General features: G+C 36.0%; 1 non-coding gene across 1 annotated transcript; it reads left to right on the top strand.

The window, feature by feature from the left end:
* The first annotated feature begins 35484 nt into the window (after positions 1-35484).
* LOC121142537 lies at positions 35485-35648 on the top strand. Its single transcript, XR_005879579.1, has one exon. It is a non-coding gene; the product is annotated as a U1 spliceosomal RNA (small nuclear RNA).
* Positions 35649-55277: the final 19629 nt, after the last annotated feature.

The following is a 55277-nucleotide window of genomic DNA, read 5'->3' as shown; positions in this document are numbered from 1 at the left end:
TCTTTGAACAAGGAATCCATTTCTTCTATTTCATTTTCAATTCCTGGGATTTTCTCTTCCATTCTTTCCGTTGGTGGGGCTTGACACTGAGGTTCTTGTTTTGATATTTCAGTGTTTCATTTCCAGATTTCCCTCAAGTTGGATATTTTTTTCATGGATTCTATTTCCACTTTCAGATCTTGCACTATTTTTATTCATTTCATGCCACAGCTTGCTTTTTCTTTCATTGATTATTTTAAAGGGATTTATCCATTTCCAACTTAAATTATTTAACATATCCATAAAGACTATTTGAGATCCCTATCTTGTGTTTCAACTATATTGCAGTTCTTGCAGTCTATGTTAATAGTGTTTGCTGGGCTCTAGTGAATACATGGCCAGCCTGTTCTTTATTTGTTTTTATTTTAGTGTTTAGGTTTCTAGGTTCAAGAGAACTGTAATTCTTAGTGCTAATATCTGGTCTTACCTTTGTTGTTTGGAAGGGTTTTTTTCGCCCTTTCAGGATTGGATTTGGAGAAGAGGAGGGAAGTGGTGAAGATTTGGAGTGAGCATACCTGCTTTCCTGGCCTGTGGGTTTACAGGCAGTTCCTGCTGTAGTTGAGAGCGTGGGTAAAGGGATGAGTTCTGAGAAGGAAGTTTTACAAGAGAAGATATGCACGAATTGCTTCTAGAGAGAGGGGGCAAAGGGAAAGGGTGGTCACAGCAGGTGTTCTGTTATAGATCTGGCAATGAGACTGTACCCCATGGATGCTTAGATTCCATCTCTTAAACATATCTTGCAGTTCTTAACACATTCTTTTATATATATGAATATATTATTTCCACCTGTCTGTTGATGATGTGTTTTCTATTGTGCTTTTTATTTGGCTAACTCTGGTTTTCAACATTTGTTTCATTCTTTGCAGCCTCTAATTCCTTGCTGAATTCTGCCCCCTCATTTCTGAAATTTGCTTCCAAGTTTCTGTCTTTGCCAACATTTTTTGTTGTGTTCTTTCATACTATATACTCTGATAAATTTTTCTCTCCCACCATCTTCTCCTGTAAGTACCAGCCTTTACCAAAAAGATCTTATTATGATTGGTGGAAATGTCATCTATCAGGCATGCGTAGGAGGGATCCCAAAAAGACTGAGGCTGTGACTAGTTATTCCAAGCAGTCAGACTTTTTATACCCTTATCAGAAACAGAATTCAATGGTACTTTCCAGAATACAATGGTATTTATACGCTTTTTAGGGTATACAAGATGTCTTAATGTCTAAGCTTCTATATGCTTCACTGACTCCTGGGGAACACATCGATACAGGGGTAGCCTGGAAGCTTCACTGCCTAAGGGAAAGTCTCAGTTTCCCTGTGTGCCCTCTCAAGGCAGCCAGACCAGACCAACTCCATGACTCCCCACTCTCCTCCTCCCTACCCATCCAGTCTGGGTCCTTATTGGATTTCATTACTTGATTTGTTTACATTAGTTCCCAATATAGTCTCATAATATTGAGACTCTGAAACTTTGCTCCAGACTTAGACTTCAGTTATTGTAATAATTGTGGTTTCTGGTACTCTGGTACTGAGTAATGTGAGCATTCATAAATCTCAGAAGAGTTTAGAATATCACCTGTTTTCTCACATTTTCTTGTGGTTATCACTGTGTTTTATTGATTTGTTGGTGTGTATATGTTCTTCAGCCCCCCCCCCACAGAGACACTCTTTCATTTGTTAAAATTTTTACTCTTTCTAGTCAGTTTTCTTTAACATATGCTTCTGGACTCTGTTTAGGAAAGAAGCTGACTGCAGTAACAGATAGAATAATTTCACTGCAGTACAAATGAGGTTCAGGGACAGTAGCTCTAGGGTACTGACCGGAGAAAATATAGCTTATATATTTTTACAGGGAAGGTTGCTAAGAATGAAGTATAACAATGAGCTGGATTGAGGCTATGGAGAACAAAGTATGTAGTTTGATTGAGAGGCAAAGCATCCTCTAACAGGGGTGAGAATACAGAGGAGTAGTATGGGCCATGTGCACAGAGAAGCCCAGACAGGAGCCTAACCATACAAGACATGAAGTGAAACTATGCACCCAGAAAAATGCTGCCAAAATGTAAATAAAATAAAATGAACAGAAGAAGTGACAAGATTAACCTGTACTTCTTCCCAGGAGAGATAACCGTGGTCTCTCCCACGTTTTGGGGTGAGTTTTGCAGCCTGTACTGAAGTTTGGGGAGAGCTGCTCTCTCAGCAATGCAAACAAACAAGCTATCTTTGTCCTCCGTGATAATGATAGTTTCGGCCTCTGTAGTAGTTTCCAAGTTTGCTTCCCCCACGCCGCTGCTACGCTACCCCTGCCACACTACCCCTTTGTTCGGCCGGTCATCCCTAATGCACTCCGGGAGACATGCTTCTGCCAAGACCTCTGCAGAGGACCACTTGCGCTCATGTGTATCCTTGGGGTAAAAATCGAAAGATCTATTAGCTCCAAATTATGTCAACTTTATCGCTGTAGTCAAGCTCTTGATACTGTTTAGTGCATTCTAGGCATTAAGTTTTTGGTGGAAATATAAAACTTAAAAAACAACCTCAAATGTTCTTGTTTGCGTTAGCAGTTTATAAGCAAATTTCTACTGGATATGGTTAATCTCTTCCCATCTCTGTAAAAAAAAATGAAAAAGCAATCAAAATTCAGTACCATAGTATGTTTTCATTTTGAGCAAAACAGTTAAATGTCTTTTACTTTTACTTTAGAGGGTTTACCAAATAGGTTGAAATGTTGAGTGGTAGCTATAAAAAGCACAAGGTTGCCCTTTATTTAAAACATATTAAAACAATTGTAAATATTCTCATTATTACGTAGGAAAGAACAGAGAGCAAGTGACAGATACAATAATGAAGGCTATACAGTGACTGATTATAGTGGAAATCAATGGAGTCTAATTTACTTTGTATCATATCTTGAAGGCAGGGAACGCTCAGTGGCAGAAAGACAATGAATCAGAAGTAGATAGTAACATTTTCAGTGCACAAAGTCTGAGAGAGCTGAACTGTGACTGGAAAGAAGAAAGGATTAATACTCAAATCTTGTTAAATATTTAACACTAAAGTCCTTGGAACACTGTGTAAAGTCCTTCCTTTTCAGTTAATTGTTTGCTTATAATAGATGGGAGCTATTACAATGGATGTTTGCCTGGCATTTGGAAGGCTACTGTGTGTGGATAGACTAAATGAAGACTTCTATATTCAGAGGAAATTATTCTAAATTAATTGAAGAAAGAATTCAGAGTGTATTCATTTGACAGTATTATAGTGCACCTGCTTAAAAGTTTTTTTTTCTTGTACAAAGGAGTCTGCTATTTGCTTACTTTGTGGTAAGTAATTCCATGAATCTATAATACAACTGTCAGAGATTCCTTCTTTTTTCTTGTAGCATTATAATGCTAATAGAGCAGAAAAACCAAATTAAAAAATCTTTTGAACTGAGCATCACTTCATTTGACATCTATATACTCTGATAAATATAGCATTAGGTTTTCTGAGGAAATGCTTTCATGTCTTAGCCTCTTGACTTAATGCTAAGCTGCATTTACACAGATGTATTACATGGTAGTTAGATAGTTCACACTAGGGAAGTCATTTTCCTTTCATCTGAATGGATGGGAAAAAACTCGTGATAGATAGTACAATTAATATTGGATAAGCATTATTTGATAATTATTTCCTTGATTTCTTTCATCCAAATGTCTCCAATTATAGAGAAACTGTGTCATGACAATATTTATATAAAATAGATTATGCTAATTGTTCATTAAACTATTTATTATTTCTAATCTACCAAAAAAATTTTCAAGTTTGTATCTGCGAATGTTCTTTTGGCTTATCATCATTTGTGACAGTGAGCAGAAGTTTGGTTTTTACAAATATAAAATCTGCTCACATTTAGGCAATAGAAATAATTCTTACCCAATACAACATATATGTTAAACAAATAAAGAAAAAATACAGAGTAATGAAGAATAAACTTTATTATAGCTACTATTTAATCTTAAGAACTAAAAGAAACCTTTAGATGGAGGTTAGGGGTAGCTAGCTTAGGATATTTGAGCAATTTATGGATCATCTAATCAGAATTTGTTTTCTCTATTTTCCTTTATTTCATTGCAAAATATGTACAAAAATATTGCAATTGTTTCCTACATATAATAATTATATTGGCACAGGGAGGCAGACAACTCATTAATAAATTCTATAAAATCCCAGAAATAGTCATACATTGTAACTTTTAAAGGCTCGTTTTAATTATTTGAGACTTTCAATTTGTGGGTGACTTGTATTTTGATTGTGTGCATCCTCAGCTCTGTCTTCTAATTTCTCTCATATACTCTGAACATGTCTCTCTCCCAGCTTTATTACATCTTTATAAAAATCACTGTTGCCACTCATTATGGTCACCCCAATGCAATTTACATTACCATTTGTTGATCATGTTTAGTGATTGGTTTCATTATAGCATTTTCATACATACATGTACTATATTATTATCATGTCTATCCCTGTTACTCTCTTCTCTCTCTTATGTCACCCTCCAATATCTGCTGATCTTCTGATTCCTACCTAATCCCTCTTTTACTTTAAAATATTTATTATTTATAACCTTTAAAATTTAATTTGGGTGTTGTTATTGATCGTCTTGTTGAGTAAGCCATATTCTTGAAGTATCATGGGTGTAGCTTCCCAGTCATTTCTAGGAGATGGTAACTAATGACTTCTAAGAGAGGGAGAATTAATATCTGCAAGAGTTGAGCTTTTTGAGTGACATGTCATCCAATAAAAAGTGGTAAGCCCTATAATCACATACACACAATCAACAGTAATGGACTCAGTAGTTTCTATGTTTAACTCTATGTGAAGCGATGCCTGTAACAATAATATAAAAAGAGGCCATCAATTTGAGAGGAGTGAGAAGGAAGGAACATAAAAGGGGTTGTAGAAGAACATGGAAGATGTTGGATGGAAGAAGGGAAGGGAATGATGTAATTATATTTTAGTTAAAAATAAACACAAAGAGTTTGGATAATACACTGATGTTTCAAAGAATGGTTGCAAGGTAACTGATTATTTACAAGTGTGAGCTCCATGCTACGATATTCATATAAAGATTTTATCTCTCCCATATCTACTGACCATTAAGTACCTTGGATATTTGGGGAGGAATGGGCCTTGTGAGGTCATCTCATCTAGCTTTCATTGTATGATTATAGATTCTGAGGAAAGTAAAACTTCAAAGGCTCTACTCTATGCTTCCCATGGTATGATTTGACAGGCTCATTCTTGCACATGTCTTGTGAAGATTATCACAACTGCTGTGGAAATAAAAGTACAAACAATGAGATCATGTTCTGAAGACAACTTCTTTCCTCTCTCCACTCCTTCCTCTTCCTCTTTCATTCTTTCCACCATTCATTTCACATTTATTTTGAGCCTTGGAGGGGGTGATATGAGACTATGGCAATGACTTTTCTGAACAATAAAGACTGAAGTCACAAGACACACACAAATACAGACACACATCGAACACACACAAACACACAACACACACACAACACCCCACCAACAAAACAGTAAAGCTAGGGTCTGCCAATGAAAGTTAAATATTTTATCTTTCTTAGTCTTGATTACCTTACATAATGTGATAATTTACAAACTTACCTATTTTTCTGCAAATTTTTTTCTTTGTAATTGAATAAACTATCTTGTTTATTTGTACCATACTGTCATGACCTATTGATGGACATCTAGGCTACTGATTTTTTTGAGATAATCTTGTATGGAACCATTCTATTCAGAAAAGTAGGAAATTGTAGGAGTTCCTGTTGGAATATTTAGAGCTACTTGTGCATACTTAGATTTCCTTGTTTCCAATTTGTATTCCCTTGATTTCCTTAAGTTGTCTTATTTTTCACTCTAGAACTTCAGTTACTCTAATGAATAAATATGGAGAGTGTAGACAGTCTTGTCTGTTTCCTGATTTTACTGGAATTATTTTGAATTTCTTTCTATTTAATTTGGTGTTGGCTACAGGCTTGCTGTAAGCTGTTTTTATTAAGTATATGTATGACCCTATTATCCCTACTAACTCTAGGACTTTTATCATGAATGGTTGTTGGTTATTTCAAATACTTTTGCATCTAAAGGGATGATCACTTTTTCTCCTTCTGGATTATTTATATGTTGATTACATTAATTTATTTTCATATATTGAACCATCCCTGAATTTCTGGAATGAAGCCTATTTGATCATGGTGGATTATACTTTTAATGTGTTCTTGGATTTTTGGTTTGCAAACATTTTATTGAGTATTTTTTGTTGAGGTAAGCTATGTTCAACTGGAGATATCTACCACAATCCTGGCTGTTATCTTAGCATCTAAGCATCTGTGTTAGGGATGATTACAGTCTAGGTTTTGATTCTGTGAAAGTCAGGAGGGCATTGTCTGTGAGATCCACAGAAGGCTTGGACAGGGGGGAAGGGAGACTGCAGCTTGGGTGAGCCTGAGAAATTGGGTCTTCTGGGAGAACAGAGAGAAGAGATGAGGTCTGCAGGCAGCATACCTCATAATCTGTCAGGTTTCTCCTGTTTTATTAGCATGGGTGTGTCTGCCCAAGCTTTGGACTGAGATCTATAAACAACTGGGTGTTGGGAGACCAGAAGTGGATCCATGATCTATAGGATCCATAGGAGATAGGGAGATGGTGGAAGAGAGACTGAAGTTGGTGTTTTGTTGCACTGCTGAAGGATTGTGTCTGCTGGGCAATAGAGACAACAGAGAAGGTTGTGGGTAGCCCACCTGGTATTCTGGCAGGTGTGGCCTATGGCTGATAAGGGGGGGGTATCCACAGCAGCTGTGGACTGGGATACAGCAATGAGTTGAAGGAGGTAGGCCAGCAAGATCTTTGAGATCCACAGGATGTCTAGAGAGTCTATTTATCCATTTCTAAGTGTGATGATTGCAGGGCAGACTTTCTGGAATTTAACAGGGATACACAGGCTATGCTTCAGATGTATCCATTGCTGCTGGGTTTCTATGATCTGTTGATCACTGCATTGTGATAAGTTGTGGTTTTCTGTAATGCCTTTCATTTGTTTTAGAGAGAAGCTTCTTTGATGAGAGTGATAATAACACTTATCTGTGGGAATAAGAATGAGAGTTAGAACAGAGCTAGGAATTATGTTGACATAGTAAAATGGTGGTAGCCTATTATCTTCTAAGATCCATGATCCTACTGATAGTTGAAGGATTTTTCTCCTTTAAATGGTGTTAACTCTGCTTAGATAGCTGTGGGTTAACACCAAGATATGGTGCCACTAGCTATTCCACCTTTAGGTGTATCTTGTGTGTTGCCCATTGCTGCGATTCACAGGTGTCAGACCTGGATAAGTGTTTCGTTGTTCCTCTCACAGACAACTTGAATAGCAGTTTTTGGTACTGGTACTGTTTGGTGACTATTTTGGGGTGAGCACTCTTTCACAAATGAAAGTGGGAGAGGGGAGATGTCACTGGTGTACTGAAGCCAGGTAATCTCCCGAATGCCTCAGTATTAGGTCAAGTTTGCATTCTTATTTTTTCGTGACCTAATATTGAGGCGTTCATGGCTTCATTTGATGGAGTGGGCAAGCAAGCAAGATTTTACAGAAGCATATGTGACAGTCAGTTAGCCTGGCTTTTTGTTTTTGTTTTATTTTGTTGGTTTTTTTTTCACACAGATCATTCTGTTCCTGGTAGCAAGTGAAGCCATGATAGGAAATGAGTAGTGCAAGCAACATTTTAAGTTACTGACTAAATAAATTGATAAGCCAGTATCTACATATTTGTCTTTTCTACCTTTATCTACTATATATTTATGCTAGGATTTGAATCTTTTCTTTTCAGAACTAATTGTTCATAGCCAGTTGTAAATACAACTCCAGGGGCTCTGGACAATGGATTCAGTGTCTACAGACACTGTGTGCCTGTGCACACAACTCTTATGTGAAACATAATTATTGCAAACAACTTCATATAGAGTAGATAAATACTCTTTTCACCCTTTTCAATGTCATGGCCATCACTCTTACTGATTATTATTTTCTAAAGTAATATTGCTGTATAAAGTTGTGTTTCTAATACTGACAACTATTTCAAATTATTTTAGCTATATTTTATATTGCTTAATCAAACTTTTAATTTTCTTGGAATTTTACTGTGCTGAAACTTCTAGTTGCTTTAGACAATTAGTACCTCTTTACTGTAACATATTCCAAGTTGAATTATGGTGACAAGAAGACATAGTGGCAAACTCATTAAAAGAATGATATTTGTTCTAGTTCAATGAATATTTAAGAGAAAATAAAACTAGCTTTGATGAAACTGAAAAGGCTTTGTGTTCAGTAGAGTAAGATGATGAATTCTGTTTAGAAATCTAGGGGGATTTGTTTGTACTGCTAAATTTCTTCTTTGCCAATCAAAAGAAATTGTCATCTCTATCTCCTTTTTTCTTTCACTCTCTAGTTTCCTCTTCTCTACTGTCCCTTACCCTTCCCTTCCTCCCCCTTCTCTCATCTCCTTTGCTCTATTCCCCTATGTCCTCCCCTCCCTTCACCTCCTCTGCCCTTTGAGAAAGAACTTTCTATATTATCTAGGATGGACTTCAGATCCTGGCACCAGTGTTCTGTCTGCCTATCCCCACCCTCACAAACATTGGGGACTACAAAGGGAACCACTTTTCCCAGCTTAATAAATGAGCACAAGGATATGTCAGATTATTTTATTTTTATTCAAAGATACAACAAAATCTTAAAGCTTTTTTTTCAGGGAGAAGGCCTTTAGTAGCCTGTGACAGAAACCCAACCAAAAGAGTTTTTAAAAGAACTTGCCTTTTATGATGACAATCAACACCTTCACAATTCCTACTTTTACAAAGAAAAGAAGATAAAAATAGTCAATCAATACATCCCAATGCCATTGTCCCACACTTTCTATATCACACACGTGCACAAGCACAATGAAAATCACATATTGTGGCCGATATACAAGTACATTAACAATATTTTTTGAGTTATAAAATCAAAATTATATTAAAATTTCCTAATGTGTTCCCAAATTTACACAAAACAACACTTTTATAAACATACAAAATATGCCTTTGTCCAAGGCTGCAATCTCCCATTCTTTTTCTTCCTACAACCTTGAGTCTAAAGTATGAACTTCATATGCTTGACTGCATAGGTCTTAATGGAGACCATCATGATGAGCGCCCACAATGTGCTGCAGGGAGGGTGCCAATCATTTGCCTTTGTTTATCGGGGCTACTGGGAGCTGCTCAGCATTTTTGAGAGGTCCCTTGAGCTCCCCCACTGTCCCATATTCCTTATAACTGCTCAGTGCCCTAGGAGACATATACCTTTATGGAAAGCCCAGGGTTATATTATAAGTCACAGAGCCACAAAAAAGGATCTCAGATTTTGATCTTGTCTTTCACCAGACTTAGTTCTCGTTTTTGAATGTGTTGCAAATGGATTCTTAATGCAGTGACTGATATTTGCTATTCGTTCATAGTTATTTCTATCTTTTGTTTTCTTTTTAAAAAATAATCTAAAACAATCTTACTTTAATATTTATCCCAGTTCCTTCCTGTCTTCCCACTCCCCCACCATTTCCCCATCCCATCCCCTTTCCACTCCTCAGAAAGGGTGAAGCCTCCCATGGGGATCATCAAAGTCTGTTACATCATTTGGGGGAGAAGTTTTTCCATCTCTGTCCTCTACCGTACCTTAGCAACTTCAGTAGAGTGCACAAACGTGTATCTGGAGTGTGTTTATTTAACCAATATTTATATATCAAATATATCCCAATATCCTTTCGTTATAAACATTACATTCAAATCTCCATAACACATTGAATATTTAAAGATTTATGTTCTTCTTTTTGTCCACAAGCATACTGTTACACAGAGTTTAATGTGTATATACAATGCAGCCATCCAATCATCTAAGCACAGCCATCTACTCCCAAGTAAAAAGCCATGCCAATTCTCCATGTGAACCAGGAGAATTGTGGCCAATGTCAATTACAATTAGGGAATTCTTATAAAGATGTTGTATTTGACCTTTTTTTCTGCCCACCAATTTCCAAATAACTGGCACAGAGACTTGATACTGATTGTAAATGCTTGGCCGATAGCTCAGGTTTGTTACTAACTCTTACATTTTATATTAACCCTATTTCTTTTTTTATTTTGGTTTTTCAATACAAGCTTTCTCTGTGGCTTTTGAGGCTGTTCTGGAACAAGCTCTTGTAGACCAGGGTGGCCTCAAACTCACAGAGATCTGCCTGCCTCTCCCAAGTGCTGGGATTAAAGGCATGCACCACTACTGCCTAGCTAACCCTTATTTCTTATTTACCCTCTGTCACATGGTCCATGGCTTGTGATTCCATTTTCTTCCTGTCCTGCTTTCTCTGAGACTGGTGGAGTCTCCTCTAACTTTGCCCTTCCTCACTCAACATCATTAGTTTGGTTGTGCCACATATATTTACTACCTGGCTGCAGGCCAGTCAACTATTTATTAAACAAATTTGAGTGACAAATCTTTACACTGTACAAAAGGATTACTACACAGCAATCAGTACAATGATTTGAGAAAAATGAAGAGGAGAAATTCCCCATAAGAATATGATTGCTTTAAACACAATGCATAGCATAGACTGTTCATTTTAGAATTATATGGTATATATGTTTATAAAAACACCTTATCTCAAATTAAATATTGAAAAATAATAGCAACTCTACAGTTTTTATAGTAAAATATGTAAATAATGTAGTCTTAAATTTATAGTAAAAGTACCCAGGCAAGTAATTTTATTACCATACTGACAATTAAAACTATTGTGAAGAAAATGAGAAACTTGAGCTATTCTTTTTTATTAGTAATGCTTTTTCTTTTATTTAACCACAAACTTCATAGTCATTGACTTTTCTTCCTGAACCAACACTTTGTTACAGATAGCATTCACTAACAAGACATCAGAAAATCTACACATATATTCTAATGATCTCTGATTAATTAAAAATGAAGCAATTTCAATTACTTGAATTTAATAGTTCTCATAAACTAAATTATATACTGGTACATCTTAATTAGTGCATATTTAAAATTTTTGTAAGTTCCGTGTCTTTGTAAGCTTTGACATGTTTGCCTTCATTTTCCCTGTCTAATATTCCTGTTACCCCCTTTAGTGATAAACCTTAGTGGTCATATCTGTGTCCTCATAGCCTTTATTTTCTGATTCCACACAGATTTACATACACAGCCAACATGCATGTCCCCTGGTAAAATGGTCTTTGTTCTTTGAGTTAAACTGTCTCTCCTTTTCATGCTACACCCAAGATATTAATCTCTGGAGTTACACCATATTACTTTCCAAAGTCTTACTGCACAGCACATGATAATATGATAACTATAGTTTTCCTATTCTAATTCTAAATGTTTAGGTAAGTTGTGCTCTAAGGGATCTGTAGGTGTTCTGTAGGACCCCATTTCCTTTAGGTTTCTTTATACTCATTATGACTGGGTAGAAGAGAAATGGTTTGCTTTAGTTTATTATCTCATTGCAGATTATCCATCACACCACCTTAATTTGAAATCCCTGCATTTTCTTAAGAACTTTTATGAATTTAACCAAATATAGTAGTTAGCAGACTACAGACTTACTGATTGCTGAAGGACTTCCCACATCCTGCACTAGGGCCTTTGTGTATGGAATCCTAAATTACTTTGTGCCTTTGGATCACTATATCTTATTTCAAGTTCATTTTGACATTTCAGACATTTTCTTAGTTCTTGCTGACATTTCAAAAACAATTGGCCATTGATTTTTCTTAGTTATGTTCCCCAAGTCCATGTGGCACCCAGTGCTTAGTCCTGGTTGCACTCTTATGTAAAATCAGATAGTTGACAAGCTGCAAGGACAGGTCTTGGTGTACAGACATTCTTTCCTTCACTGCCATAATGATGCAAACATTCTACCACAAAGGGGAGAAGCTTCTGGTATCATGACACCTACTGAGAATGCACAGTTTGAAACTGCCATCATGGTGAGCAGGAGACATGTTTGATAGTGACTAGGGACTGTTCACTAATGATATATTAACAGAGGGTAATGTCAGGTCCTCGTGGGGTGTAATGAGTATGTATTATGTGCTGCTTGGAACTAAAGGCACCTGTTATTATCATTGATGTGAAGATCATCTTTAGAAAAGAAATTAAAGCAACAAAATAACAGCTTGTAAATAGCACAGACACAAACTCTATGATGAACCTGCTATTAAGAGAGTGCTTTAATCATTGTTATGAAGGACTCTAGGGGAAAAATATTACCTTTGAGTCATAAGGAGAGTTCAGGAATTCTCCAATTTTAAGTGAAATCTATAGTTAAGGAATAACTTCTTATAAAGCCTTTATAAGAGACATTTGTTTCTTGTGACACTGGGGGTTTGGACTTCAGCCTTTCTCATGCTAGGCTGCCACTTTGCAGCTAAACAGTATCTCTGCCTATTCACCTCAGTTTCAAAGAAATTTTACTTTTGAGAGGGGATATTTAAGGAGCCCAAATGATTTTGAACTTACTCTGAAGTCAGAATGTGAGAACTGAACTTATAATACTCCTGTCTTAGCCTCTGGAGAAGCTGGAGTTAAAAGTCTGCCACAAAGCTCAAAGTCTTTCAGGAGATTTTTACACTTAACCCCGCTGAGAAAAAGAATGATTAAAAAATAGAGATAAGTACTTTCTTTAAAATTAATTCTTGTAATATTTACAGGTAATATTTCAAGCTGGTCTACTTTCTGATTAAGGCATAAGTGGTCATCAAATCACAGCATTTTCTACTCCCCAACAGGCTCAGCTTAAGGCCACTGAGTTTTCTGTTAGTCAACTCAATGTATTTTTATGACTTAGAAGGGCCTCACCCTCCCTGGGGAAAAGAGGGGGTATTGGGGAGATGGGGTTGGGGAAGGGCATGGGAGGAGGGGAGGGAAACGGAGAGGGACCTGGAACTGACTTGTGAAGCAACCTTGTTTCTAATCTAAATTTAAACTTAAAAATAAATAATAAAAAATTAAAAAAGAAAGCCCAGAAGAAAGCAGAAGTAGTAAAATAAATCATAAACTCCTCATTAGAGGGTTCAAGCAAAGTGTAGGGGGAACTCAGTGGTTAAGACATGTTACATGTTGTGTGAACATGGAGGACCAATCCTACGCATAGTCCACACACTGTTCCTTTTCACACAAATTGCCTATGAGGACTCATAGTTCTTAGATTCTATCTCATCAGTTATAAAATACAAAAATAATACTTGTCTTGTAAGTTTGTTAAAATTACATAGGATATTATACAAGCAATCCCTAGAAGACACTTGAGACTTAGTTTGCATCCAATACCTATATGCATTTATGGATGTATGCATGTATTAGTCATTTTATATCTTTCAGTACTAGGGAGCAAAGGGGGGTGGGTGTTTCATGCTAGGAAATTGTAGTGGCACCAACACTAGCTCTAGTTTTTGTATTTTTTTAGTCTTATAATGTAGACCAGGAAGGCTTAAAACTCACTGTCCTGATGTCTCTGCCCCTAAGTGTCAGCATTAGAAACAAGTGCAGCTCACCTCTCTATGATTTTAAACATTTTGTTGAACTTCCCTCGTTTTCAAGTGTCTGAATGTTTTCCATAGTTAGTATTTCTTTTCCATTTTGAACAAGCATAAGTTTCAGCACAAACCCAAGAGGCATGTGTGCACACATGATATATGATAATACATAAATGCATAGATAAAGAGTATGATCTAAATATATAAATATATATATATTTCCTAGAATTAGTCACAAGCTTTCTAAGGTGTCCACTTTTTATTTTTTCAATGTTGTTTTGAGACAGTATTTTACTCTGTGGTTCAGGCCAGTCTGGAGTTCATAATAAACCTCATGCCTAAGCCACCTGAGTACTGGGATTACAGGTATGAACCACAATGTACAATTAGGAAAGATGCTTAATGTAATTGGTTGAAAGTGTGATTTTTTTATATATTTTATTTTCTTGTTTCATTCCCCGAGAGTTTTAAGCAAACGTAATAGGGAACTTTTTAATTTTTTTTAATATAATTAGACCAAAGATCTACTGTAAGCCTTAGAAAACACGTGATCTAGATGTTAACATGATAAATATCTTGAAATTGGTATAATTCAGAAAGCATATTATAATTAAATGTCATGGGGTGGGTGTGATCTTTTTTCACAGTATTGGTAGGAGTCATTGGAGAAGCATGCTACATTTTATCTCACAAGCTAACAACTTTACACACACTTATGACAGCACCACTATGGAATGCAAAAACCATATGCTTCAGCTTCATACAACTGAATTTATGAGCAATTGAAACCAACAGGGATGACTTGAGCGACGTTTTAAAATTGTTTCTTTCCTCTGAGTGGTTTTCATTTAATCACAGTAATACTCTGGGTTCTGTATAAGGCCCCAAAGTCTTTTGAGGGAGCAAGGCTAACAAGACATATGTCGTTTTATACTATTTTCATTCGTTAATGTCATTGGGTTGTCTTTATAGTTACCACAATGATTTTATTCCAAGAAATTAAATGCAACTGGAGATAAAATATCAGAGCAAAAATAAATAGGTTGGTAATAGAAATAAAAGAAATTGAATGTCACCCAAGAGGCTTTTGGCAAAATAGACACGACTTTTGTTGAAGTTTGCTAAGGTAGCTATTTGGAGGCATTGTCTATGGAGAGTATGTCCATGGTTAAGGTAAAAGATGAAGTAGGCAGCTTGTGGGAACACAATGTGGTTGACTTTAGCTCTCTTCCCAGGCATTTTCTCAGTATGTCACTAGTGATTTGAGGTTTCCTTCACTCCTATAAGGTGCACTATTCAGTCTGTGCTGTTTTATGCATGGAATGGCGATCTGTTTTATTCCTTGGAGTTTAGCTTGCAAACCCAGGAGAGAGTGGATGAGTGCCTCTAGTTCCCACATTTTTTAACACCCTTTCCTGACTTTCCAGCCATCTTTTTTGAATCTTTTCTGTGGTTCACAATGTTGAAGGAGAGGAGTCCTGCTAAGTGTTTCCACTCATTGATTTCAATTCTATTTTCCAGACTCAGGAAATTATTCTAGAATTTGTTGCACCTAGAAAGATATGAGATAGGAATCAAGGGTTTGCTTTAGAGTCTCAAGTTTTTCTTATAATTTCTGGTTTTATTTTTATTAGTCCACCTTTAGTTCCCTTGTTTTTCTTACTTCTGTGGCCTTTGTTTATAAGAGGGTAGAATCTTGTAGTTTTCTTATTCTTCTCATGATTCAGTTTATCTTAGAAAATCAAAAGAAATTTTATTATATAATCCATAGAAAATGAAATACTGTCAAGGTAAGTAAATATCTTGAGAATTCTAATAAAATTATAATAATTAATAAATACTTTGAAATACACTTGAATGGTGTCATCAAATTAATTTGTTCTCACATTTTATATCAAGTGCCACTCCTATGTTATGAAAATGAATGGATTTTTATTCCTATCATTGTACTCAATTACATCATACTATGTACACACTTGGAAAGCAGTAACACTACATTCAAGGAATGAACTTAACTTATCAATAAAAATGAAGGCATAAGACATAGTTCACATACTTTGTCATGTGTGGGTCCAAATAAATCTAGTCACAGTTTCCTAGGATAGGAATTCAATGTCTGCTGCTTTGCATCAAGACTAAGATATATGATGGTGTACTCTCTCAGTTTGCATATTTAAGTGTTCAAGAAATTTAGAGACAGTAAAACTGACTTTATGTGATCAGTCTGCAATGTAATGGATTAGAGTATTTTTGTATTATGAATAATGTGCATACAATATATTTTTATCTCTTCGTATTTCTCTGAATCAACTATGAGCCCGTACAGTGATGGGCACAGGAGTACCACTTCATGTGTTCTGATCCTCTGCCTTGAAACATTGCTGGTCACCTTGAACTGATGTTCAGTAATCTCTGCTGTCTTCATGGTGATGATGAGTAATGTATAAATCTTTATATAGTCACATCAATTTCTACTTTTCTCTCATGTTTCAGAATTTTAAATGTTTTATCATGCTTGACTTTTGCCTTAGAATTCAGCATCTCGAATTTATGCATTTATTAGGAAAGGAATGCCATGCAAATTGATTATTGCTATTAGTTTATTAATGACTTTCAAATTATTAACTACACAATGGCAGAATTAGAATCTGTTCTGGCCTATCAAGGAACCTCCTTGAGCCCAACACATTTCACTATGTTTGATTAAAAAAAAATTTCTGTAGGGCACACAAGCCAGCTAAAGATGACGCTGAGGGGAACTCAAGAGGGTGAGTCCTGAGTTGTTTATAAAAATAGATGATGGGTTGCCTAGATGGAACCAGATGAGGTCACTGCATGAACAGCTTGTGTTAGTTAACTAGGTAAAGCCTAGGGCACATATATGTGTGATAGGTTGACCTTTAAAACCATTGGCTGACTTTTTCCCGCTCTATGATTTTTTCCTTTAAAAGATGCATGCTGTGTGGTAATAAATGAGTTCCTGCTTGACTAGAATCCCTTCTGCTTCTGATTGTCTCTGGGATTCTAGGAGGCTGGGGAAATGGGCAAGCAACACACTTACCTTTCCTCAAACCAAGCTCAGCCTTCTGTGGTTGGGCTAAGACCCTGCACTTTCCATGGGAGTTTGTAAAGTAAATAATAGATTGGATATTAGAGCTATGCTCAGAGAACTCACAAGGATTTTTTTATTGGACCCTTCCCACAAAGGGATCTGCTGACCAGCTTGTGACTAGGAGCTTCTAGTAAATATTTACTATTCTCCTCCTCTCAATAAAGCCTGAATGAAAGTTCCTGTTTTCTGCCCATCCTTATTGCCTGAATACAAGTTCCTGTTATCTTCCCATCCTTATTACCAGAGGGACCTGGGAACGTCTACATCTGACCTTGGTGGTTTTCTACTGTGCCTGCTAACTGGTATATAATGCATTCCTCTTGTTGCAATAAATAGCATTCTCCTTGCAAGAATGACCGGCTGTCTTTTGTCTTCATTTCAATCCTCAGGCCATCACCCGAATCCTTGAGAAGTGCTCTAGTGTGGGGGCTATACTTTCTATTAAGAAAAAATAATAAAATTGACTATGGAATGGAAAGGAAAGTGCACTAGGTTTTCATGAGCATCACTTTAGCTGATAGCAGCAGGACAGAACAGATAAATGGTACCTTGTCTTTATAATCAGGATGGGAAAAAAGAAAAGGCGACAAAATCCAAGGAACTGCAGTGAGGTATCTTTTCTGTTTCAATCTATGTGTAGAGGGAAAGAGAGACACTTTTCATAGTACTTCAAAATAGAAAAATAATAATAGACTGGAACACATTTTCTGTTAAGGTTTTAATGTTTCATTTGAGGTGTTACGGAGACCCAATTTGTTGGTAGCTTAGATCCATTGGATTGAAATATAATTATATTAGGCCTGCATTTGCTGCTGGATGGATTCCAGAAAACCTATTTGGACCTTTTTGGTTATCTGACAAATAAAGTGTCTCTTCTTATTTAAAGTTTGCATTTCACCTGTCCATAATTTACTAAATATTATATATACTTTTGTTAATTGTCTCACTGTGCTTAGTATATATGGCATAAATATTAATATTTCCCCATTTTAAGCATACAGTTTAATAGATTGAATATTAACAATAGTATCTAGACATCCATTACTAGAAGTTTCCACAATTCCAAATAAAAAGTCTTTATTAACTAAACAATAATTCCTTTTGTTCCCTTTCTTTAGTGCTTGAAACTTTGACCATAATGTCTACTTGGCTGATTAAAGTATTATAAATATACAAATTGACAGAAAATGTATTTTCCTAAAATAGAACTGCATTTTAACATTTAAAAAGTTACTAATTTCTGTACCTTTTTGTTTCCATGTACAAAAGTACATATTAATGTAGTACCAGCAAAGTGGAATACATGAGAATTGCGGGCCATAGAGGAGGGGTAAGATACTTTTAATAATGTATTTAAGTCTGGAATGTATAATTATGTTTCAAAGACCATCATGATCTTAGATGTTTATGTATCTAATACATATGAATAAGAATTATGATGTGATATAGGTATAAAACGAGCTATGTATTCTCCTAGATACTAACTTTTGATCTAGGGGTAACAGTTCAACAGTAAAATGTGTTTGAGTACTCTCTTTAGAATTGAAAAGGATTGTAATCAGGTCCAGAAAAATAAGATACTGTCATAGTGGCAGAATGAATGCTTCATGGAAATTCATCCATAAAAGTGTAATTCCTCAGTGACATGACTTTTGCCTTTGTCAGGCAGTGAAAAATTATGGCACACAAAGAGCATAGCTTCTCTGGTTTATAGCACAAGCATCAAACATATTCAGCAAGACCTTAAAGCATATGCTATGTACTAAGAAAGTAAAAATCCTCTTGACATTGTTTGACATTGATGATCTTGAGTACATCTATAAATTACTTTTAATAAACATTCATCTAAGTTTAAGGTCTAGTAGTTGGCTTTGAAAATAAATTTCATCTGAAAAAATTGCAAAAATATTTCATAAAGATATATATGACCAGAATTATTGATAAAGAGTGACAACTTATAGCATATAAGCTAAACTCAAAATAGAGTTAATTTCACTTCCTGGGTTCTCACCTCCCTGCCACTTTTTCTTGCAATTTCATCTGTCAAGAAACAGACATTTATTTACTTATTACACATTTATTTATTCCTTTAACCAGCAGATCTACAATGAAAGTTCTGTAGGCCCTGCACAAGCAGTGGAAACAGGATGTCACAGTACAAAGAAAGACAAAAGAGAATAAATAAAACCCACAGTAAACACTTTGCAGTTTATAAAACACCACAGTAAACGTGTGTGATGAATTGAAGTGGTTTCCAGATGACTTCTTTGTAGATGGAACTTCAAGTCAATGTTTCACTGTCTAAAAGAGGGCTTCCATTTGAATAATGGAAACAGGAATTCCAGACACCATAATGTGCACAGGGTTGAGGAAGTGTAAAGGATGTAACTCTAGGAGAGCAAAGAGTCCATGAGGAAGTCTATGCATTGAAGCTTCAGAGGTATGGATGATTAAAAATGCCACCAGATATTGGCATTGAAAAGTCTTCTTTTTTGGTCACAACCAGCTTATCCTGTTGAATCTCTGCTGTACTCTACCTGTTTGTTTCTTAGTTTTTTCTCTGAGCAAACTTGTGACATTTCCACATCTGTTACTTGGTTGTTGAATTCAAACCCTTAAGACATAATTAATGTTCCTATTATTCATATATATATGAATATACATATATAAATACATATACATATGTATACATGCACATATATATGTTCACATATTTATGCAAAAGCAATTATTTTATTATTGGACACCATGAATATATTATCCAGGGCATGTAGCATTTTATTGTATTTGTAAGATAATAATAAGGCAATATCTTTCCATCTTTTGTTGCATGAATAATGTGTGTTTGTGTGTGTATTTGAGTGTGTATGTGTCTCTGCGAGTGTGTGTGTGTGTCTGTGTGTGTGTTGGAAAGGGTTTCATGTATTCCAGTCTGGCGTTAAACTTCTACATCAACTTGTATATACTGTCCCCATACTGAGAGTCAGGCATGTACCAACACTTCAGTATCACAGTGTATTTAAGAATAACCTTTTATTAAATTTTTGGTTGTGAGCCTAGCTTTTGACAGCTGAGCCATCTCTTCTGCCCGAAATCCCCCATGAAAGGCCTTACCCTCCCTGCGGAGCAGAGTAGAGATGGAGTGGGAGATTGTTAGGGTTGGGGGGGTAAGGGAGGAGGGGAGGGAGAGGGAGCTTGAAGTAACATGTAAAACCTTAAATAAAAATTATTATAATGTAAAAGAATAACCTTGTCCATAAAAAAAGTGAAATGTGTCTATTGATAAGATTCTTTTGCAATTATAGATGCAAAAGAAAATAGAAGGAAAGAATTTATTACATTATTTGTACCACTCATGCTTTATCACTGTCAATATTTTAATGTGCACATGTAAAATTATTCTTCCGTGTTTATCAGTCTGTCAACACACAAATGTAGCTTGCTGTTTTTATCTTAATATAAGTCAAATAATCTTTCTGAAATATTCTAGTTTAATTTGCATTGTAGAATTAAACACTCAGTTATTTTCTGATTATATACTGAATAGAAAACTTTTTAACTATTGTTCAATTCTGCACTTGCCCGTTCAGTAGAAAATTTTAGAAGTAAACTGGCTAATGAAATGTTATTCAAAATTTTAAGAATTTTGATGTGTCTGAATTGGATTTTCTAAATTAAGCAACCATTTCATAAGTCTTTTACAGTTATATAATATTGTTTACTTGGTAGTTTAATGTCCTTTACAATTTGCTAGAGAGTGAAAATATCTCTGAGTTTAAATGTTTCCTATAATTAGCCAAAGTGGCCCTTTCAACAGAGAGTATTTAAAGCTAACTTTAATGTTCTGAAAGCCAACTGATCACAGAGTACTGTGGGTTTCATCTCATACTCACGCCTTCACTCTTAATTCAGCAGGAAGATGAACTTGGTATGAACATAAAGCAAACTAACAGCTTTATAGGCAATAGCCATGCCATGTTTTCAAGCTGGGGCTCATGAAAATATTATCTTAATAAGAAGGTAAATAAATCATCCCACTGACAAGTAATGTGCAATTGTTTCATAAGTCCTGAGAATGAAATTGCTGTCTTGAAATGACTCACTACTGACATATCTGTAGAATAAGACTTCATCTTATTTCCCTTCAGTAAATAAAACAGCAATTGTCCATTCTCAAATTTAATATAAAACTGAGATGAATGAAAACAGTCTCCCTTGCGTCATTTAGGAATCACCTGTAAGGGTTATCCATATCTTTCTGAGGTTTCATCCTGAAGTTTAAAGATAGTTACATTCCTTTAATCATACATGTTTTTAAATTGTACTTAAGTAAGAACTAATATTGATGTCAGATTCATATTGTGAAATCTACTTATCAGTATTTACTTAATAAAATATTACAAAGCCAATGCTGTTTTCTATTTTTAGATCTTCACATTAATAAATAGTACCAGCAGAATCAAAGCAGAAATTAATTATTATGAAAAATAAAGGCTTTGATTTCTTCTCCCTGCTGAGAAAAACATTTTAATTCATGATAATGCCACTTCTCCAGGCATCAGACAAATATAAAAATATATCAGAGCAATCATAGTGATATCCTCATTTACAAGCAATTCAGGGTGTCTAATGATTACCTGCTGCCACTCTTTCCCCTATTTGTTTCTTTCCTTTTTGTTGTAAGACCATTTTTAGCACTGAAAAGAGATTCGCCAAAGGAAATATTGCAGTTTTATTTCCCACATTTCACTTTTATCCTTCAGAATTAGAACTGACATCACAGGAAGAAGGAATAAATTTAAATTGAAATGTTGTCATCGTCCTGATATTATATATTTCAAGTGAACTACTAAAGCTATGCCTCTAAAACCTATAGAATATTACTTGAATGCCAATATATAAAGCCATAAGAAAACTAATTAGTATTGGGTTTTGAAATTTTAATTCTATCATATAGCAGTGTAACTGTGGAACATTAAATAAAAATTTATCATTTACTAGAATGTGTGTTTGGTGTTTATTATGTTGGTTGTAGATTGATAATTTGCTGACTAAGCCGTTACATATTTTGTACATTGACAGAACTTATAGATATGCTGAAGACAAATGTCTTCATTATTTCTCTCTATGCTCACTTTCCAAATGTATCTCAACATCCTGCCTTTCCTGGGTAACTTAAGCATAGTCATTGTCAAAACACTAAGGTTGTTTCCAAGTTAAGACATCTATCATTCAGTGTCTTACACCCATGGTGAAAATCACTGAAGTAAATATTTGAAGATTAATCTGAAAAAGTGATAAATGTTTTACAAAATGTCTATTATATATTATAAATTTTATATTACACACTTCACACACTTATATTAAAATGTATCAAGAGATCATTTTTAGGAGACAGAAAGATTTCAAAAATTTAAATGATTTTTGGTTTGGATCCCAGTGCAAAAAACACATAATTTCCTTTTACAAAAACAGCCTCTTATGACTTCCAAATTTCTGTTAGAAATGTCAGTAATATTTATGCCATTCTTATTTATAACCATGAAATTGCACTTTAATTATTTCTTCTACATTCTCATCAAACCCATCACAAGATTGTATCTAACTTTAGTACTGTTTTGTCATGAAACCATTTATCCATTCGCATTGAAGGAACACAAGCCACATCTGCCCTTTTCATTTCGGTAGTATGCAATTTATACCAGGTGCCTGGTACTTTTCCCCAAATAAGATTTGATCATAATGATTCCTTTCCCCCAAACCAACAGCCTATTTTTCTTTCAAATTTATATGCAAAATTCTCTTACTGACAATTCACAAAAGCATGAAATTTTATGGTATTTAAATTTTACACAACTTCTACATTTTGCCAATATATTGTATTTTCGGTTTTTTCTCTACAACCCCACTGTCTTCTTCTTTTTTATTTTAATGTATTTTTTATTTTAATTTTAAATTGCTTGTTTTACATATCAATCCCAGTTCCCTCTCCCTCTGCTCCTCCCACACACCCCCATTCCCCCCCAGCCTCCCACCCTATTGCCAATTCCTTCCACATAGGGGATATCTAGAGTCTGTCATTTCACTCAGGGTAGGGTCCAGGCACTCCCCTAAGAGTCCAGGCTGAGAGAGCATCCCTCTTTGTGCTATGGACACACGATGTCTGTTTGTATCCCAGGGATAAACACTGATCCACTGCTCAGGGCCCCATAGGCCGCCCAGGCCTCCTCACTGAATCTCACATTCAGGGGGTCTGGATCAGTCCCATGCTGGCCTCCCAGCTGTCAGTCTGGGGTCAGGAGCTCTCCCCTGTTCAGATCAGCAGTCTCTGCTGGTTTTGCCAGCCCATTCTTGGCCAATTGGCTCATCGCTCCTCTCTCTCTGTCACTGGGTTCCTTGGGTTCAGTTCAGTGTTTAACTGTGGGTGTTTGCCTCTGCTTCCATCAGTCACTGGAAGAAGGCTCCCGGATGGTTATAGACATCAAGTTCATTATCAGGAATGGGCATTCGAGGTGGTCTCTCCACTATTGCTTAGCTTGCCAATTGATGTCATCCCTTTAGATCACTAGAGGTCACACTGGTGCCTGATCTGTCTTCTAACCTATGATTCCCTCTTCCCCCTATTCTACCTCCACACTCAACCTTCCTGTTCCCCCATGACCTACTCTCTCTTCCTCTTCTAAGGCATCTCTAATTCAAAAGTATTACCTAGAGCAGAGTTTCTCCATTTAATACTATAGATTCTCATTGGCCACCTGAAAAATTGAAGGAGTAATTGTGTATTTTTCCATGGCTTCTGTAAATAATGCTTCCCTTTATGTAGTTCACACTCAGGATTTTGAAGTCACGTAGTTGACACATGCCCAACTCTTTGTGTTTCATCTAGATACTAGGTATTATAATCATGGACTCCACACCATGACAGGCAGCCTGTCTCCTTATGGAATCCACAGCTCAAGTAGGAAATTGCCCAGCAAGATACTATAATTACAATGTTGGATTGGATTTGATGAATAGTATGAAACTCATGTGTTCTCCAAATATGTGCTCCTTTTTCTCATTGATCCTCCAGATATTTCTCCTTTTCCCCAGTTTTTACTTTCATTCTATTTTAAGCCTGACACTACATTCACTTCTAAATCTTAACAAACTTATCCAATTAGCTACTTTCCAATTATCCATACTCCTGTTAATTTACCTGATTTTCAAGATTAGCTAAGTCAATCATAAATGATCTTTAAAATATGCCAATATCAAATAAACTGGTATTCTAGTAAATGTGGCAAGTGTTTTTCAATTATATTATTAAAGAAAGAGAGCTTTAAATGCCAGAAAATTTCATGACTTTGTTAACTTTTAGCAATTTTAATTGAAACTAATTCTATACTCAATTTGAGTTGAGAAAATTTGTATTAAAATTATTACATAATACCTCATGCAAGCTCATAAGCCCATGTTGACTAAGACACTGGGAATGGGTCTAGCACTCCTGTGTTAAGAAGTCTTTCAAGTTCCAAGTGACTCTCATGTGCACAGCAGATTAAGAGTTAGTGATATTATAGAATATACAAAATGTAGCAAGGACTTAGTATACATCTTATACTTAGTACACAGGAATTTGTTTGAATTAATGAATATGAGAGTTGATTTGTGAAAATCATTTTCTTGCATAATAACAATTTTGCTTTATTTGGCTATTTAAACAACAATTTCAAAAAGACTTGACTTAAACCAAAAGAAGTTATGAATTTCTAAAAATAAATTTATGCAGAATTAAAAATCAGACAAGTATCCTATTCCAGAAAATAAAGTAACTAAGGAAATAGAAGATATGTACTGTATCAGCAAATTTCTCCTGTGGAAGATCCATCCGGTAGGAGACTAAATACCTAAATCTAAGGTAACATAATTATTGCCAAATAAAGCCCTCCTAATTTAGAACCACATGAAGTGAATTAAGAAGCAAAACTGAGCCTGATCTACAAGAGCTATTTCCAGGACGGCCTCCAAAGCTACACAGAAACCCTGTCTCGAAAAACCAAAAAAAAAAAAAAGAAGCAAAACAAAACTGAACAATATGTCTAGATTTCAGCTGTTGCATAACTATGATACTAGGTTTGAGGTACCCTGGAATTACTACATTGATTAGTCAATCATCTTTAATTGAATAATTGATAATCAATTTAGAGAAATAGTCAGACATGTAGACAAGACCAGAAATTTACCTATTTTACTGTTTTACTGTAGTTAAAATGAATACTGTTTTGTTTCATCTTAATAATTATCTTTTATTTTTTAGAATTTTTTATTTTGAGTTATTTTGCTTTCGTTTTCCTTTTTAGACACAGAACACAGAGGGAAAGAAGGGGAGAGAGAATGAGTGAGACAGAGACAGTAGCCTGAGACAGACTAAACATGAAGTTGGGTGGTAGGGAGGTGAATTAGAAATCTGGGAAGAGGTTTTAGGAGAACAATACATGTTGTATAGAAAGTTTCAAGCACATGTTTTTAAAACACCAAATGTTCATTTATTTACAACTTGATTATTCAGTAAATCATAATTACTTTTGTGAGTGCATAATCCAGCAAAGAAGAATACAAGGAATATGTCAAATTTATTAGTTCACTTTCTGTCCTTCTCCATTGGATTGAAGTTTGATAACTCTTTGCTCCATTGGTGCCTTGATCTTCATATTCAGACTCAACTGGCTGGCATTTGTGTAGTTGCTGTACATATGACCACCAGACTAACTTCTTTTTAAATAATTCCTTTTATGTTAATTTTGTTTTCTGTATATAACACTTTTGTCTATTTGTACATTTATGCATTATGTACATGTCTGGTTCCAAAGGAGGTTAACATGGATGTTGGATTCCCTGGAATTAGAGTTATAGGTGAGTCATCATGTAGTTTCTGAGAACAATCCTGGACCCTCTGTAAGACCAAAAAGTGCTTTCCCAAACTCATTTCTTCTTATCCCTACTTTACTTGTAGAAATGTATTCCTACTTCCTATTTGTCCATGCAATGTGTAATCACAGCCAGGTGATTACATGTATTTCTAAATATAAATCCATGTATTTCTAAAGCACCTCCTTCCAGACATAGCCATGCACAAAAACATGTGAAAATCCCAGTATGAATTCCATTGAGGCCAGCAAACAATATAGCAATGCTAGTTTCGTTATCTTTAGGTCAGTAATATTCCATTTGGAGAAATTACCATTTTATTCTGTCCATTAAGCACATTTATATTTATTCCTAGAAAAATTAGAAAAGCAACAGTATCTGAAATTAATCACTTTTAAACAACATACAATTATTTGAAGGTGGGAAAATCACATTTGTATTTGCTAAATTCCTTCACACATGGTTGTTATTCACAGCCATGGCGGGGAACTTCTCATCTTCCTCAAATTGAAAAGGTTTAACGGATGGACAGAAGAAGGTCATCACAGCTAGATAACATGATGGGGCCCAATACTGAAATAAGAAGAATGGATTACATCTGTCTACTCAGTGAATGGCTCCTTCAACATTGACATGAACTCTGCAACTTTGACAACAAAGCATTTGCAAAAGCAATAGTCAAACCACAAGGGAAACATACTACGAAAGAAAATGTGGCAGTATGTGCGAAAGTTAACCTAATCAAGTATGAGCCACTTAGGTAAATACGAAGAAGTTCTAAAACAAATACTCTAAAATGTTTCATTGTCTTCATAGCTCTCATCAAGTATTGCCCATAATGACTCAAACCTGGCATTTCCCCTGTACCAATATGTGCCTGGTACCACAGAGACCAGAAGAGGGAGTAGGAACTTCAGAACTGGAGTTGCAGGCAGTTGCCAGCTGCCAGGTAAGAGCTAGGAATTGAACCCAGGACTTCATGACCAGTTGTTGGGATAATCTTTTTGTATACTATGTAAAGATGTGTCTCTGTTTAGACTCACCTGACTAAAGCACCCTATGTTTGGTTTAATAAAGAGTTGAATGACCAATAGCTAGGGAGGAGAGGATAGGTGGGACTTCCAAGTACAGTCAGGAACTTGGGGAAAGAATCTGAGGTGAGTGACTTGCTAGACAGATACAGAGGAAGTCAGATGTATGATACTTAGGGGATGTAACAAGATGTGTGGCAGAATGTAGGTTAATATAAATGGGTTAATTTACATTTTAAGAGCTAGTTTGGAGCAAGACTACAGTAAGGCCAAGTGTTCCTAATTAATAAAAATATCCATCTCTTTATTTGGGAGCTGTCACTCCAAAGGAAGCTCAGCTACAGGCAGCCATTTTCCTTACCCTCTGAGCCATTTTAACAGCCACCGTTTCTTCTTTTAAATAGGAACATAAAATCTAAATAAAAATGCAATACCATAACTGCAGTAGATGAAGTATATGGGATGTCCATCTTCCAGTTCTCCCAAATAGAATACTGAGTAATATACATCAGACCATATCTGTTAATAATCAATGTAGTAGAGACTCATATTGCATGGAGGGTCTTCAAATTGTGCTTCTGTTAGCCTTAAACCCACAATTTTAATGCAGTACTAATATGTAACATACTGAGAATTATATAAAGATAAAAAGAGTTGTAGAACATCTGCAATATGGATTACTATTAATTATATTAAAATGGTAATGCAGCTTATGTTGTTATGAAAGATAATAGAATAGAGTCGGGAAATGGGCACAGAAGAAGTTTGAAGGGCACAAGCTAGTCTGTGTTTTTCTCTGGAGTTCTTGTGCCTGATTTCTTTAATATAAAAGCAGCCCCCATGCTGCATCATCAATTAACATAAAAACATTAACTATCCTCATATGATCAGATATTATGTGAGGGGATGATACCCATCTAGGCATCTTCCCAATACAGTTCTTGCAAACCAGAAGTAAGAATCACTGTGAGGGCATCTTATGTTCCTCCAAACTGAGTTAACATTTGGATTAAAATTTGTTGATTTGGTGCCAACGAGAGCCTAACACATCCTCCAAAGGCAGAGGTCCCCAGTTGTTAGTCTGGAGTCAGTGAGCTCCCACTTGTTTGGGTCAGCTGTCTGTGGGCTTCTCCAGCATGGTCTTGCCCCCTTTGCTCATATTACTGCTCCTCCCTCTCTATGACTTGATTGCAGGAGTCGGGCTCAGTGCTTAGCGGCGGAACTCTGACTCTGCTTCCATCACTTACTTGTAATAATTTTTAAAATTCAATATATATTTTTTGTTTTGCTCTGTAATTACAGAGATGATCAGTAGAGTGCTGGTTGTTGTGATAACTTGTTTTGCATGCTTGGTTTTGGTTGCTATTTTAGAGGTCCACCCAAAAAGTCTCTGTTGATTCCATGTATAAAAAGGCCCCTATAAAAGTGTGCTCCTGCCAATGAGAGCTCGTAGATGAGAGAATATTCTTCGGTTTGTTATTGTCTGTAAGGCCTCCTAAATCATGCAAAGACCAATGCTCTATGGCTGTTTTATTTGCTCCTTGGTAAATTTCCTTCAGCTTTTCCTCTGCTCTCCATCTTTCCTAGGCTGATATTAACAGCTTTTTGTTTCCTCGCTGGATGGGTGTTATTTTATGTATCTTGTGTAGGCGGTTGTTTTCCAAAAATAAAGATTTGGATCAAAACAACTTAGTCAGTGATTATGTGTAGACTGCCTTGGTTTTCTCTCTGACCTGCTGTCAGTCTTTCATAGATTGAACTGTTCTTTAGAATTTTCAGCTTATAAACATTGAAAGAAAGCTAATTTTTAGGTTTGCAGGATAGCTTTATTTCCTTAGGAACATCTAGTCTCTCGAGAGGCCAGAATTTCTAGGACTAAAATGCAACAGACTGATTTTTATTAAGTTTATTTTCTGTCAAATATTAGTCAAATGAATATATGGAAAACTAATTCAGGAAATACCATGTATTTCGTAACGAGTTGTACACAGCACATAAACATTGCTATTTTTAGCTTTAATGTGAATGAATAGATTCATATTCAAAGCTGAATAAGCTTCATTTGTATCTGTATGAAATACACTTCCAAATTTGTTTCAACAAGAAAGTAGTACAATTTTATATTGACCATCAGGATATATTGCAGCTGCATTGTGGTTTCCAAAAAGTACTCTATTAATTTCCAACCCTACACATTTCAAAGTAACTATATCGAATATATTACTGGAATGGTCTTTCTTTATTCCAGTCTTCACAGGGTTAAATTTTTACGGTGTATGTATCCTCACAGTATGAAATAGTGTGTGATCAAAGGAGAATCAATTTTCCTGCTTCTGTTTTTGTTTGGTTGTTTGGTTGTTGTTTTCTGAGACAGGGTTTCTCTGTACCTGTGGAGTCTGTCCTGGGTCTGTAGACCAGGCTAGCCTTGAACTCACAGAGATTCATCTGCTACTGCTTCCTGAGTGCTGGTATTAAAGAACATTTCCAACACCATCCAGCTATCAGGGAACTCTTAAACAAAAACTGTTGTTCAAGCAATATCTAGAAAAGCATCTTCTTGAAATCTTCCATGTTTATATAATTACACAATTCATAAAACTTAATACAGAAAAAAATGTAAGCTTACACTTACCTGTTGAGGAATGGGGACATGTAAAGTCCTTAATAAAACTGTGGCTGTACTCCAGTTTAGCTTAACTAAACATGCATCACTTTTATTCTTTACAGTGTACAATTTCATAAGTCTCCTATTCTACTGCTACTACCATTTTATAATATTTTAATAGCCATGAAATCTTCTATTTTTATACATGTATACACATCTCTAAAAGCAAGGATGTGGATCACCAAAGTGCTGATGGAGGTCATACTGAGATGTGGGAGGAGCTGGAGAACAGTAAGTCATAATCATAATATATTGTATGAAAAAGTATATTTTCTAGAAAAGATAAACAGGGAAAAAAGAAAAACAAGTTGAAGATAAAAACAAACAAGAGTCAACAAAAAACAAAACTAGGCATCTCCATAAATTAACTTATATAGTTGATCAGATTAAAAACTGCTAATTAGGTCACAAATACGTATCTATATGTTAGGTTTTTGCATCTGCAGTGATTTAGTCATCAGCAATGATTTAGTCATCACATTTTTTGTAGTTTTGATTTCACTGCTTATATGCCAGTCCTCTCGGTGATGTCAACAAAATAATCTTGCTTCTGTGTTATACAATGAGAATATGAACTCTTATGAGCGAAGGCAAATGAAGAGTCTCAGTCTGGGGGATCGCTTGGAAATGGTTCCAGCTAAATCGCTTTGCTACCTTAACTCTATGTAGCATGTTTTGATAATATTAAATGGATTAATGGGAATAGCAACATTTACAGAAAAGACTCCATAGCATTTTCTTTCCTTTCTTTCCATTCTTCCCATTCTCCATGAATGACTTTCTTTTGTGGAAAAGGAGAAAAAAAACAGAAAGAAAACCATTAATACCATGACTATGTTAGAAGCTAATCTATATAAGAAAAGAGTTAGGAATCTTTTGATGACATCTTATATGAATATGAAGACCTTCCCCCATTTTGTGAATTAGAGAAGATAATGAAAGGGGTCTAGGGTTGGAAGTCTTCTTCCTAAGTTAAATAAAATTCTGGTCAGTCCTCACAGAAGGATACCATTGAACAATGAAACAAGTGTGATAAGTAAAACCATAATAACAAGAAAGGAAAGGGTAAAATTTACAATGCAGAAAATCTATATGTATTAACAAAATTTTAAAAGATAAAAATCCCATAAAATCACACTTTTCTTTTCACATAGTAAACTCTACTGAGGATAAAATTAAAAAACAGCAGAGAACACATTTCCCATGTTAGTTTAGTTATTGACTTAGGAATTTTGAGCCTACCAAGTTGCAATATTTGGTTGTTTACAGAACAATATTTGCTGAGAAATTTCTCTGTCACCAATTCACATAATGTATTTAATGAAAAGACATTATTACACAACAAGGCACTTGTTTTCTATGCATATGTCCTATTACATGGATTAAGTGACATGGGGGCTGAAATAGTGTTGTAGAATTAAGAATTGAAGAAACAAGAATACAGAGATGCTACAACACCTATAAATGGATCTGAATTGGCCTTAATATTGCATTCTGGAGACCTAAGATATTAGTTGGAAATTAATTGAATACTTAATAATGAATTATTTAGAACCTAATAGTTTTAAAGTGATCATAAGCTGCATAAGTGGAAATGGCTGTGCATATTGCTTTGTATAGCTGTGTGAACTGTAGCTTATCCTTTGCAACTTTACATGCTTGAAAGGTTCATACTTCATTCTTCTTTTTTGAGACAGGATCTTGTGTTGTTCATACTGGCCCAGAACTTGTAATCCTTCCGTTGCAGTTTGGCTTATGGTACGAGATTACAGGAGTGTAGCACTATACCTTGCCTCACTCCTTTTTATTTAGGGAAAACCAATCACTCAAATCCTTTAAGAAACTTGCTCTTAAAGTCTACTCCATTATTGCAATTGAGGATACAGCTAGCCATGCACTTCTTCTCTTGGTCACAACAGGAGTGATACCTAGACACAGAGAAAGTCTCCTAAGAAGCTGAGTATTAACTTTTTAAATGGTTCTTAGTCTCTTGAATTTGATCCAGAATGGGAAACTTTAGGCTACAATAGAGAAAAAAGAAAACCATGACCAATCCGAACTATCAGTGCACAAAGAGAGATAAGAGGACATGGAGAATATGAAAGTGTGTTGCAGCAAGTCAAATTCTGGTAATAAATGGCTTTGTGAAGCAAAATGATTTAAAAGGCCTGTTCCTCAACTTGAATGGACATTTATTTGGATGTTACCTTGTCTTGCAGTGACTATTCCATTTTCAGTCTGCTGCAAATAACTGAATTAACCCCAGGTCTGCATTCCCCAGCTGTGTGAAGCAGTGGGCTGAGAAAGCTATGAGGTACTAGCTGGGAAGCAATGTCCCCACATGGCTTCTGGTTTTCTTGCTGCCTCCATGTTCCTGCCTTGGCATTTCATGATGATATCAAACAAACCCTTTTCTCTCTAAGTTATCCTTGGTTTTGTATTTTATCACAGCAAAAGAAATCTATATATTACACTAGGTGGGAGTTGCAAGGAACAGGAAAACAGAAGCACCTATTTGAGAAGTAAACACCCTTCTTTAGGAGCTTGAGGAAGTGAGGCATAAAAATGAAATACTAGTTGATTTTTTTCCATTGAGTTAAGAAGAAGTAGGGAAGTATTGTATTTGGGATTTGTGAATACAGGCTGCGCTTTAGTCTATTGTAAATATGCAATTTTAATAAATCAGACATCTCAACCAAGAAGGGCAAATGCTACTTTCCTTGAGGATATTTGTATTTGAACCAAGCACCACTTTGAAGATACACACTTAACACCATGTAGCAGGTTCAGTAATGGGCGTGCTCTGAACTTGTTAAAGTTCCTAGTTATTTTAGAACCTGGTCATTCTAAATAATACTTAGTTGGGAGTTTGACTCTGTTATTTAATCTGGCATCTTTCCACTATGCTTCTTGCTTATTCAATAAAGAATGAGTATCTGACACATATAATTAAAATAAAGCTTATTTAATTCCATAGATAGCAGTAGTGAAAATATTACAGTATCAATGGTCATTGACCAATGAATGTGTGACAACCAAGTACTTAGACTTTATCAATTTCACAGCATCAAGTATTTGAGTGTTCTTTTTATAGTCACTCCAAGTTACAGACAAAGAATATGAGGGTAAGGGAGGTGTTAAGGCTTGTCCAGCATCTTGTGATTAATCAGCTGCAGATGGAGGTCTGGATTTTCTAATCTTGGCTCTCATTAACTTTCTCACTACCCTCTACAACTGCAGTAGGAATATCATGCACAATGAAGTATTAGCTGCCTGGCACCAGTGTAATGAAATGTTTATCTTATTCTATACATTTAATAAGGCAAGGATGATTTTAAATGAATGAAGTTCATATTTATTTTAGAAATACTAAATATTTCTTCCTCACATTTTTGTTTTCATTTTTAACAGTGTGTTTGTATGTACGTGTGTGTATGTGTGTGTGTGTGTGTGTATTTGTGTATGGGTAAGTGTTCCCATGTGCACATATTTATAGATGAAGTAGGCAAAAGGAGGAATCCTGTGTGCCTCTTTGTCTTATTCTGTCAGACAGGGTTTCTCAATGATCCTGGAGAACACTAATCCTGCTGGACCAGCTAGCTACAGTTATCTCCACTATGCCTCTGCCCCCTGCTACAAGACTTCCATGCCTGGGTTTTTAGGTAGGTGCTGGAAATCCACACTCAGATACTAGCAGCCGTGCAAAAATCACTCTTCCTCCCAGAGACATATCTCCATGCTCTTTCACTCTTAATGACTCTACACTTTCTACCACAAATTGTCTAGGTAAAGTAAAGCTTGAGTTTGTAGGATAAAGTGTCATACCATGCTATACCAGAATTAGAAGTTTCTATCTACCACTATTTTTTTATTTTGAGCATAGATAATGAGTTCCAAGTTCTGTGCATGGGTCTTCTAAGGTTAAACAGTTTCTCTAGCTGAGATGGCAATTCTCGGATGACCATGAACAGCACAAAAACAGCTGAATCAGCTCAGAGCCTTGCTTGACACAAACAGCAAAGGTCATCAGAGAAAAGCAGAACCAGAGACTGGCCAGTCTCAAAGGGCAAAACAGAGAAGCACACTCAGGGCACGGCTAGCTGTCCTTGGGTCTCTTCTTTTTTAGGCATGGTTTTAACTTCCTGTTCTTGGGTTTTGTGAGAAGTGTTCCACCTGAGCTGAAAATCTCCTTCAGATGGATTTTTCTGTAAGATTATCTACTTAAAAAATACAGTTAGCATTCTTAATTTAGTCGGTCTTACAGGGTGTTTTTATTTAAACATTATAAGCAAATGGCACTGACTCAAGAAAACCAAACACAAATTTGAGTCTTTATTGGTTTTTATAATACTTATTATTTTCAGATTGTGATTTACCTAGTGTAGGTTCATTTAAAATAATTATATATACTACAATGCCAATATTTTGTTTAATTGTGAGTCATATTTTACCGATGGCTTTGTGCCGGATCCTCCTGCAGGTAGAGCTGGGGAAGGGCTGGTCCAGCTGGTTTCTTCCTGGGTTTGAGAGGTAAGGTCCGTGTCCATGACTCAGACTCCCCTCCCCTTAGTTACCGGAGAGAAAGCACACACTGAGTGGGGAGACTTGTGAAGCAGGATCTCAGTTTATTCCAACAGGCAGGAACTTATATAGGGCTGGGGTAGGGGATGGGAATCTTAGGATGGGGTAAGGTGACGTGAGGAGTTAGGTCTAATGATATTCCACCAAGCTGGCAGATAGCCAGGCAGGGGGAAGTCCTACATCAGGCCTTGCTGAGTCATACCCACATGGGGGGCTACAGGCCAAAGACAGGTCATCAAATTCTAGCCAGGCTCAGGAGGTTACACTGGGTCTCATATCCTAACGCCTTTGCACCCGAGCATTTTAAGGCCCAACAGCTTTGTTAAATCATGACTAGAGATAATTTGTGAGGTATCTTTGCAGTTCCCAAAGACATTGTCTCTTGAGCATCCATAAAAATATCACAATTTACATAACTTGAAACAATAGTAATTTGTTTCTCATAGATATGCAGGCCAGAAGTTTAAAATCTCCCTTTGAAGCATTCAGCAAAATTGCTGTATGTATTTCTCTTAGTGTCTGATATTGATGACAGTACTTGACTTTCTTAGTTTTAAAGGAAGATTGTTTCATATCTGTTTCTGTAGCCCCATGGTGCCCCTTGTCAATGTCTTAGTCTTTGTGTATTTTTATCTTATAAGGACACCTGTTAGATTTGGATTTGGACCCACATTCAATATGAGTCCATCCTAATTGAGTTATATCTGTAGAGAATTATTTTCTAAATAAGATTGCATTCATGGGTATATAACATTAGAACTTTAGGGTATTTTTTGTTGTTTTTTTTCTGAACTCAATTCATTCCTCAATAATCATCGAGTAAGGCAGTCAGATCAAACAGATGCCATCAACAGTAATCTAAGGTCTTGTATCAGTTCAATGACATTTGTGAGATCATAGTCAAATGTACTGTGAGACCATAGTCAAAATTATGCAACATTGATAGATTTCAAATGATCTTCATGTTTGTTGTGGTAAGAAAACAGGTTGTCAGATTTTCCTAGATGTTCTGGTTAGTTTCTGTCAAGTTAATATAAACCTAGATATGTCTTGCTTGGAGTAGGAATCTTAAATGAGAAAATATCTCCAGTAAATAGGCTAGTAGGAAAGTCTGTAGGACATTTTCCTGATTAATGATCGATGAGCCCAGTTTGGGTATTGTCCAGGGCTGTTAGCTTTGACTGGTTTGGGAACGCAAAATGAGCAAACTATGGAGTCCAAGTGTATGTGCAGTGTTTTTTCATGGTTTCTGCCTCGAGGTTTTGGATTGGCTTTAGCTGATGATAGACTATAACCAGTAAACTAAATAAACCATTTCCAAGTTCCTTTTGGTCATGATATTTAATCATAGCAATGGAAACCTAACTAAAATACCTGGTAACAACTGTGTTTCACGTAAAAACAGAAGGACAAATTTAAAAAACAAATGTACTTCCAATTTCATAAGATGATGCATGAAAAGTAAGTTCCAATTCTGTTGTTGATAATATTTCAATCCATATAAAAACAGAGAATAATTATACTTACCTGGCAGACGAGATACCATGATCACAATGATGGTTTTCCCATGCCAAGACTTAGCTATTACACTCCAGATATGTTAACCTCTCTGATTCCCCCAAATCTGGGAAATCTAACTGTATAATTTGTGGTTGTAAAGGACTGTGTTCATGCTCTCCCCTTAAAGAGAAAACAAGATATAACAATGTATGGTATTTGGGACTTGTGAATATAGAAAATCTCACTAGTAATTGGGGTAATCTCACAGTGACCAACACTGTCACTGTCTGTTCAGTGAATGAGGCTGTAAAACCAGTGGCTTACTGTTTTATCGAATTCATCTGTCTCAGTGGGGAGCAAAGGCCATCTTTAAGAATGATTAGTAGCCATAAGACAGCTTGCTACGAAATTAAGAAATGCCAAGAAAAGAAACAAGAAGGAAGCGACTATAACCATGGAAACAGAAATGAAAGGCATGCAACAGAGTAATTTTGGAACAAGAGTTGAGAAGCAAGTCAAGGATTAGCAACTAAATGTTCCAACAATGCTTACCTGGAAAAGAGACAGCAGACAAACACTGCATTGCAGATCCTTAGGTCCACAGAGCATGAGTTTGAATCCCAGGATGAGGAGTTAAAAAAGGGAGACAATTTGGAAAGAGATAAAAAAGGAACTGAAATACCTTAGAATAAATGCAACTAGAGAGTACTCGAGAATTTGCATAAATAGAGACAGAGCCCCACATGTCAAATTGGACATAGTGGGATATGAAAATTTAAAAAGAGGGTGTGAGGGTCAGAACAGCACTTCCTGGATTACTGGGGACATGGTGAATGACGGTGATCAACATCTGTTCAGGAAGTTCTTAGAAATAAATGAAATTTTAACTAAATAAGATAATGTGCAGATAATATACAGTGAACTAACTAGAAAATCAAGTAAAACAAGTATAAGAAAAAAAGAGACAAAGGCAAAAAAGAGTGTAAGTAAAATAAGTTGAGGTCAGGGAAGTAATCACTAGAAACAATATTGTGAGTTTTCTTCAGACTGAGTCTGATAGTGAGTATACTCGCTCGTAGTCAAACATTGTCAATCTTTCTCAGCCATGCACCATCCTCAGGGAGCATGTTGGCCAAAAGTTACATGCTAAGTAAGACAAGGGAACACTTCTATCAGTTTAGAGAAGGCAGTGGTGTAAATTTTAATGTAGCATTTTCAGAGATACTTTGCAGGACAAATAAGCTCACAGAGTATACTAATTCTTGCTTTCTTCCCCTTAAAAGAAGCAAAAGTATAAAGCATGGTGATGCAAACCACTCATAAGAAATTAGTTGAGGGACAGAGAGGTGACTCATCAGGCTACAAGCAATTGGTGCTCCTGTGAAGGAACTTGGTTCAGTTCTAAGCACTCTCCCTGTGGCTAACAACCATCTGAAACCTCAGTTCTAGAGAATCCAATGACCTCTTCTAACCGCTGAGGGCTCTGTTCACACACAGTACCCCATCATACATGTGGGAAAAACGGCATAACACAAAATACCAATATATCTTTAAAATAAATACATTGGGGAACTGCCTAGCCACACTAAGTACATATCTCTAGTGTAGTTGAAAGGTAGGATGCCAATGCCCTAATATTTCTTGCCATTATTATAAGAAACAATATCAACAAACAATTTATATCCTCGCACCTATGCTTAGGGGAAATGCTGTCAAACATCATTTTGGGGAGTACTACTAGGGGTCAGTGTTGTGGTGGAATTATAGTAAAATAGTTCATGCTAAAAGTACATTTCCTGGAAGAAATACTAATGGTATGTTCTGCTTCCTAACTGAGGTAATCATTTGAAGTGTTTTTTTAGAAGGAATTCCAAAAATCTTAGAATGTATATATATTTAAATAGTAATATAATCTTCAAGCATGATTTACTGAAGAGCCATGTCAGTGTGCCCCTCAACTACTGTACCAGGATTTAAAGCATACAAAGTGTAGCCAACAATGGGTGATAACATTTGCCTACTGTGTAGTTACAATTTATTTTATTAATATTTTATCATGATTTTGTTATTATAATGTAAGTTTGAGCATGTCTTTAAGGTTATTCTGGGAAATTCCTATTTATCATTTTCATAATTCTAATTTGTATGTAATTACCTATAATTTTGTTGTATACTTAGAAGACAGTTTTGAGATATATTTTAGACATCAATCTAACAACTTCTACATGTTTAGAAAATTCCACTTAAAATGTATTATCTATATTTAACTTTTTCATTAATTAAAATTACGAGTTTATAAAGTTGCATATTTATCTCATGGCACAGCTATATCTTTAGGGAACAGAAAAAGTCATGTAGGCAGGACAGCTAGTTGCTTCACAAATATCCAGCAAAACTGAGCTGCATAATTGACACCATGACACTTTTGATTTCCATGTGCTGCATGCTTTTGGGGAGGGGATTTTTAAGATTTGCATAATCAGTTACTGGATGAAGCTCTATGATGATAATTGGGGTAATCACCAATCTGATTACAGGGAAGGCCAATTCGGGCATCCTATCGACTATTGCTAGGAGTATTACCTGGGGTCCTTCTTGTGGATTCTTAGGAATTACCCTAACATCAGGTTTCTCCCTAACCCCATAGTGACTCTCTCTATTAAGGTATCTCTTTCATTGCTCATCTACAGCATGCCTTCCCCTTTTGATCATCCAGTTTCCTCAAGTTCTCATCCTTCTCACCTGTCCTTTACCACCCCCTGGCCCCAGTTTAACCCATAGTCCCACCTAATTTATCTTTCTAGAAAGGTTTATGTGTTCCTCCCAGGGTACTTTTTGTTACCTAGCTTCTCTGGAGCTATGGATTGCAGTCTGGTTATCCCTTGCCTTACTTCTAATATCCACTTATGAGTGAATACATACTGTGTTTGTCTTTCTGATTCTGGATTCCCTCACTCAGGATGATCTTTTTTAGTTCCAGTCATTTGTCTGGAAATTTCATGAGGTTATATTGTTTTACCCCCAAGTAGTTTTCCATTCTGTAGATGTACCACATTTTCCCTCTCCATTCTTCAGTTGAGGGGCATCCAGGTTTCCATGTTATGGCTATTATGCATTATGCTGCTATGAACATTGTTGAGCAAATGTCCTTGTGGTATAATTAAGCATCCTTTGGGTGTATGCCCAAGAGTGGAATCACTGGGTTCTTAGGTAGACTGATTCCCAACTTTCTTAGAAATCACCATACTGATTTCCAAACTGGCTGTACAAGTTTGCACTCCCACCAACACTGAAGGACTGTTCTGCTACTCCACATCCTCTCTAGCATAAGATGTCCTCAGTATTTTTTATCTTAGCCTTGCTGGCAGGAGTAAGAGAGTATTTCAGAGTCATTTGGTTGGCATTTCCCTGATAATTAAGGGTGTTGAGGACTTCCTTAAATGCCTTTTGGCCATTTGATAGTCTTCTGGTATGAATTCTTTGTTTGGTTCTGTACCCATTTTTCTATTGGATTATTTATTATTTTGATTTCTAGTTCCTTGAGTTCTTACTATACATTGGAAATCAGCCCTTTATTAGATATGGAGTTGGTGAATATCTTTTCCCATTTTATAGGCTGTCATTTTGTCCTTTGTGTAATGAATATTTTCAGTTTCAGGAGGTCCCATTTATTTATTGTTGCTCTCAGTGTCTGTTCTATTTTTGCTATATTTAGGAAGTGGTCACCTGTGCCAATGCATTCAAGGGCTACTTACTACTTTCTCTTCTATCAGGCAAAAATTTCCTAGGAATCATTCATGCCTCTTCCCAAGAGTACTGCTTCTAGGCTTCTTCATGAAAATCCCAAGTCTACTACTCCTCCTCCTGCTTTTAGCGAGACATCCATATCTACTTGAGGTCTCCATATGCTTTGGATATTATGATGCACATAAAGAAGTCAGAGGTCTCTTTATGAGACTCTGAGTTTTCTTGAAACATCTGCCCCTGTATTTACTCAGGAACAAGATAATCAAAACAAAGTAAACTTAAAAGGTCAATGAGATTCAGTGGGCTAGAGGATTTGGCCGAAGATCAGATTGCAAGCCTCGTCCTACTATATGCTCTGGTGATTTTATGGCATATACAGCAACAAATTTAGATTAGCTGAAGTTATCTCTGCTCTACACAGAGACTCATATTGATGAACAAAGAATTATGAGGAAAGATGATAAAAAATGTTTGTCATAAACTCCCATTCTTAGAAAATTTAACTTGTGCATTGCCACCGTTATGTCATATGACCAAGATACAACAGAATTCCAGGGTTAGGAAAGCAAACAAGCTCTATAAATAAATAAAATGTAAACACTGTATTATGCAGTGTATTAATTGATAACTGAAACAGCTTTGGCCTGAAGGTTTTCCTTGGACACTCTGACCATTAATAGTTAGTAATACGCGCCACAGTGCCTGGGCTATCTTGGAGAGTTTTCTTTCTGTCTGTCTAGCATTTCTGAAGCCACAATAGCTACCAGTCAGAGAACAGGCTGTCATATGACTCTAGATTGTTGAAAAGTGGGTTATGGGTTTGATGAATAAAAATTGTTATAAAAGATAACTGTATAAATGTTGATTAGCCTTGAGCAAAATGATTGTACAAGGTAACTCTATTCTGGCACAGATTATCAATGATGACCAAAATTGTGACTCCAGATGTTCATGGGAAAAAAAAACATTAAACAGATGACCAGAAACCAATGATATGTTCTATGTTTTGGACCAACATGATTCTATCCCTGCTTATTGAATCCTGTATAAAGAAACTTTCTGACTGCTCATTAGGCTGAAAGATTCTCGTCATCATAATGATCTTGCTCAATCTTTCCCCCACTTACTCCTTTCCTCCTCCCTGGAACCTGTCACCCACTGTGACTGGCCACTTGTAATTTCAACTAGATTTTTGCTGTGAGGAAAAATTCTAATAATATATCCAATTTAACTAATGAGCTTTTTTGGTATTTTTCATATAAAAGGTTTATAGTTTATAATTTGCATGCCACAAATACATAGTACACATGCATAAACTCCCCAGTAGCATGTGTTTACTTAAGTTGTGAAATATATACTAAATGAATTATGAAATTCTCCATTGTATTTATTTGACATCCTCTAACATTTGAATTATTTTTCTTATCATCACTGCCCCTCAGGATTATGATTAAGAGTACCAGAACATAAATACTTTTGGAGATGCTGATAATTAGGGATAATCCTAAGGGTCTACTTTTTCTCTTCCTTCTCCTCTTTCTCCTCTTCCTCCTGCTTCTCCTCCTCCCCCACCTCATCTTTCTCCCCTTACTTCTCCTTTGTTTCCTCTGCTTGCATCTCCTCTTTCTTCTTTCTCTGTCTTGCCCTTTCTTTTTGACAATACCAAACATTTAGAGAAAATTATCATATGAGAGTATTTCACATTTAAATAGTTTCTGAAAATATTTCAGCATTTGATATATACTGCAACAAAATGCATATCTGAAACAAGATAATTAAAAGGTGGAGAATTAAGTGTAGAGATCAATAGTTTAAAATATTTTACAAATAGTGGGAAAGATAAGTTGATTTGATGAAACAAAAGTAATTTTAGCTGATTCATATCCACATAAAAATAAGGTATAAATGAAACAAACTGACTGATGTGCTTAAAATGTGTGTGTGTGTGTGTGTGTCTTTGTCTGTGTATGTTCCACATTAATTTGTGATTATAGAAGGCCTTAAATATAAGAACAATATGCAACAGGTAAGCATTTTCTAATGTGCATGGCAACATTGTAAGACAGAAATTACAAAAGTTCTGTAAGTAAAGACAATAAATTGAAAACAAAATAGACAGTTCACAATGAGGGAAATCAAATGATCAATAAGTATACTGTGTTCAAAATAGTCACCGATTTCCATTTTCTTTCAGCACTAGGCATTGAAAACATGCTGGTCTGATGTTCAGTTACGGAAACAACTTTTTGTCTTACTTCTATTCTTGCTTACTGTGTGGCATCTATTTTTGTACTGCTACTAATGTTCCATTTTATCACATACAAATGGATCTGTATTAATATGAAGCCATAATGATTTGCTTCAAATTGTTTTCTAAGAGAGAAAGGAAGGGAAGAAGAATGGAATGGATGAGAAAGGGGAGAAATATAAGGAGGGATAACGGGAGAACAAATCTTCCAAATATTCTTCATGAGAGTGCAATAAAGGGGTGGTACTGGAGAGATTCTCACTCACATGACCTTGCTTCCTCTGTCCTTCTTGGATCAGAACACTGTGAATGTCAGATGGAGGGGAATGAGCACTTAAAGACACCTAAGAGTGCCGGGTTCTGGAGGACAGCCTCAACTCCCAGTCAGGGAGAAGCAAGTGAGAGAAAATATGAAAGCTCGGAGGAAACGCCTTTACTTTGTCAATAAAGCTACAGCATTACAAAACATACTTTCACTATGGCAACTTGAAATGTGAGCGGAAGAAAAAGAAGGTTTGGAGACGTAACTTACAAAAATTTTGATAACTGGCCTATGAGTTGAGGTGTCCTGGAAATAGAGAGAATTAAGTTGGTTACTGGAACTTTTACAAGTTTGCAATGCCAGAGAGGATAGGATTAGTATTTGTCATTGTCTACTTCCTAATGGCTCAGATAAAACTAATAGCCACTTAGGGACCACTGATTTTATTAGCTTCTCTGAGTGATCAGGGCCTTTGAGAAGTCTCATTACTGAAGAAGGGTTCACAGAATAGGGGAGAAACATAAATGTGCCAGTAATTTCCTACGGGATGTGAAGAAGGAAAAAAATAATTGTAATTTATCAAAACCTTTTAGTGCTCACTATATATAAAATAAGATAATGTGCTAGAATTAATATGTTAGTGAGCATTTTTAAAAATAATGGTTACAATTTTAAATATTAGAATGGATTATAAGTAACATTCCAGAATATTGGAGAGAATGTCTTAGAGATAGTCATAAAGCAATGATGTGACATACCTATATCTTCAAGAAACCTTCTTCACTGAGTGAAATACTTTTGATTTATTCCTAGGGATTAGCTATAATAGATTGGGTAATTTATAAATAAATTTATTTATACATTCCTAGAGTCAGAGCAGCCCCAAATCATGGTTCTTGAGTCTTTTCTCCACATTATACCATGCTGGAAGTATGATACAAGGACAGGAGAGGGTAAGAGCAGGAGTGTGAACACTTGAGAGAGAACTTCCCTGTAAAACAAAGTCCATCGCGAGAAAAGAAAACTTCTGGGAGCACAATTGATCCATCAGTAAGAGATAGGGCCTCAATGACATAATCACTTGTCAAATTCCTGCATGTTAATACATTACAATGGCAAGAATACTTCGAGAGTCTTTGATTGGATGATCACCACAGGGCAAATAATCTGTTTGGATGTTAAATACTGAACTCCAGATACTTGAGCTTCACAAAATTTTGCATAAGATTTTGTTACTTGTACTTGCTGTAAGAATATGTATCATGGCATTTAATATTCTAATTGCATAATTATACATTTTACATACTATAGTAATGAAATAAAGTAAAATATTTATGTATCAGCTATTATGTGGATAGTTAAATTAGCTTGCAGTCTATCTCCCTGCAAAAATGTTCCCTGCAATATAGAATGTTCTAATCTTAGAGGAAACTGCTACACAACAATAGAAAAAACAGATTTTTGTAATTTGAACAATATAACTCACTCCACAATACTGGTGAATAATTATCTGGTTCTAAAGTTCTATGAATTCCATGGTTAATAGTGAATGCCATGCCTTAGGATTATTATTGCTATGATAAATCTCCATGACCAAAAGCAAGTTTAGAAAGAAATAATTTATTTGGCTTACACTTCCCCAACACAGTCCATCACTGAAGGAAGTCGGGATAGGAACTCAAGCAGGGCTAGAAACTGGAGGCAGTAGCTGATGCAGAGGTCATGGAAGGGTGCTGCTCACTGACTTGCTCCTCATGGTTTGATCATCGTGCTTTCTTATAGTGATGAGCAAAGGGGTCAAGACCAGGCTGAGGAAACCCACAGAAACAGCTGGCCTGAACAAAGGTGAGATAATGGATTCCAAACTGACAGCTGGGAAACCAGCATAGGACTGAACCAGGTCCCCTGAAGTGGGTGCTAATTAGGAGGCCTGGGCAGTATATGGGGTCTCTGGTAATGGAAGAACATTTATCCCTAGTGTATGGATGGACTTTGAGATTCCATTCCCCATAAGTGAATATTCCTTCAGCTTAAGCACACAGGGGCAGACCTACATCCTGCCCCAAATGATGTGACAGACTTTGATGATCCCCCATAGAGGGCCACACCCTCCCAGGGGAGCAGAAGAGGGATAGGTTGGGGGGTTGGTGGGGGCCATGGGAGGATGAAGGGAGAGGGAACTGGGATTGATATGTAAAATAAGTTTGCTTCTAATTTAAAAAAAACAAATCAGGAGCACCAGCCTAGGGGAGATACCACCCATGATGTGCAAGACCCTACCCTACCAATTGCTAATTAAGAACATTTGCAGGTGGAATTTAAAGAGAGATTTTCTTAGTCAAGGTTCCCCCCTTCAAGTGACTCTAGTTTGTGCCAAGGTGACCTAAACTAGCCAAGCATAACCATGAACTGCCTATTTTTTCCTGATTAGCACCATTCTAACACTGACTGGTACTGTGTAATTTTTGGGTTTTGCTATTGATTTATTTTTCGTTTAGTTTGTTCATTTATGAGGAAAGATTTCTGTTTTTCTGGAGCACACAAGCTCTGGCAAGCCCCTTCAAGGTTTGCCAATGCTGGTATGTCAGGTGTTGTCCCCATGCAAAACTGAAGTTGCTTTTCTTTCTTCTTCATGTGGGAGATCTCATTTCTTTCTGCTTCATATTCTGTAGTCCCAAAATTCTTTAAAAGACAAACATTCCTATTTATTTCATCAGTAACTCATCTACCCAATGTCTTACTTCCCTTCAAGCTTTATTAATTCTAACCTTGCTTTCCCAGATTTACTTGAGTAGGACTTTGAAAAAAAGCTTAATTTAGATTTAGAAAAAAAGTTAATAAAAAATCCCATGTCTCTCCTCTATCAGTTTCTCCATGTTAATATCTTGCATGAGCATAAAACATTCACGAAAACAGACTAACCAGTGCTGGCATTTTATATTATTAAATGAAGAGGTTGGTTTCTTGCGGTTTTGTTAGATTTAGGTGATGTTACTTCCTATTTAAGGTACCCATTTAGAGTGGCACATACATTTATTTGTCATGTCTCCTCAAGCTCCTTCTTTATACCACAGCTTCTGAGACTCTGATAACCTTGAGAATTTGTGAAAGTAATGGTAAATGATATGGCAGGATGTCCCTTCCCTGAAATATTCTTATATATCATTCATGATTGGGTCTGTGCTCTAGACACATGAGAGTGAGGCACAGGGTTAGGCTGGTATTTATATCACTTCATGCATACATGTTCTTTGTTTTTATTTTTGACATTATAATAGTATTGCAATATTTCTTCCATTTCTTCCTGCAACTCTACCTGCTCTCCTTCAAATTTACCTCTTTTTTCAGTAATTGCTACTGAATGCATAAATGTGTGTGTGTATGTGTGTGTGTGTGTGTGTGTGTATTACTAAAGATAATCTGTTCAGTCTGTATAATGTTCATTGTATATATGTTTTCCTGGCTGATCATTTGGGACTGGACAATGAATTCGAGTGCTTTTCTCTGGGGAAGACCCCCTTTAACAGTAGATGTCATGTGTCACTCTTGGCTTTGACTGGCTAAGGTAATAATTACAAGGTTTTGCTGTTGTAAGTGCTACTTTCTACTATCACTTTTATAATTAATTATTTGAAGAGATGCCATTATAGCATATCTATTTTGAATTATTATGCAAGTGAACTTTACTTCTCTTTCCTTGTTTACTTATTTGGCAAAACATCATGTCAGTGTTATTCATGTCTCTAGATATTTAGTTTATCCTTGGAGTTATGTTACCATACTATTCTGTTAAATTTTTCTTATTTGCTTACTTTGGCTGATATTGTTTCTAAGCTCTGGATGCTGGGAATTTGATCAATAGTTTGTTTTACTCATTAGATATAGTCTCACTTAGTTTAGTTCAGTATTGATCACTTCATTTTCTTGTATCTCAAGATGCTCTGTGCCAACCTAATAGTCTTGTATCAATATAGTGAATTATTTAGAACCATATCTCTATCAAAGGAATCTGGTTTCATTTATTGGAGAGTGATACTAGAAAAGAAGATCTGTACTTTATATTTTTGTTTCCTATGGTGGTAGCAGATTTTCTCCACTAACAGTGCAAGGAAACATGTGTGAATATACATATATACATATAAGTATGTGCATATGTTATATTTATAATTTTTTAGTTAGAGTGAATGAAACATAAATTCATACTGATACAAAATCTAAGTCATTTTATGTGCTTTATGATAACTCCCTCAATTATGTGTACAGGGATATTTCAGTGTAATTAATATAAAATCATAATTTTTATTTGGTATTTAAATGGTGAAAATAAGTTCAAAATTAAGTTCAATAATTAATTTTAATTTTGAAATATTGATGTTAACTTACCTCTTATAACTTGAATTAATCTGCTTTTATTTACCTACATTTCTACCACATAGCATTTTACTTTTCTTTCACTGTGTGTGTCCAACTCCCTCCATGTCTTGTTGGTGCCTCTTCTGCACCTTGGATATTTCATCCAATGTCCTCCTCTGCCCTGAAATCCAATTTATATCTCCTGCCTAGCTATGTCTGTTCAGCTTTTTATTAAACCAATCACTGAAATACATCTTCACATAATGTGCAAATATCCCACAAAAAGAGACTTCTAGGTCATTAATGGTCTGTCTTTGAGTGTTTGTGAGGGTGTTTCCAAACAGCTTTAAATGAGGAAAGAAGATCCACATTTAGAGTGTGTGGGACACTATCCCATGGACTACCATCCTATACTTGATAAATATAGAAAAGGCAATGTAACTGAGTACCAGTATTTATCTTTTTTTCCAACTCAGACATGTCATGACCAGCTCTTTCAAATCTGTTGTCATGCCTGTCCCATAATGGACACCAGTCACTCAAACTCAAACTCTGAGTCAAAATAAAGCCCTTTTCATTGAATTGCTTTCTGTCAGAAATCCTGTCATAGTAATGATAAACCTAACTAACATAGCACAGTAGACAGAATAATATCTGGGATTACTGGGAAAGCAAAAAGAATGTGATTCTCTTAGCTTTGATTAAGTTCAATACAAATGTTGAGTTTCCTGACAAAACCCATAAATTGTGTGGTTTTTCTGAAACTCCAGAGCTAGTTAAGGTGACATTTCACTGACTTATGAAGAGAAACACTTAGTATTTTAATGGGAATTAGAGCAGCAATGAACACAGTTGAGCAAGTTTCCATTTAGTTGGATATAGTGTCTTTTAGGAATGTGTTTGTCTAAGTTAGGGTTCTTATTGTGGTGGTGAAACCACATGAAAAAATCAACTTGAGGAGAAAAGGCTTTATTTGTCATGCAGATCCTAGCTACAATCCAATGAGGGAATCCAAGGCAGTAACTCAAACTGGGCTGGGACCTAGAGATAGGCAATGGGACAGTAGTCATGAAGGACTGTTGCTTAGTGGCTTGCTCATCTGGCTTGCTCAACGGACTTTATTATAGAACTCAGGACTACCAGGCTTAAGGGTGGCTGAACCCACAATGGGTGGCACCTTTCTATAGCAATCACTAATTAAGAAAATGCCTATGGCCTGGCCTACAGCCCAGTCCTATGGAGGTATTTTTCCTAACTGAGATTCCCTCCTTTCTAATAACTCTGTCTTGTGTCAAATTGCCATAAAACTAGCCAGTACAATGAGCAGCAGGTGTGTTTTGCTGGGTCATATGGTAGGTCTATTTCTAACTTTTAGGGGAACCATCACACTGACTTCCATAATGGCTGCTGCAATATTAACTATGATCAATAGTAAATAAGTTTTTCCTTTTTCCCACACATATTCTTTCATTATATTTCTGTCTTATGGTCTATGATATTCCCTTGTGGTAGCATTGATAAGGGAGTCCTACTTATGGTTGAGTATTCTCAGCACTTTCACCAGTTACAAGTCTATGTTCTTATCATTGCCTACTTAATAAAAGGAACTTAGTCGAGAGGGAGGTGGTGGCACACACCTGAGGCAGGCGGATCACTGAGAGTTCGAGGCCGGGCTGGACCGACAGCCTCCAAAACAATACAGAGAAACCCTGTCTCATAAAAAACAGAAAAAAAGGAACTTTTGATGACCATAGCTAGTGGTAACTCAAATATGTTATTAATTAAAAAAGTTATTTATGGTATGCACTCACTCATATATGGATTTTAGACATAGAGCAAAGGATTACCAGCCAACAATCCACACCGCCAGAGAAGATAGGAAACAAGTAAGACACTAAGAGAGACATACATGGTACCATGAAGGGGAAAGGGACAAGCTCTTCTGAGCAAATTGGGAGCATGGGAGGAGGGGAGAGGGAGCTGGGAGAAAGAGAAGGGGAGAAGAGGAGGGCATGAGGTAAGGTTGAGTCACGGGAAGAATAGAGGAGAGGAAGATAAGAGATACCATAATAGAGCGAGTCATTAAAGGTTTAAAGAGAAATCTGGCACTAGGGAAATGTCCAGAGATATACAAGGATGACCTCAATTAAGATTCTAAGCAATAGTGAAGAGGCCATTATGAATGCCCTCCCCTTGTAATGAGATTAGTGACTACCTTATAAGCCATCCTGGAGCCTTTATCCAGTAGCTGATAGAAACAGAAGCAGACACCCACAGCTAAGCACTGAGCTGAACTCCTGGAACCTAGTTGCATGGAGAGAGGAGAGATGAGCAAAGGGGTCAAGACTAGGCTGGTGAAATCCACTGAGACAACTGACCTGAACAAGGGAAAGTTCATTGACCCCAGACTAATTGCTTGGAAACCAGCATAGGACTGACTCAGACACCCCTGAATGTGGGTGTCAGTGAGGAGGCATTGGCAATCCATGGGGCCTCTGGTAATATATCTGTGTTTATCTCCAGCATACAAATGGACTTTGGGAGTCCATTCCACATAGCGGGATACTCTCTCAGCCTAGATACACGGGGGAAGGCATAGGCCCTGCTCCAACAGATATGACAGACTTTGAAGATCCACCATGGAAGGCCTCACTCTCCCTGAGGAGCAGAAATGGGATGGGATAGAGAGGGATTGTAAAACAAGTTTGTTTCTAATTTAAATACAAAGACTAAAATAGAAAAAATAGTCATTTAAATAGCAATTTGATTGCTGCATCTTGTGCATTTAGCCAAACAATAGACTAGTAGTAGCTTTTTCACTAGAGTCCATGGCCCCACCCCCCTTTCCTGGGATTTAATTATGGTTGCTGTACAAATGACTTGTGGAACAGACTTCAAATCTGTTTAGAGAATGGTTGGTTACTGCCAATACAGACTTGATACTTTTATTAAAAGAGTGGGTACTCGTCTGGTTCATTTGCTATGTAATACCTGAGGTTCACAGCTGACTAAGACTTCTGACGACCGTTCACACCTCTAGTCTACACAGAACTCTGGATTCTGAAATTCTTGTTATTAATGATAGTTACATTATAAACTGACAGTTAGCAATGAATCACTGATAATGAATCATTTCTTTTAACAAAAGTACACGGGAAGCTTCTGCATGCCTCTTATAACACTTTTATCAACCTATAACACACGATCTTGTTTTTCTTTGTCTTTGTTTCTCTTAAGGACAGTTTTAATTAATTCTCTGTGTGTGTGTGTGTGTGTGTAACAATGAAACTGATCTCTCTCTCTCTCTCTCTCTCTCTCTCTCTCTCTCTCTCTCTCTCTCTGTGTGTGTGTGTAACAATGAAGCTGATATTTATAGAGGCCAGAGGACTATTTTTAAGATTTAGGCTTGTAAGAAGTTGCCTTTACCCACTGATACATCTTATTGATCTTAAAGATAGTTTTGATTAATTTAGGTTGAATTTAACACCAACTGTGAAAAGCTAACATTACCATATTTATTTTCTGATGGGTCATATTTCAACTTTATTAAGAAGAAATTCTTGAATACTCTAAAGCCATGCTTATGGTCTAGCTGTAAAGGTAAAATTCTTTTAAAAGCACACACAAAATATGTAATATATAAATAAATAAAGAAATTTTGTTTGTAGTGAGCAGCAAGGAGACAGTGTCCTCTTGTGGAACTCAGCTAGGTGTCTTTATCTAGTATCTCAGATAGTCCTGCATATATCACCCAATAATAGCAAGTTGCCTTGTTCATTGATTTTGGGTGGTAAACAAATGTAGCTGAGTAGGAAGATTTTACAGTTCAGAGCCTATGAATAATTGATACATAATGATATATATGTGTATAAGTATGTTTGTGTGATCTGTTAAAGGTCCATATACTTTAGACTGTGTTCTTAAACCTGTTGCAAAATACCTCTTTACAAATAAAAGAATGTACCACATAAATGTATAGTTAGCAAATATGAAAACATATTTTATTGTGAGATTCCCTGTGTTTGCTTAAAATTGTGGAGGCTCACAAATAACTTAATAATTTAATAAATTACCATAAGATATAACACCTTTCTTTATCAAAATTGGTTGATAGAGGCAGAGTAATTTCAGTAGGATAAATGTTAAAAAATTAGTAACAAATATTTTGTTTACACACATATACAAACATACATTGAATGGTAAAAAAATTAACACTTAGAATATGTTTCTAGATCATGCATTTAGATTTATCTGTATGATTCTATGTCCTGCATTAGTAATGAGAATCAGTGAGGCTAGAGAATTCTTAGTGGATAATGACTTGAACTATATTTAAAGGAATATTTTAATCAAAATTAAATAACTCAAGGAAATACATTGTTCTTAATGCTCAGGATAATGAAAGAAATGTGATATAAACTTTAAAAATATAAGAATACTATATAAAATGAAAAAAGTAAGATCAGAGTAGTTCATTAAACCAAAGCTATTATTTTAGAAGGGTAAAAGAAAGTGTGTGAATATTTGTAGTTGTTGTTTTCACTCTTTTGGTTCTTCTGGAGGCCCATCACCCAACTCCCAAATAAGTCACAGGGAGGCTGTTCTTAACCTTAAACAATCCTGTCTCTCTTTTGCTTTCATCATTCTCTATTCCTGTATACCTTTCTTTACTTCTTTCTCCATGTCTGGCTGTGGGACTGTGGCTGTTCCCTGGAGCCTTTCTCTCCTCCTGGCCCTTTCCTTGATCTCCTTCCACCAAGATTGCTTCTACTATTTATTCTTTCTGCCTACCACCTCTACTTATCCTTTCTCCCACCGTGCTATTGACTGTTCATCTCTCTATTAAACCAATAAGGTGCTTTAGACAGCAAAGTAGTACAGCTTCTCAGAGTTAGGCAAAGGCAACATAAAAGAATACAACACATCTTTGTATCACTCAACAAATGTTCTATAGCATGAACAAATGTAACATATCTAAAACTAATATTCCACAGCAGGTATAAAAATCAGATTATTGTGAAATTTAAGGTGTTTATCTTCTACTTGGCTTTGGAAAACAGAAATAAGAGGGGCTATGAGTGTCTTCTCTTTTTGTGTGTGTAAGTATAACCTGCTTGCAAAAGATCACTCCCTTGAGTGTTCTGCTTTCACCTCGAAGTGACATGCTAGAGACAGGTTAGCAGGTCATGAGCCTTAAGGAGAGCGTCCAGTTCCAAGTTGTAGAAGCTGATGTGCATCTTTTTCTCATGTTACAATGAGGCAATAAGTTACATGAGGGATAAAAAGAGGAAGGGATAAGAGGAAGGTGGGGCTGATTACAAAATAGGTTTCATCACTAAATCAGTATCAAACAGATGAATTGAAACTGTTACATGAAAATCATTGGAAGGGTAGTTTGAACAAAACAGCATTCAGCATGCAGCCAGATCCCTCACACATTAAGAAACTATTTTTCTGAAAACTGTAAGTAATGCCCTGCTACTTGTAAGTTTTCCAGCCCAGCTAATGACTTACAGACACCATTTCATTCTTGAGAGCTGTAAAAGAACAACTGTGAGTACTTGGCAGGTGAGAGTAGTATTTTAAGGGCTTGGAAAATTAGTGGTAGACAGGGGATCACATGAAACTTGAGGTTTCTGACAGTCAAGTTACGGCCAGATAACCTGAGTGCATCTTATAAAGAAACCTAAGAATATTTTAAGCATAAAAACACTTAGCACATTGAAAATCATACATTTCACAATTTCCTCTATTAAACAAAGATTTTAGATTATATATTAATTAATGATTATGGGGCATGTAGGAATAAATAAAAACTTAAAATGACACTTATCAAAAATATTGTACATTGTAACTATCCCTAACTGACACAGACCTTTCAGTTATCATAAAAGGAAATGAACTCAATGTTAATGGCAGATTTTTAATGTGCAAATACAAAGTAAAGCAAAATGGCCTTAAAATTTTTATAGAGGAAATGAGGTAGTTCCTGAAGGAGATCCCTAATGTTGGCATACAATAGGTTAGGTAGATTGCTAAATTAACATTCAAAGTAAAAATCCAAAACATAAGAACACCTAGCGAAGAAGGAAATATAGTTGTAGAAAAAAATATCAGTTTGGGTCTCAGTCTATGCTCTGCCATGTATTTGGTTAACTTGAGCAAAATATCACCCACGTGAACCTTAATTTTCTTGTCTGATTCATGTATAATAACTCACACTGGCATAAATGGTCTATGAATTCAATCAATTATATATGTTACTTGTGTGAACAATAGTAACAAACACATGCAGGTATATCCCCATGACAATGAAAGAACAAAGGACTGATTTTTCCATTGCATTGAAAGGCCCATATATGTATTGTACAAGGCATGTAAAAACACAAAGGCTTCAAAAATAAGGGATGCTAGAGAGAGAATGATCAAACTACATCTTAAAAATCAGAGTAAGTTCAGGAGGTCAAAGTATTATTTGATACAATCAGACAAAGAAATTTTTGAATTCCACTATCAGAATTGTAACAATGACAACTCCATAAATTTGTTAACAATGACAGAAAAATAAGCATAACTTAGACACATTATAGGAGTAAAGTCATAGTGAGTCAACCATTGCCTGCAGAGACATGATTAAGAAGAATAAAACAAAACAGAAACAGAGAACCAAAAACTGGGGGGCTGAAATTGAGATAAAGAGACATAAAGACACAGAGGTATATATCAACTGAAAGACAACTACTGGGCTCAGTGGTTAAGAAATTTTGCTGCTCTTCCTGAGGTGTTGAGTTCAATTTCCAGCCCCAGCATTGTGTGACTCGCAACTGCCTGGAACTCCTACTTCATGGGATTCTATACCATTACCAGTAGTCCACAGGCACCTGCATTTATGTGTTACCATACCCACACACATACAATTAATTATATAATAAATCTTTAATGTAAATGGAAGAACAATAAAGTAGTCATTTGGAAGCTGGGCTGTAATTTCTACTATCCTATTTTGTAAGCCACAAACCAACCTAGAAAGTAAATCAGAATGTAAGGAGGCATGGATAGAGAGGAGCTGAAAACGTTATATGATGTCCTCATTGCTGCACCAGTAATTTCGTACAAAGACGACAGTGTTTCATATTAAAGTTATAGTTGTTCAATGTGTCATTCGCATAAACATGATATTGATCAGTTTTATACATATGAATTAGAATTTGTCTGATCAGCAATCTTTTCTCCATAAAATAAGCATCAATTGGTGAGAGATCTGGCATAGAACTGAAGCTCAGATTCTCCAATGAATTTGGATTATTTTTTATCTTACAAACAAGCAAAACATAAGTTTTTTTTACAATCCCAGTCATAAGTTAGTTTAGATGTTGTCTTTCAGTTGATATATATCTCTCTGTGTCTTTACGTCTCTTTATTTCAATTGTACAAAAGTGTTCCATCAAAAACATCATGGTTTAGTGAAATTATCTTCTATGTTTCAAATCTGATCTTTGTTGATAATATTAATGGTGTGGAAATTTGGGTCTTATACATTAATATATCTTGCTGATACTAACTTATAAAATTTAAATAAGATGACATAGCATAGGTGAGTACAAAGCAAAAAGCTAAAAGTTGATATTAGCAGTTTATAATCTGTCCTATCTGTGTTTGGTTCTCTTTTGAGATAGCTCAGAATTATTGCTAAAGATTCTTTTTTAATCTTTTAATCACATGTATATTTGTGTGTCACTGTGTGTATATGCACACGAGTATAGGCACATATCCACACAGTGGACTGAAAAAGGCCATCCAATCTGCTGGACCTGAAGTTACAGACAGGTATTATCTGCTTTGTATATGTTCTGGAAGCTTTGGTCTCCTACTGGAACAGTGTATGTTCCTAACCACTGAACAGTCTCTCCAGCACTTTTAAATTCTGTTTTTATAGAAGAATGAAGCATCCTTCATTCCAAGGATGACCTCATTGCACAGAGGCTCTGTGATTCAGAATTGTACTCAGGTTTGCCTTCTTTTTTGCACGAGGGTAAAAAGAATAGGTTTGCAGTGTTACTAGGACTTTTGTCTTTTTTTTAGCTGAGACATTCAGCTACATTAGAACTATTAACATACTACTGACATACTTTTTTTATTCAGTGGGTTTTCAGTTGCTCTGTTACACAAAGGCTCATAAGTGCAAATACTCACAAACTTATACATAGCAAACACACACATGTGCGCACACACATATTCTCATTTAGGGTCTTTATTTACATGTCTTATAAAATAGTGACAAAGTATTACTAACACTTGAAATCACAGCGTTCCTGCGACAGAGGTGGGAGAATCAGGAGTTCAAGGTCCCTATCAGGCATCTATCAATTTCTTTGCCAGCAAGTGTAATGTGAGAATCTATTTCTAACGACCAAGACAAACAAACAAACAGAACAAAATAGTAACAAACGATCCTATTGTTGACTCTGGGTACCTGAAAAACATGACTGCCTGGTACTCCAGGTTTTCCACATACCCTCAGAGGAAGAAAGAAGAAAACTGTGTGACATGACAAATTTGGTATGGGAAAATCTCTCACAGAAATGTATTCAAAATGTGAAGTTCCATAGTAGTTATTAAAGTTTTGAAAAGTGGACTATTGGGGAAGTAAAGCATTGATGGCTTCTTATCATAGCTAAAATGAAAGTAAAAATGATTGTACCAAATAAAGGGTAAAGTAGTTTTGACACGTGAGCCCTCTCATTTCACACCCAGTACTTATTTCGCTCGATTTGTGAATGAGACATGATTCTTCACCCCTGCATATTCTTATTGTGAGATGCTTGATTAATATTAGTGATAGCAATTGTTTGACGTTATTTTAATGAAAGGATTTAAACATAACGGTTTATAATAATAAATTATAAGATGTTCAATCCAATAAACAGCAGAAAATAGCATGAATCTAAAAACCCATGAAGCAGTTCTTTGTTTTGTAATTATGTTTTCCCTTCCTTGGGAGATCCTCTCTTCCCCACCACTCCCTCTATAGGTACCTAGCCTCTGTGGTTTTATGGTTTGCAGCACGCGTATCAAAATCTTAAGCATTAGCATCCACGTGTAAGAGAAGGACACACAATTGTCTTTTATAATCTTTGTATCTCACTCCAGATGATTTTTTCTAGCTTCATCAAGTCACCTGAGAACTTCATCATTTCCTTTT

Source organism: Mesocricetus auratus, unplaced genomic scaffold, assembly GCF_017639785.1.
Source record: "Mesocricetus auratus isolate SY011 unplaced genomic scaffold, BCM_Maur_2.0 Super-Scaffold_100009, whole genome shotgun sequence".
NCBI classification, from domain to species: Eukaryota; Metazoa; Chordata; class Mammalia; order Rodentia; family Cricetidae; genus Mesocricetus; species Mesocricetus auratus.
This window is presented reverse-complemented; position numbering and strand designations above follow the sequence as displayed.